We start from the raw sequence: 66,507 nt of genomic DNA, 5'->3' as shown, positions 1-66,507 counted from the left end.
TAGGTCTTCTGGCAGGCGGATTTTTAACCGCTGCGCCACCAGGGAAGTCCCAGAAAAAAAGGTTTATAAAATCATACCTTTGTTTTAAAAAGGAAATTGCAAGAATAGAAAAAGACTGGAATAGACAAAATGTTAATATATAGTGGTGTTCTCTGGCTAGTAGAAGTAAGACTGATTTTTATCTTCAAGAAAAAAGACTTTTAAGCCAGAGCATAAGGTGGTCTCAGATATGTTTTTGAAGAGTACCATGGTTGCTACAAAGAGTGTGTTATAGAGGGGCAGGAGAAGCAGAGAGGGAGAGGCTATTTCAGTAATCAGATAAGAAATGATGGTGCTTGCACTCTTAGGTCTAATTAGGAAGTAGGAACAATAGGATTCAATATTTATTAAACACATACAGTGTTTCAGGCCCTGCTCTAGGCACTGAAGATATAGCATTGAATAAAGCAGATAAAATCCTGGTCCTGTTCATTAAGGCAGGATGGTGAACAGTGCAGTGCTGGAGCTGGTTCATGTTGGCCCACGAGGGCTCATTGTCAAATTTTCAGGAATTTTTAATTTTTTTTTGGCCGTGCCACACAGCTTGTGGGATTTTAGTTCCCCGTCCAGGGATTGAACCCAGGCCCTCTGCAGTGAGAGCTCGGAGTTCTAATCACTGGACCACCAGGGAATTCCCAAAATTTGCAGGAATTTTGACAACTGATTGTTGAAAACTCAGCCATTATTTAAAAATTAAATTATGTAAATTTAAAATTAAATTCATTTTATTAAAATCAAATATAATAAATACTCAAAACTCATCCCTTCCTGATTATTTTACTGCATTTTACTATTACCTGTGCTCTTGGGCTTATTTATATGTGTCCTATCTGCAAGGTGGAAATACCATATAGTAAGTAGTATGTTACTGTGCATTTCTTCTCAACTCCATGAGAAGATGCAGCTTGAAGATGCTTGTTGGTAGCTTTTTGGTCTCGTTGGTAGCTTGAAGATGGCCGTGATAGGAGTATTTACACCACAGAAACTAATGAATGCTACAAATCAGGGCTTTTTCCCTTCTGGAAAGCTGGCTGTTAAATATGCACCAGCACACCCCTTGATAGGGTAAAGAGCACACCCCAGGGAGTCAGGCAGCCAGAACTTAATCATGGCTCTACCACTTGCTAATAATGGGCTTTGGCTGAGACACCAAACGTCGGTTTCCCCATTTGTAACATGGGACTAATAATACAGTATATATTTTATTAAATCATACCAATAATATGATTTAATAAAATAATCCATGTTAAGTGTTTAGCACAATGCCAGGCACGTACATGTGCCCAATAGATATGAGCAAATTATTATTATAATTATTTATTCATAGGGAAGCAAGAATAGACTATGCAGGAAGGCCCATTAGAAACAGAGCAAGAGAAAATCCTGGAGGAGTTGGCTGGGAGCAGCAAGCACTTTTTGGTACCTGGAGCTGCACCCCAATTCTTCTAAGCCCAGGGCAAGGGAGAATCCAGTCTCTGCTCCCTGGAGTACACAGCCACAGGCAGCAGGCCCAGCACAGGCAGCACTCAGTGGGCCCAGGACAAGTAACTGAGGTCAGAGAACTCAGATGACAGCAGGGCAGGCTGTACACAGCCATTCCAAGGGACAGTGGGTCAGTGTCCAGCTTAAATGTGGTCCCTGGCAATGCAGGGGAAAGCTCTGTCCATGAAGATGTTTGCAGGCCCATATTCAGACTGCCTCAGGGGGAAGCCAGAAAGCTGCCTGTTATGAGGATTGGGAAGACCACATGGAAAACGGGACGGTTGTATATTTCTGGGCTTGAATTCCCCAAGAAATCAAGCAAGAGACTGAGATCCCCGCACCCGCTCTGGGCAGCAGAGGTTTGCAGAGGGAGAGGATGTGGCACTAAGGCCCCACAGCCAGGCTGAGAAGAGCGAAGGAGGAAGGCTGTAGGGAGCCAGTTTCTGGGAGGAAAAGCTCCGGGGCTGTAGCCTCTGGTCGAAGGGTGGAAACGCACTGATCCCTTCGGCCTCCAGGGGGCGCTCAGGCCCAAGTATGGGCAAGCGCTTTGTCCTGAGCCGAAGCCAGAGCGCTGGGAAGGACTCAGGACAAGCAGAAACAGCCCTCTCAAGTGAGGAGAAGAGAAGCAAGGCCAGCCCTATCTTGGACCCCCTGAGAACAGTTGCCTTGTGCCCTGTTACCAGCACCAGAATGGCCAACATATCCACAGCCTGGGTTCTCAAATGGCCTCTCAGCCCCTGCTCAGAATATGAGCTCCAACCTGAGCTGCCTGCCATGTAGAAGACTCTGCTAGTCTAGTCCCTGAGAGGCTGGGGGGATGGGAGTGGGCGGAAGGAAGGAGGAAGGCTTCCAGTTATGGCATCTAAGCCACCTTAGGGTAGGCAAGCAAATTAGGAAACAACAGTGGAAGAGTGCCACAAATCACTCTTCTGCGATAGGTAGATAGGGGTGCTATGAAGGGGACCAGAGCTGTGTGGGAAAGAAGAGGCTGAGCTGAAAAACCGCCATTCAGTATATGTGCTGTCTCCCCTCAAAGAGCCCTGCTAGGGCACAGGGAGGCTGCTTCCCGGACCAGCAGGCCTGTGCGGGGCCCTGCCAGTACAACTATTGAAGACCCTCACTGTGGGTTTTCTGAGGGGTGTTCGTGACTCGGTGTGAACGCTTCCATCTCCCCAGGCAGGCTCAGTGAAATCTGCAGGACACGCAGACGCAGTTCTGGAGCTACAGACAGCTGTTGAGGGGTTTGCTGATGAAAGGTTCACTGGGTGCTCAAGGAGGGAGAATCCCAGGAAGGTTATATTAAGGTTTTAGAGGCTGAAGAACAGGAGAGGGGGAGTCTGGGAGTAGCGGCCCCCAGTGCCCAGTGCCCAGCAGCTGGGGGGAAGCAGGTGCAGTCAGAGATGCCCTGAAGTGGGAGAAGGTGGGTGTCAGGTATCTGTTGAGGGAGCCGAGGCACTGTCCATGCTGCCAAGGGCCTGGGGAGTCCAGCTTTGTTCACTAACCCAAGGGGAGCAATGCTGTTAACGTGGCTGTCTTCACTGTAAGTCAGGAGAGGATGTTGATCCTTTTGGCAGAGGCATGATGACACGCTGTTCCAGAGGTCCCAGAAATCTCTGTCTTCCTGTTAGGAGGAATCTTCGCAGAGTAGATAAGGGAAGTGAGACCTTTGCTAAGGTTATATATGTCAAGGGCATCTGAGAGGGATCAGGGCTCCTTCAGGCTGGACTGGGCAACAGGGATCCTGGAACTTCAGCCTGGCCCAGAGCTGACTCTGCCCATATTTGTCTCCTGCAACTACATCTCAGATAGAAATGGGGCAGACTTTGGGAGTAGCCCCGGTGAGTGCCGAAGATAGCAGGTACCAGAGATAGGAGGGCTAAGAGGAGGAGAGGGATGTAGGGCAGGGACACTGGAGAGAGAAACAAAACCATAAGATGAAGGTCAGTGCCAAGGAGACCTGTGACCCTTAGATGGCAACATGCCTCCAAAATAACACACCCCCAATCCTGATATTCTCCTTACCCCAGAAGGAGGAAAATTGTTAGCAATTTGGCTGCAACGTTAGTAACACTATTCAGTACTTGAAATTAATTTTTTTCATTCAACAAATATTTATTGAGCATCTATTACGGGCATACTTGTTTATTGCACTTTATTGCACTTCACAGATGTGGCATTGTTTTTACAAATTGAATGTTTGTGGCAACCCTGTGTTGAGCAAGTCTGTTGGCACATTTTTTCCAACAGCATTTGCTCAGTTCATGTCACTGTGTCGCGTTCTGGTAATTCTTGAAATATTTCAAACTTTTTCATTATTATTATTATTATTTTTTTTAAGTGAATTGCATTTATTTATTTATTTATTTATTTATTTTTTGGGGCTGTGTTGGGTCTTCGTTGCTGTGCGAGGGCTTTCTCTAGTTGCGGCGAGCGGGGGCCACTCTTCATCGCGGTGTGCAGGCCTCTCACTCTCGCGGCCTCTCTTGTTGCGGAGCACAAGCTCCAGACACGCAGGCTCAGTAGTTGTGGCTCACGGGCTTAGTTGCTCCGTGGCATGTGGGATCTTCCCGGACCAGGGCTCGAACCCGTGTCCCTTGCATTGGCAGGCAGATTCTCAACTACTGCACCACCAGGGAAGCCCTATTATTATATTTGTTATGGTGATCTGTGATGTTACTGTTGTAAAAAGTTTACAACTCCCTGAAGGCTCGGACGATGGTTAGGATTTTTAGCAATAAAGTATTTTTAAGTTAAGCTATGTACATTTTTTTTAGACCTAATGCTATTACATACTTAATAAATTACAGTATAGTGTAAACATAACTTTTTAAATTTATTTATTTATTTATTTATTTATTTTACTTTTGGCTGAGTTGGGTCTTTTTTGCTGCATGTGGGCTTTCTCTAGTTGCGGTGAGCTGGGGCTACTCTTCGTTGCGGTGGGCGTGCTTCTCATTGTGGTGGCTTCTCTTGTTGCGGAGCACGGGCTCTAGGCATGTGGGCTTCAGTAGTTGTGGCACGAGGGCTCAGTAGTTGTGGCTCGCAGGCTCTGGAGCGCAGGCTCAGTAGTTGTGGCGCATGGGCTTAGTTGCTCCACGGCATGTGGGATCTTCCCAGAGCAGAGATTGAACCCGTGTCTCCTGCATTGGCAGGCAGATTCTTAACCACTGCGCCACCAGGGAAGTCCCATATAAACAAAACTTTTATATGCACTGGGAAACCAAAAAATTTGTGTGACTCACTTTATTGCAATATTCACTTTATTGCAAGGGTCTGGAACAAACTTGTGATATCTCTGAGGTATGCCTGTACATGCCAGGTACTAGGTGGAGAAAATGTAATGGTACAGGGACTGCCCTGGTGGTCCAGTGGTTAAGACTCTGCCCTTCTGATGCAAGTGGCAGAGGTTCGATCCCTGGTTGGGGAACTAAGATCCCACATGCTGCGTGGTGTGGCAAAAAACCAAAAACATTTAAAAAAAATGTAATGGTACATAAAACAGGCAAATCAAAACAAGCAAAGAAACAAAGCACAAGCATGCAGAAGCAGAAGCAAAAGCGTAAGCAGACAGACAAAATAATTTCAAGTTTTATTAAGTAACAAAGGAAACAAGTGAGAGTCTGAAATAGCTAGATGGGGTGGTCAAGAAAGGCTTCATTGAGAGGATAACATTTAAGCAAGAATCAGCTGTAAATATTGTGAAACCCCAGTACAGTTCTATTTATTCTGTGATAGGTAAACAAAACACTTTCCCCTTAAGGTGGAAACTATGGAGAAAGTCTAATTACTAGTAGGTCTCTCTGGAAGAGAGACACCTCTTCCTGCACCATTACTGTCAGCCCTTCTCTCCCAGGTGATTTTTGCAAAGCTCTTTGTCAATGGGGGTGGGGGCTAGGGTGGAACTTGGACTTTTGGCAACAGTGAAATATTATTGACCCATCAAGGGCAAAGCTAAAGAGGCTTGGGAATGCCCCCAAAAGGCCCCTGATGGAGCTTGGAAGAAGCTGTTCTCTGAGTAGTTCTAAGTGTGTTTGCATATGTGTGTGGTTACTAAGTATATGTAAGTGTCAGTGTCGTTAGGGGTCTCAGAGATGGGCATGGCACAGTACACAAAAATGTTACTTTCCTCTTCTCACCTCCTGCATTGTTGAGGTAAATCCAACCACAGAAAGGTGGTCCTCAATCAATCTGCCCCCTTCCCCGACCTTACGGGCACTCAGACCCATCACCAAGGTGAAGAGAGTCACAGTTGAACATCAGTGGGCTGGGCTAGTCACTGCTCAAAAGTCACTGAAGGGGGATGGGCCCTCCTGCTGGGAAGAGTTAGTCTTGGACTCAGATTTCTGTCCAGACCCTGACCTTATTTGCACTGATGTAATCACCCAATATTGGCATAGCCCTGAGAGATCTCATTCCCAGCAGGCTTGGAGGTGGGGTCGTGCTGCTGCCATGCCTATATAGGGGTTCAGCCAGGTGCCCAGAGCTGTCCTGTGGCCTCTCCAGCTCATCATGGCTCGGGCACTGGGAACGCCAGTTGTACTGTGGTTGTTGGGCTTGTGCTGGTCTCTGGCTAACGCCCATCCTCTTTCTCTGTGAGTGAAGCCGGGGCTGGAGGAGGGCCGGGCTCCAGATTAGAGTGGGCTAGGGCCAGTTTTTAGGTCTGGGGCAAGTCTGGGGTCAGCAGCTAAAGGAGAGGGATTGGACCCTGTGGAGCCAGATGTCTCCGTGTCTTCTCTCTAGGGCTAATGCCCCTAGGCATGAAGCTGAAGGTGGGAATGCAACCAAGTTGGACCCAGATGTGATGGGTGAGACCCTGACTTCCTGAGTCTATCTGTCTAGCTGTGTCTCTGCACTGTATCATCTGACTGGTCTTTTATTTGCTATCTCCCCACCTCCTTCCCAGAACGCTGCTCGGATGGCTGGGGCTTTGATGCTACCACCCTGGATGAGCATGGGACTATGCTGTTTTTTAAAGGTATGAGGGGCTGGGATTGGGGCATTTGGGACCTCAGACTTGGTCCCCTTCACCGAGGGTGTATCCATCTGCGGGAGATCGTAGGAATTATCTGAGAGTATCACCCATAGCTTCTTTGTAACTAGCTCGGTAGGCCAAAAGTTTGTTCCGGGTCCCTCAGTGAGTGTGCGTTTTGCAGGGGAGTTCGTGTGGAAGGGTCACAATTGGACTCAAGAGTTAATCTCCGAGAGGTGGAAGGATGTCCCCGGCCCTGTGGATGCTGCATTCCGCCATGGTCATGACAGAGTCTTTCTGATCAAGGTACGGCTGGACCAAGGTCAGGGCCAGGCCAGGAAGTGCTGGAATCAACACTAGAGACCCTTCCCCAAGTGGCCCTGGCATGGAGCCCTTACCAACACGCTCCAGGTTTCCTCCCCCTGTGCCTTCCTTTTCTGAGAAAGCTCAGGCTAGGGGAGTTTGTGTGCATGCGGGCCTGGGAGGCACAACATCCAGTGGCTCTTCTTCAGTCCTAATCTGCGTCCACACCTCTCTGCTACTCCTCAATCTGTCGACCATCCTTTCCTTCCGGGAAATTTCTTCCCTTGCTTCCATGACCCTGCATCAAGTCTTCTTCCTATGGTTGCCAGGTTGTTCACGACACAATGGTACCTGGCCGAGGGGCAAGTGGAGGATGAAATCCAGCCTACTGTGCTTGTCAAGTCCCATGCCTTGGCCCAGCCTGTGTCTGCTCCTTCTGGCACCTTCTCTTGACTCGCACAAAGATGCTGTGTGGTCGGGGCGGCCCTCACTGCCGGCTTTGTTTTCCCTCCTGCCTCTTTTCCTGCTCTTCTCAGGCTTCTCATCCTGGGCCACTCCTTGAATGTTTCTTGGGGATCCTTCCCAGCCCTTCCATACACCCTGCCTGGGTGATCTCAACCACTGCCACGGCTCTGAGTTCTCTCCACGTTGTGGACCCCAGATCTGGATCTCTCCCCGGAGCTCCAGACATCTCTTTCCGATTTCCAGGCTGACATCTTCAACTTAGATGTTCCGTAGGCACCTCAGATTCAGCATCCTCCAAACGGAGCTCAATATCTTCTGTACAAATCCACCCCTCCTCCTGAGTTCCCTATTTCAGCAAATGGCACCACCACGTGCTGATTCCTGCAAGCCAGGTGCACATGGGTCTTGAGACCTGGACTTTGGTTATCTTTGCAGGTTTATCTCCTCCTCCACCACATTCACTGTGTGCCAGCCACATGAGCATGCTGTGTACACGCTACTCCCTCTGCTGATAACGCCCAGTCCACACTTGTCTACCTGGAATATTCCTGCTCAGTTTTTAACTCTTGGCCCAAATGCCTCCTCCTCTGTGCAGCCTTCCAGGAATTCTCTAGGTTGACTTAGGTATTCCCCCTGTATTCCCAGTGCACTTCACATGCCTCCACCTTGGGGCTCACATGGCTAGGACTGTAGGATCCTTTCTGCTTTTGTACAGTGAATTCCTTGAAGGCAGAGACAGAGTCTTGTCACCCCTTTATCCCCAGTGTCTCTCACAATACCTGGCATATGGTAAGTCATTCAGCAACTGTTTCTTGAGTGAATAAATGAACAAATGAATGTAGGAATGGATGGATGATTGCAGGATGACTATTTGTGGATGTGTTTGCCAAAACCAGTGGTATTGCAGATAATTGTGCCATGGGAGTATCTGGTTGTACATAGACAGTTGTGTGTGGTATAGTAACAGTGATGGGATTTGCACAAACTGAAGTTGTGCAAGGGGACAGCACATTGTTGTCCACAGATGGATTGAGAGTGTGTGGGACTGCAGAAGGATATTATGTAAGTGCAATAGATCAAAGATGTTGTGTGGGATGGCAGAGTGGCAGTAGTATCTGGCGTGCATGCTAAAAATAGCATGTTTTTGCATGCAGGGGGACAGAGTCTGGGAATACCCTCCTGAGAAGGAGAGCAAATATCCAAAGTTGCTCCAAGAGGAGTTTCCTGGAATCCCATCCCCAGTGGATGCAGCTGTGGAATGTCACCATGAAGAATGCCTACATGAGGGTGTCCTCTTCTTCCAAGGTCAGTCCAGGCTGGAATAAGGGAGCCTGGGGTAGTGGTAGGTTGGTGGTGATAGAGGTAGTGGTAGGGATGGTGGTGGTGGTGGAACCACTATATGGTTTCCTGAGGAAGGGAAGGAGTAGAGAAGCCAATTATGGTCTAGAGGTCGAGTAGGGGAAGGAGGGGAAGTCATCCTGGAGAAGGTAACTGGGTGTAATTCTGCTAAAAGTCCCTCATTGTCCCCCATGACCCTTAGGACAAATCTATGTTCCTTAGTTTTACATACAAGGTTCTCCATGACCAAGTCCCTATTGACCCTCCAGCCTTGAGTCTCATCAAACCCTTACCTTGAATATGAAGCCCCAGAAACTCTATGCTGTTCCCTATACACCCAAGTTGCTTCATGCTTTAGACTTTTGTTTCTGGAGTTACATCTCCCCCTCTTGTCTGCCTTGTAACTCCTCCTTCAGATTTTAGTTTAAGTATCACCTTCTCTGGGAAGTTTTCCCTGACTCGTCCCACCGCTCTTGCTGAGCTGATGATGTGTATTTGCTGCTCCATTTTATTGTATGATTACTTTCCTCAACTGTTTCCCTGCTGGGCTGTGAGCTCCACGTGATGGGGACCATATCTGGTCCATCCTGGGGCCAGTACAAGCACAAGGGAAGGCACAGCCTGGCCTCACTGAATGCTTGTTGGTTGATTGGACAAAGGCAACCACATGAGGTTCTGGGACTTCACTACAAAAACCGTAAAGAAACGTTCCTGGCAGGCTGTTGGCAACTGCTCTTCTGCCATGCGATGGCTCAGCCACTACTACTGCTTCTGGGGTAACCAATTCCTGCGCTTCAACCCTGTCACGGGAGATATGTATCCTAAATACCCTCTGGATGTCCGAGACTACTTTATGCCCTGCCCTGGCAGAGGTGAGAAAGCCCAAGCCCTGGGACCTCCTGGAATTTGTCCACCTTCCCTGGGTTCGTGGACCCCATATAACCCAGCTCCTACCTTCACCCTGTGGAATGACACCTTGGCCCTTGCCCTAGCTCCACTTCCATTCTGGCTCTTCCCAGCTGTCCTCATATGGGGAAAACCTGCACCCCCAATAACCCCAGCCACCTCTTCCACCTCGGAACTCATTCTGACCTCTTGCCTTCCTGTGTTCCCCCTCACCTATTTCTCCCCCAAGGCCATGCACACAGGAATGTGACCCACCATAGGGATAAACGCTGTAGCCCAGATCTAGTCTTGTCTGCACTGCTGTCTGACAAACATGGTGCCACCTATGCCTTCAGTGGTAAGAGATGCCCTCCAACTCCCCCATCTCTGCCCTCCATACCTCCCGTCTCTTTCATGTGTGTCTCTCATCTCTGGCACATTTCCTCCATTTTCATCACTGTGCCCCATATTTTGTCCCATCGGCCCCCATCCTTACACCCTATCATGCCCCTTTTCACACCTCATTTCATCCGATGCATACGGTTCAACCTGTCTCTCATTGCTGAGGCCTCTAAGTTCACCTGTCTGCCTCCCAGTACCATCCATTCCCAGATCTGTGCCTTCTCTGGACCTCTTGGCCCCTGTGACTCCTCATATTCTCTTTGCTTTTGCATGTCTTGCAGGGTCCTCTGGCCCTCCCCACCTTGAGCTTATCATCAGGAGCTCCATCTTGTTCCAGGTGCCTGGTTCCTATGTCCAGGCCTCTGGGCACAGCATTACCTGGGGATGAGACGCTCCCATTGTTGAGAACCAGCCAAGAGGTGTTCAGTCCCTTAGACCTTCAGGCAATAGTCTCACCAGCCTGAAGAGATTTCTCCTCTGAGTGACCAGGAGAAACCCCTCTCCCCAGATCTGTGCCATTAAAAAGCCATCTAATGATACCTAAGGATGTTCTAGGGCTAGTCAGACAGGTAGTGATAAGTCTTGATCTATACTTGAGGACAGCTCCAAGAGAAGGAGTGACCTACCACATTACACTCAGCCTAAGATATATGTATAATCAGACACAAATGTAAAATAGTGGTGAGAATACAGAAGAGTGAAAATCCTTTCTTGCTCCTAATCCCTGAATAAATCTGATCAGATATGACTACGAAGTTGTAATGAAAAATACACAGCCGCAAGGAGAGCATATCCCCACAGCAGGAATGCATGCTGTAATGAGAACATGCATCTGTGATGAAACACACACCTGTAGTGAAAAGGTAGACCTATGCTGAGAATATATGCCAGAGTAAGGACACATAAATATCAGGAGAACATGCAGCTATGGTGAGAGCAAGGCACCATGGGGAGGACACATACACAAAGTGAAATAGCAATGGTTATAGAGGTAGAGAGATAAATAGAGGTAGAGAGATATGGAGATAGAGACACTAAGAAAATAGGGCCACAGGGACCACACAGAGATGTAGAGAGAACACCCAGCCATGGAGAGATCATGGAACCTCAAGACCATGTGTCCATAAATAGAATGCAGCTGAATTCCTAAATCAAGAGTATTAGAGATGTTCTATAGCTGTTGAGAGAATATTGTTATGTTAAAAATACCCAGCTGAGGTGGGAACTCACTATCTTGGTGAAAACACCAGTGTGACCCAGCCACTCAGCACAGGGCTGGTCCTCTCCTCTCCCTTATTGATAAATCTCTTGTCTCTACCTCATAGCTGCTAATCCATTCTTTCTGTTTTGTCACTACTTCGGCTCGCACAGGGACCACCATGCCCTCTCTACTTTCTCTCTAGTCAGGATCTTTTAGCCTCAGATCCGACTGATAACTGCCTCGGCTCTCTTTTTCCTACTTGGATTTCCAGAGAGAGAATGGGACTGGCTCAGCCCATATTTTTATTCCAGACCACATTAAAGTGGCTGCTGGTCAGCCTCCGCATCGGCTTCTAATGGATTGGGGGCTCAGCACTTACTTCCTCTGCACAAAATGCAGCACAGCTCTGATTCTCAAAATAGGGGCCACGAGCAGGAGGGGAAGGTGGATATGTAGTTACTGTGACTTGCCCGGTTAACACCCATAAAGAGAACTTGTGGCTGCGTTGGGAATACCAGCTATTTTTCGAGCACCAAAAAATATCGAGCACCCGATAGGCACTGGGCATTTTTCTAGGCACTGAGATACAGTCGTGAACATGGCAGACGAGACACTTGCCCTCAGAGAGCCTGCTAGCGGGAGAGAGGACAGTAAAAAAGAGAAAATGAAAGAGAATACTTTCAGGCAGTGTTAACAGCTGTGATGTGTTCTGGGAACATCAGAATGCTTCTTATTCTCAAATACCATTTGAAGCTAGAATAAATGAATTTGTGAGTCGTTGATGTTTTAAAATATAAAATAAAAAATGTGAAGTGTCCCCAAAAAGCTGTGAAGAAAGTAAGACAGGATAATGGGATAGAGGTGAAGAGAATTAGGGGCCCCTTCTCTGAAGAGATGATTTTTGAGCTGAGATTTCAGTGATCAAAAGGAATTAGCCACATAAAGCCCTGGAGGAGAAGCATTTTAGGGAGGGTAGAGAGCAAATACTTTGAGGGGTCAAGAAAGGAGGCCAGTGTGGCTGATAGGTTGAGAAGGAGCAGGTAAGTGGCTTGAAAAGAGGGAGGCAGGGGCCAGATTACATGGGCCTGGTAAGGATTTTCAACTGTAAAAGGAAGCCAGGAAGGGTTCTTGATCAGGGCTGTGATATGTTCTGGCTTATTTTTTTAAGCATCTGTCTTTTTTTTTTTTTTTTTTTTTTAATAAATTCTTCTTCAAATTGAATTATCTATGCAAAGGATTCGTTTTTTTATAGCTGCTTTATTTATTTATTTTTGGCTGTGTTGGGTCCCCGGTTCGTGCGAGGGCTTTCTCCAGTTACGGCAAGTGGGGGCCACTCTTCATCGCGGTGCGCGGGCCTCTCACTATCGCGGCCTCTCTTGTTGCGGAGCACAGGCTCCAGACGCGCAGGCTCAGCAATTGTGGCTCACGGGCCCAGCCGCTCCGCGGCACGCGGGATCCTCCCAGACCAGGGCTCGAACCCGTGTCCCCTGCATTAGCAGGCAGACTCTCAACCACTGCGCCACCAGGGAAGCCCTTTTTTTTCTTTTTTAATTAATTATTTATTTAATTTATTTATGGCTGCGTTGGGTGTTCATTGCTGCGCGCTGGCTTTCTCTAGTTGCGGCGAGCGGGGGCTACTCTTCGTTGTGGTGTGCGGGCTTCTCATTGCAGTGGCTTCTCTGTTGCAGAGCACGGGCTCTAGGCATGTGGGCTTCAGTAGTTGCGGCACGCTGGCTTCAGTAGTTGTGGCTCGCGGGCTCTAGAGCGAAGGCTCAGTAGTTGTGGTGCACGGGCTTAGTTGCTCCGCGGCATGTGGGATCTTCCCGGACCAGGGCTCGAACCCATGTCCCCTGAATTGGCAGGCGGATTCTTAACCACTGTGCCACCAGGGGAGCCCACGGCTTATTTTTTTTAAAAGATCTTCCTGGCTTCTTGTGGAATATAAGTCACAGAGGTACAATTGTGTAAGCAGGGAATCCAGCGAGGAGTTCTTGCAGCTGTCTGGATTGGAGGTGATGACAGCTTGGACTGGGATAACAGCAGCAGAGGTGGTGAGGAGTCATCATGATGTATTCTGGAAGTCGGGCCCATGGCACTTAACCAATGCCTTGGATACTGATCGGAGTGGGGAAGGGAAAAGAGAGGTTTCAAGAATGACTTGGCTTTTGGGGACTGGGAAACTAGGTGACTGGTGGTTCCTTTTTCTAAAATTGGGAAAGACTAGGGAAGGAGGTGTGTGTGTGTGTGTGTGTGTGTGTGTGTGTGTGTGTGTTTGGTGGGGGCAGAAATAAGTTTGGACACATTAGGGTTTTGGTGTCTAATGGTCCCAAATGGACAGGTCAGTTAGGCAACTGAGTCTGAGCCTGACACTCGAAGAAGCAGTCCATCAGATCCAAAGAGAACAGATCAAAAGTCATCTGTATATAGATGGTGTTTAAAGCCCTGGACTAGGTGAAATCACCAAGAGAGTGAGTGTAGATAGAGCAGAGGTCCAAACTGGGGGATTCCAATAATAGATATCAGACTGAAGAGGAGTCAAAAAGATAAGAAGAACACTGGAAGAGTCTGGAATCACAGAGCCAAGATCCAAAAAAGATATTTAAAGAAGGGAGCTGTGAGCAGTCAAATGCCACTGAGAGGTAGAGTAAGATGAAGACATTAGATTTGGCAAGTTGGAGGATACTGGTGACCTTGAAAAGAGAAATCTCAATGGAAGAGGGAAACAGGAATGTAAGTGAAATGGGCTGAGGAAGAAAAGGTAAATGAGAGTTTAGACAATTCCTTTAATAAGTTGTTATGAAAAGGGGAGAGGAAAATTAGGGCGCTGGTCTGGGTACTCCCTCCGTCTCCTACCATCTCAAGGGATTAGAGAACACAGCCAGCGTGAGAACGCCCAGTGGAAGCTTGCTGCGGTGCTTCCCTTTTAACTTCTGGCCACTGTCTCATTGTAGCATCTCTGCACACAGACATCTGAGATGCATAAGGAGACCCCACTGAACCCCATGACGCTGGCCTTGCCTAGCAACTTGGCCACTGTTCTCCAAACTCGCCCTTCCGTCAGGCCCCTACTGACTCCAATTCCAATTAGGTCATAATGCCCAACTTTGCCAACCAAGTCTTGCTCAACTCCTCACATGGCCTCTTCCCTCTTGGCCTCTGGATGCATTCTTTCCTCCCTCTCGAGACTCACCCCTGCCTCTGTCACTTGCCTCTTCACTGCCTGGCCTTTTACCACCAGTACTAGAGGTACCTCTGCTACCCCACAGGATCCCACTACTGGCGTCTGGACACCAGCCGGGACGGGTGGCATAGCTGGCCCATCGAGCATCTGTGGCCCCATGGTCCTTCAACAGTGGATACTGCCTTTTCCTGGGATGATAAGCTCTATCTGATCCAGGTGTGTGTTGGGAGAGACGCTTGGGGTGGAGACAGGGAAAATACCCAGCTCTGTGCTGATTAATGTCCTTTGTCCTCCAGGGCACCGAGGTATATATCTTCCTGACAAAGGGAGGCTATACCCTAGTAGATGGTTATCCAAAGGGGCTGGAGAAGGAATTCGGGAGCCCTCATGGGATCAACCTTGATACTGTGGATGCAGCCTTTACCTGTCCTGGGTCTTCTCTGCTCCACGTCATGGCAGGTGAGGGGCGTCGGGTGCTGAGGGGTGGCTTGTTCTGCTACTTCTCCCTGGCACAGAGCCCCGTCAGGGCGTGAGAAGAGCCAGGTCAGGATCCCCATGACGTGGAAGCCATGTTATGTCCGGTGTTTCTTCCCAGGACGGCAGCTGTGGTGGCTGGACCTGAAGTTAGGAGCTCAAGCCACGTGGACAGAGCTTCCTTGGCCCCATGAAAAGGTTGACGCGGCCCTGTGTACGGAAAAGTCTCTGGGCCCCAACTCGTGTTCTGCCAATGGTCTCGGCTTGTACCTCGTCCAAGGCCCCAATTTGTACTGCTACAGAGACGTGGAGGAATTGAATGTGACCGAGGCCCTTCCCCAGCCCCAGAAAGTAAACAGCCTCCTGGGCTGCCCTCACTGACAGCACTGCTGATGTGAGTCTGGCCCAGCTCCTTCTCCTGGTTTTCCTTACAATAAAGCCAGAGTGCTTCCTCGCTTGAATCAAAGGGCCCTGGTTGTGGAACAATCTCACTTCTTTCTTTGAGTTGAGAAGCTCGTAACCTCTCTTTTGAGGCTCTTAAAGAGGCTGCGGGAGACAAGGGAGGGGAGGGCTCAGGGACAGACCTCATTTCTGCACAGGTGATTCCTGAACCCCGGTCATAAACTGACTTCTTCCAGACTACTGACACAGAGAGGGAAACAGAGGAACAAAAGTAGAGAAAGGAACCCCTGTGTCTACCCAGCACGTAAGAGGCAGAGCAGGGACTCTGCCCCCGCCTGCTAATAACTGACCACAGCTTGGCCCCAGGACTTTGGGAAAATAGGGCTGGAGGCAGCTATGTTTGTGCAAAGTGGATTGGCTCGGTGCTGCCACGGAGGGCCGCGGGGGCCCTCAAATTGTAGGTCCAGGGGGTTCAGGGAGCATCACTCCAGAAGACAAGTCTTTGGTTGCTATGAGTTAGGCATAACAAGTGGGATGAAAACAGTGTTTTCACTCACCTGAGGCAAGCTGGGGAAAGGGGGAAAGGCCTGATTCGGGGAGTGGGCACCATGAAACACATTTGCAGAACGTCACACAGCCCTTGGGGGGTCCTGCTGGCTAAGTCCCCTGGGTATCTGCACCATCTAGGCCAGCGAATGTCATCTGGGTGGAGGTTGCAGTGGTTTATTCTTTTCAGGTCATAAGCTGACCAAGGCTTTAGGCTCCAAACTTACAACCATTTGACTGGGGATTGGCCTGGACTATAGGCAACTGGGTCTCAGGTGAGACCTTTTTCCTCCTCTACGTTTCCAACCCACCTGAGCTTGAAAGTTTGTTTGTTTTAGGCTCAAAAAAATAGCCTCAGACTCTAGCAGGGGGCCCTCATTCTGAGCTTCCATATCTTAGCCTCAGTGACTTCTTCCATAAAATGGGTATAATACTAGACACTTCCCAGTGACAATGAGTATGGACTCAACCCATCTCTTGGATTCACTCTGGAAGGGGCCTGAAAGGATACCCACACTCTGGCCCATGGCCTCTCCTGGTTTAGGGTCAGCCCCTCCTGACCTGGTGGCCCCTTGCTCTGTGGGGCTTTCATGGGTAGAAGAGTAGATGGACAAGCTTTGCACTGTGAGGCCAGGCCATAGAGTGGCTCCCAATAGGCACCAGGCCCCTGCGGTTCAGTTGAACTGTCTCAGGCTCCTCCCCCAGCCTCAACGGCTAGGAAGGGAAGCAGGGGATGAACCTGGGACCCTTAGATCAGGGTCCACCCAGCACTTGAGGGTGGCTGGGGCTGGGAACTAAGGTAGGGGCCAGGCACCAGGGCTGTGGGGTCCACTTCCAAGGAGTGCCTTGAGCTTTCTCTTCCAACCCGGAAGATGTCTGGATGGTTCTCCTCATGGGATTGGCTGCTCCTCCTTCAGTCTGAGGGGTGAGGACAAGGCCAGAGTCTCAGTTCTGGGCCTTATTCAGTCCATGTGTCACCTATGGGGCCATCACTGCATCATGTCAGGGAGGCTAGAGGTGTCTAAACAGTTATCCAGCAACTCTGCTGGATACTCAAGGTTAACTTCCTCCTCTCTATTGAGAAAGGAGAATTTAAGTCTCCTCTTTCTTCTCTTCTCCCATCTGCTCTGTTGCAGGGAAGCCTCTAGCTTGTGTCCAAGGACTCCCAGAAAAGGTCCAACTCATGCTTCTTCCATCCATGCGTTTAGTACCTCCTATGTTCTGGGCAGTGTGTCAGGCAATGGATCAAAAGATGAATCGGACAGTCCCTGCCCCCAAGGCCTGCTACTTTACACAGTCAGGAGGGGGATGCAGACAAGGCATCAGATAAATGCAGTAGAGTGAGACAGACATTAAGATGGAAGACTATATATGCAAATGAAAGTGGAGCCAGCAATACCTCGATGGAGAGGGGTTTAGGAAAGGCTTCATCTATGACATTACACTTGAGCTGAATTTTAAAAGATGAATAGAAGGTACGTGATCCTTTAGTAAATATATATTCCCTGCTACGCACTACCATGCGCAGTGCATTACAGACAGAGGAGGCAACACAAGCAAAGAGCCAGGAGTGGAGACCGCAACTACTCAGCAGGGCTGAATACAGGGGATGAGTGACAGGCTGGTGGGAGATGAGGCTGGAGAAGGAGCCAGGGGCTTCTCATCTCATGTGGACTTGCGTGTCAGGCTCGGAAGCTTGGATTTTGTCTATCTTTGGGGCAATGGAGACCTACCGAGGGATTTTAGACAAAGGAGTGAGGTGATGAGATTTACATTTTAGAAAGATTACTCTGACTGTTGCAGAGTGGGTACTGGGTGAGACAAGACCGCTGTGGATTTGAGAAGGCCACTGAGGAGGTTGGTGCTGTGGTCCAGGTGGTAAATCATGGAGGCTTGGACACTGGTGCCAAGGAGATGAAGAGAAGTAGGCAGATTAAAAATCATTTAGCACACAGTCTATACGACTTGCTGATAGATTGGATGGGAGGGTGAGGGAGAGTGAAGAATCTCACCTCCAAGCTGCTCCATGGCCCCTTTTCCCTGTTCATCATTGTGCCTCTTCTTCCCGTACTTTCCATGGTGCCCTCTCTAATGCACTCTTCATGGTCAATAAGCTTCTCTATATTCTTTATACACTCCACAGTTAATATGCTTCTCTATCTCTTTACCTGCAGCTTTAATTGAGACCAGGCTCTGCCCCAGGGCCCTCTTCCTTTCCCTATAGCTGTCCCAGTGGATGGGAAGCATCTCAGCATTGGCATGACTCCCACACACGTCTACGCCATTTCTCTTCTTTCTATGCAGATTAAATTCCTCTTCCTTTGGCGTCAAGAAAGCGAGCTGTAGTATTCTTTTTTTTTTTTTTTTTAATTAATTAATTAATTAATTAATTAATTTATTTTTGGCTGGGTTGGATCTTTGTTGCTGCCCGAGGGCTTTCTCTAGTTGTGGAGAGCGGGGGCTACTCTTCGTTGCGGTGCGCGGGCTTCTCACTGCAGTGGCTTCTCGTTGCAGAGCACGGGCCCTAGGCATGCGGGCTTCAGTAGTTGTGGCTCGTGGGCTCAGTAGTTGTGGCTCGCAGGCTCTAGAGTGCAGGCTCAGTAGTTGTGGCGCACGGGCTTAGTTGCTCCGCGGCATGTGGGATCTTCCCGGACCAGGGCTTGAACCCGTGTCCCCTGCATTGGCAGGCGGATTCTTAACCACTGCGCCACCAGGGAAGCCCCAGCGAGCTGTAGTATTCTTATGGTCTTCATCTACCAACCTCCTGACTATGTCCTTACTTGCTGAAGTCCCCACTTCAATCACCCAAACTCAGACCCTAGTCCTCATTCACAATTGCTCCACCTGTGAAGAAATCCTTACATTCCAACATCAGCCTTGTGACCGCAGCCTCTTACCCTCATCCTTCTGCCTCCCTCACAACTTCATTCTCACTCTCCTGCTCTTTGACTTTATAGAGATTTTGATCCCTTTATTATCTCCCCGTCCTCCATGCCCTGAAGGCTATTCTTTTTCCTACCCAAATTGAACATCAAGGTTGATCATCTGAACAACTTTCTTAACAATGCCTTTATTTCTCTGTCCCCTTTAACTTCTATTTAATCTAACTATGAAAAAGAAAAGAACAACAAAAGCGAACTTTAGGTCAGAGAAAGAGTTGAGAACTTTAGAGTCAGACATGTCTGAACTGCAGTCCCAGCTAGGCCACTTACTAACTGTAGATTTGAGAAACTCAGCCTCTCTGAGCCTTGTGTGTGGTGTATGCGTGTGTACACGCACATGTGTATGCAAAGTAGGAAAATGTGTATTGTATCACTGTTCCGTAAGGGTACAGAGGCACTCTAGATATTCCAAGTAGAGAAGGACTTAATGCAAATAATTTGTTACAAAGTTGTGGGGGAGATATGTAGAAGCATAAGAGGGAAAGAAGCGTTACCCAGAGACCAGGAAACCACCACTAATCTTGGCTTAGAGGAGCAAAAGGGAGAAAAGGCATTGCCCAAAGATCAAGGAGGTAGAACCCACACATCTGCACTGGCTGCTGATGCAGCTGGAGTTTGTATTGTTGATGCTGCTGGAACAGCCTCCACGTTTGCTAGGTTGGGACCACTGCTGCTGCGGTCGCCAGAGACACTGCCAAAAGCAGAGCGACTTTTACCTTCCTCCCACCTTCCTCAAGCGAGGGTTCCCATTGGCAGAACCTAACCGGAACGAAGCGACAAAGGAATCTGAGAAATGTGGTTTTCAGATTTCCAGCTTTGTTGGTACAGGGGAGATTACAGACGACTGGATGTGGGGCTGAGTACCAACAGGCAATATTGGCCTCATGCATTTGTCATAACTCTTGGTTGCAAGTGATAAAACCCAACTCAAACTGGTGTAAGCAAAAAAAAAAAAAAAAAACCAACCACAAAAAAACCAACTTACCTGGCTTCAGGAGAGGGTAAATATAGGCATTAAATTGATGTTATCAGGCATCTGTCTCTCTCCAGCCCTTAGCTCTGCTTTCTTTGAGTTGGCTTCATTCTCAAGCAGGCTCACCCCTCCTGGTGGCAAGATAGGCCCAGCTCCTCTTGCCTAAAAGTTGCAGGAAAATTCCCGGAACTGAGTTTCACTGGCTCAGATTTAGTCATGTGCCTATATCTGAATTGATCACTTTGACTTGATCCTGGGTTAGGAGCCCAACACTGAAGTGGGTTGTGGAGTGGAAGGAGTCCCATCTAAACTACATAGACTAAGAGTGGGGAGGAGATGGGTCTTCAAAGAAAATTGATGTGTTGCTACCAATTAGAGGGGGAAAAGATGCTGCATTGATAAAAACAAAGGCAACAACAACATGTTCGTGACAGGATAATACTTTATCTTGTAAGGTTTTCCTTGTTCTCCATCCAACCCTTCTTCCCTTCCTCAGCTAAAGACTTTGAAAATATTGATATCACTAGGCATGAAATACCTTAACTTCTTGCCTGTTCCCACCTTATTAATTACCTTACCTACCCCCTACCCTCACCCCTATCCCTTCAGCCTCTAAAGTGCGGGTGTCCAATTCTACATGAGCCCTTGATCCCACCTCCTCTCATCACCTCCAGGATCTCAATCCATCTTTCATCTTTTTTCTTTACTTTCAAATTTATCTTCTCTCTTGGTATCTTTTTGTAGTTTATACCCATGGCCAAGTCTCCATCATCTTAAAAAAAAGACAGGGCTTCCCTGGTGGCGCAGTGGTTGAGAGCCTGCCTGCCAATGCAGGGGACACGGGTTCGAGCCCTGGTCTGGGAAGATCCCACATGCCGCGGAGCGACTGGGCCCGTGAGCCACAACTACTGAGCCTGCGCGTCTGGAGCCTGTGCTCCGCAACAAGAGAGGCCGCGATAATGAGAGGCCCACGCACTGCGATGAAGAGTGGCCCCCGCTCGCCACAACTGGAGAAAGCCCTCGCACAGAAACGAAGACCCAACACAGCCATAAATAAATAAATAAATAAATAAGTTTATTAAAAAAAGAATTTAAAAAAAAAAAAAAAAAAAAAAAAGACAAAACCACAGTCTTTAACTTTATATCACTTTTCAGCTACTGTCTATCCTTTCTCCCAACTTTCTCAAAAGGGGGATCTGCACTTACTTATCTTACTTCCTCATTTTCATTTGCTCAATTCATTGCATTGTGGCTTCTGCCTCCATTTTCTGCTGATTTAGATCATATCATGGGGATACATGACCTCCATGTTGCCAAACTCAAAGGATACATTTTTGCCTTGACCTTGTTGGAAATCTTTGTTGCATTTGATGCTGTGGACCATGTCTTCCTCCTTGAGTCTTTCCTCCCTTGGATTTTCTCTATGACATTACTCTCTCCTGATCGTCTCTTACTCTCTGTTTCTTCTCATCTTTCCTCTTCGCCTTCTTTTCCTCTGCTGGCTTGCCAAATGCTGGCATTCCCAGAGTTCAATCCTCCCTCCTTTTCTTTTCTCACCCTATATGCTCTTCCTGGGAATGTATTAGAACAATCCTGTTGAAGAAGGGTGTTGAGGAAATCCTTGCCAGGACTAGCAACTGATTTATGAATTCCATTGCGATATAATATGTAGGAAGATTCTACTCCTTATGGACTTCCCAAATGATAACAACCACCCTGAAGAAAGAGGGTTTATTGGATCAACTACAATAAAAATTACAATATCAAAGCAATATTTACATGTAGTGGTAGAAAAGGCTGCATTTGCTCCAAAAGTGTCTTTGCTGCTAATTGAGTTGTAAGCTCTATTCTTCCCTACAGGTGATTTGGGTGCCAAGTGCCTGGTAAAGCAGCTGTCCACCAGGCTGATCTATCAAACCAAATAGCATAAAGCCAGTACTCTTGGTAAATGACTCTGGATGGATTTGCTTCTAATTCAAGTTTTTCCTGATAGGTCCAAGGTAATAATTTTAAAAGTTTGCTGCCTCAGAGGGACCCACATTGGTCAAAACCACACATAGCATCTGAGGTGGCTCATAGGCTATTGGTTGCTCTAGAAAGCATCAGAAGGGGGATGTGATACAATAGAGAAGGGATGGGTGAAGGGTACAGGTTGACTCCCCACTGATCAGGAGGCTTTGCAGACCTAGGAGATCAGGGATTCAGGAAGACGGTGTGTGGGTCAAACTGCACTGTGTGTGAACTGTACACTTTACTTTTTTCATCTTAGCTAATTAGACTCCTCTCCCCATCCTCACCATCCTATCTGTGAACCTCTGATTACCTGAAGAGACTTTCCTGGATATTGAAGCCATTCTGTTCAATGGGATTGCAAGACAAGTATTCTGGTGGGCTTTTTTTTTAAATGAGTGATATTTCTGGATTCTTTTCATTTGCTCAAGCAGAAATCTGGAAGTCATCCTTTCCTTTATACTACCATAGCCAGTCAATCAATTGATCACCAGTTTTTGTGAATTCTGCCTCCTGAACATTTATTAAACCTATGCAATTTTTTCCATCCCTACTCCCACCACTATAGTCATCTCCGACCTAGACTATATCAATTGCTTTCTAACTGGTCTCCACCTTGCCAGTTTTGCTCTCCTCCTATCTATCCTCCACTTAGCAGCCAGAAGTGATCTAAAATGCAAGGGTGAACATGCCCCTCCCCTGCCTCAAACTCTATGTTGATTTTCCATTGCCCTTAAAATGAAGTCCAAAACCCGAAGCCTAACATACAAGGCCCTCCTTGATTTGGCACCTGTCCACCTTTCCACCTCACCTTATGCCATTCTTCTCCACACCCATACTGGCCACCCATTATTGTACTTCCCCTTTGACTTGGAATCATTTTCTCTTCTTTTGGATAACCTCTATCTCCTTCACCCCTTCCCTTCACATAAGTGCCCTTCCATATGAAAGCCTTCCCAAACCTTCCCAGACCAAATTTAGTCCATTCACACAGCATCACGTACATCTTCAAAATACTCATCACATTTCTAATCATATGTTTAATATCTCTTTCCCCTGTTATTCAAGCTCCCTGAGGGCAAGGACTCAATCTTGTTTCTTTACAAGTTCCTAGCACCAAGGACAGTGCCTCCCACATGATAATGATTTGTTGAGAGAGAATGATCAAATGAATGAGGACACCTTTCTTCCTCTGGGTAACTCCTACTCATCTTTCAAGGACAAAGGTCATATGTTATACCCTCCAGGTTGGGTGACAGTCAAATCTGATTCATCTTTGGGTCCCTAGGACTTAGCTTGGGACTTGGTACATGGTTCATATATCATAGAAGTTTGTCAATTCATAATAAATTCTTGTCCAGGAGTTGATAATTTTTGAAGCTGAATGATGGGTATATGAGGGTTCATTATACTGTTCTGTCTCCTTCTGTTATATATATTTGAAATTTTCCATAACAAAAAGTTAAAACATTTATATTCACCTCAAATCAAGTGGAAGTGTAGTCAAAGATGATCTTGAGGCTTCTGGCTTAGGCAAGCAGTAGATGGTGGTGCCACTCACTGGGATGGCTAAAGTGGAGCTGCATCCAGTCGTGTGTGTGTGTGTGTGTGTGTGTGTGTGTGTGTGAGTGTGTGTGTGTGTGTTCGTGTTCGTGCACACATGCACTGGGGAGGGTTCTTTTTCACCCCAGTGAAACTTCTTAGAAGGCCAATAAAGGGGATGAAACAATGAATTTAGATTTGGACATTTTTAGTTTTAGGTACCTTGAGGGCATCTTGAGTCAGTTGCTCAGTACTTAGTAGTTACAATAAATTAAAACGTCTGCCTTAGAGGAATGAGCCAGGAGAGGGTTTCTAGATGGTAATATTCCCCCTCACTATCTTTGACGGCCTCTGTGCCGCTGACCTGACCACTGGGAACTATCTCACTATCCAGGGAGTCTGTGCAATACTGGGCCCCATCATTCCTTCCTTCACACTTTTCATCCACATTCCCCCTTCTTCCTTCCCTCCTGTGAATTTCCACCAGGGAGCGATTCATTCTTCACATGTGCAAGGCCTTGGTGTCACAGTTTCATGCTCAGCAGCAGTGGTAGGGTGTTAAGAAACATCTGGGTTCCAGTTTGTTTCCCTCACTTACCTGTGACTGCAGGCAAGTCGCTTTGCCTTTCTGAACCTCAGCATCTGCCTCTGAAAACTGAGGATGATCATAGTGGCGACTTCACAGGGCTGATGTGAGGACGAATGCATATAACGGGTTTAACACAGAGCCTGGCACCGTGTAAGCGGCCACTAAATAAGAGCTATTATTATCACCAACGCTGTGCCCTCATCGCTCCTCCACCAGGACGTCACGGAGTGTTGCCGCAAGAGCGGAGCAGGCTGCCTCCGCGGAGCCCCTCCCCGCGCGGCCGCGGCCCTGGCACTGCCACAGCCGCTCCCGCTGCAACCCCTCGGTGAGTCGCCCCGCCGGGGTGCGGGGCCAGGGCCCAGTGGGCCGCGCAGGGTGAGTCCAAGGCCTCGTGGTGGAGGGCGGTGCCGGGCTGGGCGGGGGTCGGCGGAGGTTGGGGCAGCGCTCTGGAACCCTGGGACCCGGGCGCAGGGATGGCGGCCGGCGAGGGGCTTTGGGCCTCTGGACTCATCGAGGCCCGAGGGTCCCGTAGGGAGGGGCTCTCCGCTCGGCTGCAACCAGTAACGCCCCCGAGGGGCTCCAGCTCCCCGACCCGCGCCCGGCCCAAGATGGCGCCCCTCCCCCACCCCCTGCCCCGCGCGCGCCTCCGCTGCTCCGGGCGCGGCCCCGCGGCCTGCGCGCTCCTGGGCGGGGGATGTTGTGATGGAGAAGCCGCCGCGGAGCCCGAGCCCTGCAGCCTGAGCCACCTCCGCCACCTGGGCCTGGGGCCTCCCCGCGCAGGTAGGAGCTGCCCCTGCCGGGACCCAGCCCGGGCGGTCGGATCCCGGCCCCCAGTGGCCGGCGGACCCCGCAGCCCGAACTCCGCGGCGGCCCGCGTCCTCCCGCCAGGCCCCATCCCCGCGCGCGGCCCTCCCACCGCGTATTCCGACTACCCTCCTGTTCTCCCCCTTACAAGGTCGGACTCTAGTTCGGTCCTCACACCGTCCCCTCCCCGACCTTTACGTCCTGCCCCTCTGGGATGAATAGGGAGCGAGAAGAGGGGAAGGGAAGCGAGGGGCGGTGGGGGGATGGGGGATGGGGACTAGGGGATGGGGGAGGGGAGGTCAAGGACTGGGAAGAGGACGTGTGGTGAGGTAAGCTCAGAGGCTGCACGGATTCCTGCAGGGTCCCAGGCCTGGAATCTGTCAAGCCGCATCCTGTTGCCCTCGGCGACCGAGGGGTGTGCCCTGGGGCCGGCTGTGTCCCCCCTCGGCCAGGAGGCCTAGCATTGGCAGGAACACCCATTAGGAGCAGTTTTCCCAGTGCCAATTCAGAGGATATTTCGAACCTATTGAATCTGCCTGTGCGTTTCTTGCTTTCCCAGTACCTCAGAGTCCCAGCTCTCTCCACTCCTTAAAGCCAGAACCTCGTCTACACTTGACGTCTTATTTCCTCACTTCCCATTCATTCACTTCACTCGGTCTTCTGTCTCTGGCACCCACGGAAACTGCTCAAGCCAAGGTCACTGGAGACGTCCATGTGGCCAACTCCAATGGACACTTTCCTATTATCCCCTTTCCATTTTCTAGTATTGGTGGTGTGTGTCAACTCTCCTTGAAACATTTTCCTGCAGCATTGTCTGCTCCCTCTCAATCTCATTTGCTACCTCCTTCCCCTCTCTTTAGATGCTGGTGAGGCTCTTGGTTCTTTCCTGGGCTATCTTCTCTCATTCTGCACTTTCTCCTTGGGTCCTTTATTCACTCTCAAGGCTTCAAATTTCATATATATATATATATGATTATATATATATATATATGATTCTAGGATTTATACATCTTGCCCAGATCTCTTTCCTGAACTCCAGACGCAATATCCAACTGGCCTCATGATATCCCCTTGGAAATCCAGCAGGAATTCCAGACTTACTGATCCCAAGCTGTATTATCTTTCCTATGTTCCCTCTCTATCCCTTCTTTCAAATCTGTTCCTCCTTCAACTCTCAGAAATGGATACTTTCCAATCAGCTACCCAAGCTGGAATCCTGGGCAACATTCTAGATTAATCTCTCTCTCTCTCTCTCACTCTGTACATCTTAAGTCACCAAGTTCTGTTACATCCACTACCTATTTTACAAATCCATTCATTTCACTCCATCTCACCCACTGCTGCCAAACTTAATCTAGGCCTCACACCCCCTTTTTTCCTTGATTGCTCTGATAACATACCCTCTTGTCTACCTCCTCTTAATACTCTAACGTAGTGTTTTCCTTAAAAAACAAAACAAAACTATCTGATCATTTATTCATTCAACAAGTATACTTTGAGCACCTAATATATACCAGGTACTGTCAGGCACTGAATATATAATTACGAGCAAAATAGACTGTGTCCTTGTCCCCATGGAGCTGACAGTCTAAGGGGAAAATCAGATAAGAATAAAATTACGAATGTAATAAATACCATGAAGGGAAAGGTGAATGGTGCCTTGAGAACACACAAGAGCACCAACTAAACTGGACTACGAGGTGGGGAGAGAGGGTCAAGGAAGGTGTCTCTGAGAACATGACATTTGACCTAAGAGGCAAAGGAATTAGACTGAGAGGGTAGGGGAAGGAGGGTCCAGGCAGAGGGGGAATCACGTGCAGACACCTTATGGAAAGAGAGAGCATGATGTCTTTGAGGAATCAAAAGAAGGCCAGTGATGCTGGACAGCAGAGCGCCAAAGCTGGAGAGGAAGGCTGAGCCGGACAATGTAGGGCATGTTAAGAATTTTGATCTTAAAGTCTTTGCCATTGGTGTGGACTGTTGACGGTAGTGGATGCAGAGAGTCGACAAGTCCAAAAGTCTTTCTTGGATAGAAAATCGTCAGTACTTGGGGATGGATTGAATGTGGGGAGTGAGGGAGAAGGTGGTGTCAAGAATGGTATTGCTACTTCTGGTTTACAGAAAAGAACTGCTGGTCATGTCATTCCATGAGCCAAGATCCTGAAAGGAGTGGATATGTTGGTTTGAGAGGCCTTTGAGACAGCCAAGTGGAGATGTTGAGCAGAAAGTTGAATGTGTGTGTCTGGAGCTCAGATGAGAGGTCTGAAATGAAGGTGTACTTTTGGAAAGCATCAATTTGTAGGGGGCAACTGAAGCTATGAGCATGAATGAATACCTGTGTCGAATATCGGGTGAGAAAGAGAAAAGGGCATAAGAACAAGCTGTGAGAAACTCCAGCGTGTAACGGCTGGCAGAGGATGAAGAGCCAGCAAAGGAGTGTAGGAAACCACCAGGCAGTAACTAGAGTGTAGGAAGAAAACCAGGAGATGTAGTGTGTGGAAGCCATGGATGAAAGCTGGATGAGAGGCCCATGGTGTCAGATGCTGCTGAGAGGACAACCAGGATGAGGACTCCAAGAGTCTGTTGGATTAAATGACACAGGGGTCATGTTGACCTTGGTAGGAGCTGTTACTGAGGCATGTTGAGAGTGAAAGCAGGACTGGGAAGAGTTGAAGAGTGAGACCCAGGTGCGGATACGGCAACCATGAGTAAAGACAGCTCTTTCAAGAAGTTTGCAGGTGTGGGGGAGAAAAGACAGTAGCAAGTGGTGCTGGAAGAATGTCAGGTCAAGAAAGATTCTGTGTTTAAGTTGGGAGACAGTGGATCCCACTGAGGAGCGGTTGATTAGGTAGAAGAAAAAAATGGATTAACAGTGGCATACAATTCCTGGAAAGGCACGAAAGGAAGGATTTAAATGACAGGTGAAGCAACTGGTTTTAGGAAAAAGGAGAGAAAAGGGTAGGTGCTGAGTCAGTAAGTTTGTAGGTTTGAGAATGTTCTCTGGCTGATGGCTGCCATTTCCTCCGTGAACTGGGAGGGCGTTGGGGGTTGGGGGTCATCCTCTGAGAGGGAGGGATGGTGAAGGGGGTGGTCCAAGGAGAATTGTGTTCTTGTCTCAGGCAGGTCTTCGCCAATGTCTCAGTCAAAGTAAGCCTAGGGCTCCTATAGTGCCCTGTTCTTTCCCCATCAAAATAGTCAATCACTTATTCAACAAATAGGGAGGGCTTAGAGTGCTAGATACTGCCATTACACTGCATTGTAACGAGTTGTTCAGTGACTGTTTCCCTGCTAGACTGTGAGCTCCTTCGGGGAAGAGTCATTTCTTTATTATTCATCACTCTCCCCCCATGCCCAGCACAGTGCCTGGCATATAGTAAGTGGTCAGGTTAGAAGACCATTGACCTTGAGCAGGTCTCACCTGTCTACCCGTGTGGTCTCCTATCAGCCCCTTCAGGCTTAGTGGCCACTCTTTTAGCTCCTCCCCTGAGGGCTCCGCCCAGCTCCCTGCCTTGAGCCAGAATCCATTTGGCTCTTTCCATCCTTTGAGAGGCTCCAGGTATGGGTAGCACCAGTGAGAGGGGAGAGGTTAGGTTGTGCCCCTTCTTGAAGGTATTGGGCAGCTGGTCATCCTTTGACCTTAGAAAGTGAGGTGAAGGAGACCGCACTGCTTTGGGCTAGGCGCTCAGGCTTTAGCACTCTTCACACAGCAGAACTTCCCCCTTCCCTCCCCCGGTGCTTTCTGCCCCCGTGACCAGATGGGCAGGCCTGCCCTGAAGTCACCCTGCTTCTTCACTGTCCCAGCCTCACGGGGCATGTGCCCTTCCCAGACCACACTTCCAAATGCGGAGGAGGTTGGTCCTGGCCTGAGCACTGAGAAACCTGGCGCCATACACTCCTGCTTCAGAGAAGGCACCCCTACGATGCTCTGAGCGTGACAGAGTCACGGGGTCTTCCATCTCCTGACACTCATGGAGAGGCCACTCAAAGGAACAGCCTTTGAGCTAGGATATCGGTTTAAGCTAGCTCCCTCCCTCCCTTTTTCCCTAGATCTCAGGCCTCACCTGTCCAGGACCCCATCCTACTTCCTTCTCAGGGACCCTGCATCATTCTCCAGCACCCTCCCTGACACTCCCATCCGCAGCCCATGAGGCCACACGAGCCTGTCTCAGTGTCTGTTCCCAATTAGTTCTGAGCTTGCTAGTTCCTGTTCCTCTCACCCCTCCATCCCGACCACAGGCCCACTCTGTGCAGCCGCACAGCACACTCTCTTTGGTAATGGGGTGCGAAGTTGAATGAGACAGGGTCTCAGATGTTCGGACAGAATGCAGTACTGGGTATGGTGAGCCAAGGAGGGAATGGGCACGTGAGGATGGGGATAGGGGACTGAACAGAAAAGACTTACTGCTTAGGAGCTTTGACCGCTGAGCCAAGTAGTGAAACATGAGCAGAGGTCCTCATAAGGGGAGACAGGATTCCAAGCCGAGAGATCAGTGTAAACAAAGAACCAGAGCCGTGTGAGTGTGACATGTTCTAGAATCCACCATACTTCCTGTGGCTGGAGTGTAAGGTGGGAAGGAGGCAGGATGGGGAGGGGGCCCGAGAGGTCATAGGGATTGGCTCAAGGAGGCTCTTGGTGATCTGCTAACGAGTACAGACATTATCCTAAAGGCAGTCTTGAGCCATCTAATGTTTTGAGCTGGAGAGTGACACAATCTGGTTTCCATTTCTGGAAGATTACTGTGGTTCTGGGTAGAAACAGAGCCGTCTGTCTTTCTCATTTATGCTGGTGGCCATGAGCTTTCTCATTGCCGAGGTGGAGCCATACCGAGCAGATCAGCAGGTAGTTACATGTGAGGCAGACACGTGGACGGGGACCATCTCACATTTATTTCACAGATGTGTGCATAGCATTGTGCTAGGGTCTGGGGGGCTAGGAGTGATGGAAAGGCGAGCTACGGCTCCTGCCCCAGGACCCGGCACTGCACCCGAGAGACGGCAGAGCCTTGCGGGACAGCCTAAACACGTCCGTGCAGTCTGTGCTCAGGGCTGAGAGCCGCGCTGTGGAGACAGAGAGCACTGGGGCCGTGGGTTCAAGGAGAGAAAGAACTCAGGGCACACAGGCAGGTGGAGAGCGCTCAGGTAAGAAACTGAGGAGAAAGGACTGTGCAGCGGGAGTCTGAGGGGAAGGTGTGCCTGGGGGGCCGTCCGTAGGGGAGAGTTGCATGTTGAGGGGAGGTCAAGTAGGAAGACAGAGCTCTGAGTGAGGGTATCAGGGAGGGGAGGATAGTGTCTAAGAGGGTCAGGCGGAGAGACAGTCGGATAATGGTTGGTCAGGGAAAATAAACTGTGAGGGGGTGGCCAGGGAGGGTCCAGGGAGTGAGCACATTATAGTGGGGGTCAGGGAAGGAGAGAAGCCTAGCAGCGGAAGGTCAGGGAGATGCGGAGGGTGGAATGGGGCTTTGAGGGTGAGATCAATCGTTAGGGTGATGGGCTTGGCTGATAGGAGGAGAAGGTGATGGGCGTCAGAAGCGCTTCTGAGGATGCAGGAGGGGGTCCGAGGGGATAGGACTGGTGGGCTTTCACTGTGGGACAGGAGAACCCCTTACCTGAAGGGCAGGTGGGGTTTGGTTGGGGCATCATGAGCAATGGTTGAGACACAGTAACATGACCAGAGTATGTTTTCTGAAACTGGCAGAGGAGATGCTAAATGGGGCCTGGGGCAGATGGGAGGGTAGATTCATACATTGATTCAACAAATATTTATTGAGTTCTTGCTCTGTGTCAGCGCTGTGCTAAGCCCTAGGCATACTACATTGAAAAAAAAAAAACAAGAAAGACAAAATCCTCACCACCATGGAACTGAAATTAGAGTCATGAGCAGACAATCATTAAACAAAGTAAATAATAAATTAGCTTGTCAGATGGTGTTGGGTGCTGGGGAGAGTTTGGGGATTGCTGGGAGGGGGCACGGTGGCCTACAGATTTACAAAGGGTATTCAGGGAAGGCCTCACTGAAAAGGTGACATTTGGGCAAAGACCTGAAGGGCTGGAGGGTCCAGATCAAAGGCTCCTGCAGTGACCCAGGCATGGGGCATTATAGGGGCTGGCAGAGGAATTGGTACCCAAGGTGAGATACTTTATAGAAACAGTCACCAAAATGTTGCTCCAACTGGTCAAAGGAACCACGAATTGGAGCTGAAGGCCCTTCCTTTATGACCTGCCTTCCCAGGACCTTGCCCTTGAGGGCTTGGTCTATGCTCATTCTCTCTTGTCCTCATGGTCCCTAGGATGGGGTGGGCTTGGGGGCTGATTGGACCCAGCGATTTATGATGATAGGAGCAGAGCGTGGGGAGCTCACAGTGGTGGGGCTGTGCATAGCGGTGTGGCAGGAGGAAGGGGGCAGGCAGTGTCCAGTGTCCAGAACACACGAGCCAGTCCCTCACCAGCTGTGCCCCTGGCACAGCAAGCCCCAGTTGGGTGAGCTGGGGGTGGAGATGCACAGAGAGCCATTGTGTGGCGTCTCTGCAGTTGGGAGTGAGGGCAAAGCAGGGGCTGGCTCTGCTATCCCAGCAAGCTCAGGGCTGGGGATTTGGGGATGGGGTGGACTGCGGGCCTGGGCCCAGTCAGTGGGGGTGGGGTTTGAGCCGGTGGTGGTGGTGATGGCGGACAGAAGTCGAGCCCAGTTATTTCTCTGGGAAAATAGCTCAGCGGACACAACGGTGTGTGCTGGCCTGCTGAGTGTAGGGAGGTGAGGAGGTGCAGGGCACAGGCCTGGGACAGAAGCAGGGGTGCTGCTATCCTGACCTGGAGGCTCAACGTGGTCTCCCCTCCCCGCCCGCAGGATCTGCCAAGGCCATGTCTGTTCCATCATCCCTGAGCCAGTCGGCCATTAATGCCAACAGCCACGGAGGCCCCGCGCTGAGCCTGCCCCTGCCCCTGCACGCTGCCCACAACCAGCTGCTCAACGCCAAGCTGCAGGCCACGGCCGTGGGACCCAAGGACCTGCGCAGCGCCATGGGGGAGGGGGGTGGGCCCGAGCCAGGCCCCGCCAATGCCAAGTGGCTAAAGGAGGGCCAGAACCAGCTCCGGCGGGCCGCCACAGCCCACCGTGACCAGAATCGCAACGTGACCTTGACCCTGGCCGAGGAAGCCAGCCAGGAGCCCGAGATGGCACCCTTGGGCCCCAAAGGCCTGATGCACCTGTACTCTGAGCTGGAGCTCTCCGCCCATAACGCGGCCAACAGACGGCTCCGAGGACCCGGCCTGATCATCAGCACCCGAGAGCAGGGCCCAGATGAGGGAGAGGAGAAGGCGGCAGGGGAGGCCGAGGAGGACGACGAGGAAGAGGAGGAAGAGGAGGAGGAGGACTTGTCTTCTCCCCCAGGGCTGCCGGAGCCCCTGGAGAGTGCGGAGATGCCCCCCGGGCCCCAGGCCCTTGCAGACGGCCCCCGAGAGCATAGCAAGAGTGCCAGCCTCCTGTTTGGCATGCGGAACAGCGCAGCCAGTGACGAGGACTCGAGCTGGGCCACCTTATCCCAGGGCAGCCCCTCCTATGGCTCCCCGGAGGACACAGGTACCTTGTGGAGCTTGATATGGGGAATGTGGGAGGGCAGGAGGGCAGAGGGTGGGTCCCTCCATTACAGAGGGTCAGCCTGGGCGTGAGTCCCAGAGCCTGTGTCCTCAGTCCTCAGCAGGCCATGCCCAGGTTTTCCTGAAGGAAATGGTCCCTGCATTCAGAGAGTGCTTGAACAAGTTGATAGACCCATCCATCCCACGCTCCCGATGGATGACAGACTAGGGGTCTGTTTATGAGGCACTTACCAGGTACTGGCTCTGTGCTCAGCATTATCGTATGGAATCCTCACTATAACGTGAGGTAGATACCATAATTATGCCCATACTACAGGTGACAAAAAAGAGGCCTGGAGAGGTTTAGTCCTTTCCCAGGGTCACAGACAGTCTGAGATCACAGGAGAACTGAGATCTAAACCAAGTGCAAGTGCAGACCCGAGCTCTTGGCCCTTATGCTGTCACCGATGCCTACAGCACGATAAGCCCAGGTGCACTCCGGGCTGTTTCTAAGAGGCAGCTCCTCCCCACAGAGGTCTATTTGGAAAGACTGGGGTATTGTGTGCAGAGCACCGCACTGGATGTTGCAAGAGTACTGTTTAGTCAGGAATAAGATATTGACTAAAAGTTAGGAAACAAAGGAAGAATAAACATATGCTCTGTTGGGGTGGGGAGGATAGATATTAGGACTCCAAGGATTGACCATTAAATGTGTCCCATTTAAATAAGTTGAGTCTCTGCATTTGCTAGTGTCACATAGAGATGCAGACAGAGCTGAGGAGCAAAGGGCAGAGATAATGGGCTGCGGCCACAAGCCTGGGCTGGATATTAGTGTAAGGAAAGACTCCTCCCACACCAGGCAGCAGGCACCTTACCCAGACCCTAAACTGGGGGACCTCTGCAGGGAGCATGCAGTTCAGATGAGCCCAGGGCAGCATGTCATCCCCTTTCAAAGAACTTACTATGGACATTTTCAGACATATACAAAAATAATAGAACAATGAGCCTGATTTACCCATGACCCAGTTTCAACAATTATCAACACGTGGCTGACCTTGCTGCATCTATACCCCCACCTACTCCTGGGCCCCAGCCTAGGTTATTTTGAAGCAAATATCCGTAAATGTTTACTCATGCCTTTTTTTTGGCTGCACCATGAGGCATGCGAGACCTTAGTTCCCCAACCAGGGATCGAACCCACGCCCCCTGCAGTGGAAGCTCGGAGTCTTAACCGCTGGACCACCAGGGAAGTCCTCACTCATTCATGCCTTTCTGAAAGATAAAACTCTTTTGAAAAAAAATCCACAATATCAATATCATGCCTACGGAAATTTAGCAATAATTCCTTAATATCATCGAATATCCAGTCAATGTTTACATTTCCCAGTTGTCTGATAAATGTCCTCCCCACTCTTTTTAAAAAGTTTTGATTCACTGCATCAATATCCAAATAGGAACAGACCTTTTGAGAGTCGATATGTCAAGGTTTCTTTTGATCTATGCATTATTCCTCCATCTCTCTATCTTTGCTCGCAGTTTTGTTGTTGTTTTAATTGAAGCCACTGTGTTGTTTGCCCTGGGCTTTCCGTGGTCTGGATTTGCAGACCCTCCCTGTGTGGTGTTGAACATGTTCCTCTTCCCCTGGATTTCCTGTAAATTGGCAGTGAATTCTAGAGCCTTGATCAGATTCAGATTCGAGGTTTTTTTGTGTTTTGTTTTTGTAAGAACACTTCACAGGTGGTATTGAGTAATTCTACCACAGACAAAGTCTGACTGCCTGTCTTTAGGGGGATGTTAGCGGCTGTCAGTGGTCATCGCCTGGATCCCTTTGGCAGGGAACAGCTACTACTCCACTCCAGCTGGTTATCTATAGGGTTAGGTGGGGGGAAACGTAGTCTCAGTGGAGCCACTTCGTGTAACTTTTCAAGGGAAACTGAAAACTAGATATCGATGTGAAACATCCCAATTTCTAAACGTTAGCGACCAAGTCTGTTTTTTAAAAAAGCACCATGCAGGCCAAACAAAATCTATCTGAGGTTTACATCAGACTGCAGGTTGCTTATTTGCAACCTCTGCCTTAGGGGGTGTGAATCTGGGGCCAAATAATGGAGAGCCTGGCTGCTCTGGGGCCCCTGAATGGTCACTGTAGTGGCCACTCCTATGAGCTTTCTGGGAGTGGGAGGGCAGAACTGCTGAAGAGCTGGGAAGGGTATGCTGGGTGCGGGCAGTGACCTCAGCAAGGGAGCTGGTGTGGCGAGAGGATGGGCAAGGATCAAGCTCTGCTGGAGGCTGTGTTAATTGAGGGTAGCAGAAGGGGCTGCGTCACTGCCTCTTTTGTAACTGTGTTGCTATGACCAGGAAGGCCACAGAGGAGGTCTGGGCTCCTGTAGGAATGTGGTAGAATTGAGCAAACATTATTTTCTCCTTCCCACCCTAGGATCTCCACAAAGTTGTTGATTGCATGCATAAGTATATGAATGAATGAATGACGACCAAATGATGAATGAATGAACTTTCCTACCTGTGTTGGGTTCATACTGGGAACCCACTGTGTTGGGTTCATACTCAGTGCCAGGCCTTGTCCTAAATGCTAAGAATACATACTGCGGGGGACAGATGTTCCTGCCCTCAGGGCGCTCACAGTCTAGGGTGGAGACAGAAGTAAACAGGTAGTTTGGGCCCTGGGGTGGGGGAGGTGCAGGAGGGATATCACACACCCTGCCTGTGTGCATGGTCGGGGAGAGGGGGTGGGTCAGTTTTGAGAAGCGACCTTTACACTGATGCTGGAAGGAGGAGTGGCTGGTGCCAGGTGAAGATTGAGGGGAGGGAGACTGGGCTCAGGGAGGATAAGGGGCGTGTCCCAGGCAGGGAGAGAGAGGCCAGAGGTATGGAGGGTGGTCAGAGGTAAGGCTGAGAGGCAGGCGATTAGGGGCTCATAACAGCAAACAAACCTTGTAGAGGAATTTGGGTTCTATCCTGAGGTCAAGGAGAAAACAATTAGAGTATTCAACTGGAGAGAAGGTTAGCATTTTGGAACAATCATTTGGGATGTAGCATGAAGCTCAGATTGGAGGAGACTAAACAGGAAGAGGGAGACCGTTCATGAGGCTGCTGCATTGACCCAGGTAGAAGATACTAGTAGTCTGGACCACGGGTGTGCGTGGGGGTGGGGAAAGGAGAGCATTCCTGACTCCTGAGCAAATGACTACGTCTGGCTTAGCCTGGGAGGCAGGCGTGGGTAAATGAATGATACATGAACCTCTGAGTGCGTGGAGGAGCGCCTGAATGAATTGGTGCAGGAGTGAAAGTGTACGTTCCTGAATAAATGCGTGCTTGTGGAAGCAAAGGCCGGGGTGGGGCTGTGCTTGGAGGGAGACGCGCCAAGCTCCAGAAGGGCCTCCCAGATGGTCAAGGGGGGAGAGCGGCCCCTCCAGGACAGATCGGAAGGATGAAGCTCTTTGAAGCAGGAAGGTGCAGGCTGACAGGGATGGCAGATGGATTGGTGTGTGTGACTCAGTCAGAAGATGGTGAGCTGGTCCGCAGATTCAAGGGGTCTGTGACCCTTCAGGAAGAAAGGTGTGGCCCTAGGGGGCACGACTGCCCTGGGTGTGGGGTTCCTGGAAGGTTTGGCGGGAGAGCCCTGAAGACGATGGAGGGTCTCTGGGGAAAAGCGGGCATTCTAATTCCCTAGGGCCTGAGGGGAGGGGAGGGTAAGGGGGAAAGAGGCAGTAATGGGTACCTAGAGGCTGGATGGGCAAGAAGAGCCCGTCCTCTGTGGGCCCACCTCATCTGGAAGCTGAGGGCAGCGAGGCACCTCGCCCCAATGACTCTCACGTCAGGTATGCAGCACCTTGGTGTAACCACGCCCACGCCCAGCCCTCCGTGCCTGTTTGCCCAGCAGCCTGGGTCTGGGGACTGCCTGTCCCTCAGTGCTGCCTCTTGGACCAGTCAGGATTTCTGGTTTCCCTGGTAACGGGAAGCACGTCAGCAGTCTGGGCGCTCCCAGCCGGTCCTGGTGCTGCGGTTGCCGAGGAGATGCTGCAGCCTAGCTGGGCCCTGGCAGGTGAGGGGGGTTGGTGCTGGGAAGCCCCAAGCCCGGCCTCAAGCTTGCTGGGGCCCAGCCCCTGAAGCCCACTCTCCGCTCGAACTGCTGGGCAGGTTCTGGGCAGGGGAGGGATCCCTGGGAACCTTGAAGCCACACCCTGTTTGTACTGAGAGCTCTAGGCTTTGCAGGGCCCCAGGTAGCTGGGGTATTCCCGAAGGGCTGAGCCTCCTGGTGTCCCTAAGACTGGGCTTGACTGTGGCACTGAGGTGACCGCTTTGGGGTGGGATGGAGGTTCAGGATTGGGGGAGGGGACGCAGGATTAGAAAGAAGAGATGTGAGCAGGGAAGGCTGGGGTCTCATGAGCCCTACCCCACATCCCCACCCCAATGGGGTCCCCTTCCCTGGTGGTCCTGGCCCCTCCCTAGTGAGCTCCAGGCGGGGGAGGATCTTGCCTGGCAGGCGCTCTGCCCTGGTGAGAAGGGGGCGGGATGAGCTTTTCTCTGCAGCCCAGCACCAGGCTGTGAGCCCAGCTGGCTGGGCTGGAGGGGCTGTGAGGAGGGAGGGTGGAGGCAGGAGGGGCTGGGAACAAGCGCCATGTTCTCCCAGGACTTCTTCCTGGCCATCGTCCTGCAGGACAGCAGCCCAGGTGAGGGGCAGCACGGGCCCGGGCATGATGTGGGGCGGGGCTGGCAGGGAGCACAGAAGTGGTGGAGGCCTCAGCTGGGCTGCAGGGCTGGAGTGGCGTGGCTCTGCCGGGGGAGGAGGGGCCATGTCACAGGTGCGTGGTGTGTGTGCATGTGCATGAAATGTTTGCCTGCATTCATGTGTGGCAAGGGTTAGGTTGTGGGTATCTGCGGTATCTGCACACATGTGGCAGAGGTTGACATATGTTGTGTGTCTGAATGTGCATTCACTGTCTGTGTGGTACCCACACATGTTTTGGGGGTCGTTGTGGGTGTGGTCTCTGCACACACGTGTAGCAGTGGCTGGACTCTATCGCTGTATGTGCGCACTCCTCCGTGTATGGTGGCCGCATTAGTGGATGGCTGGAGTTGGTGTGTGTGTGTCCGCCCCTGCACTTGCGCGTGCACCTGTATGCAGTACCTGCTGTCTGTGCAGGTGTCTCCTGTGTGTGCACACCCTTGGGGTTGTGGTGGTTGCACAGGTGTGTAGTAGGGCTTGTATATGTTTTATGTCTGTGCGCACCTGTGTGTGCAGGAGCTGCTAAGTGTGTGCACCTGGGATCCGGATATGTATGACAGGAGGTCATTTGGGGTCACTCAACCTCCCTCCCTTCTCTGCCTCCCTCCTTCCCTCTGTGTGGCCATATTAGCCAGGCGCAGAGCCCAGGAGGAGACCTGAGTCACGTCTCATGCTGGGGGCCCCCCATGCTGTGAGTCCAGACTTCAGGCTCTAGGAGGAAGCGGGAACCTTGTGCTGGAGCCCTTCCCCTGCCCTTCCTCCACCGTGGGGTCTTGGGAGGGGACTGGGCATAGCACCCACGATTTGTTTGTTGGGTGGGCAGACCCTCACCAAGACCCCCCACCTGGCAGATTCCTTTTGGAACCCGAACGCCTTCGAGACGGATTCCGACCTGCCAGCTGGATGGATGAGGGTCCAGGACACCTCAGGGACCTACTACTGGCACATCCCAACAGGGACCACTCAGTGGGAGCCCCCGGGCCAGGCCTCCCCGTCACAGGGGAGCAGCCCCCGAGAGGAGTCCCAGGTGAGGCTCGCGGGCCTGATGGTTTTGACCAGGGGGGAGGGCGGCGCTGCTGTTGCTAGATGAGCCACCCACCCCTGGCTCCCACCCCTCCTAGCTCACCTGGACCGGCTTCGCGCATGGAGAAGGCTTCGAGGATGGAGAATTTTGGAAGGTGAGTGAGGGGACCTCCTTCACAGTGGAGGAGCTGGAGAAGGGGCATCATTTCGGTCCTGATTCCTCTCTCCCCTTCCCAAGGATGAGCCCAGCGAGGAGGCCCCGATGGATTTGGGACTGAAGGACCCGGAGGAGGGGACGTTGCCTTTCCCAGCTCAGAGCCTCAGGTAAGTGGGAAGGCATGACACAGTGGGCTGACAGTGGGCTGGGTCTGTCTGGAAGGGACCTTGGGACAGCTCCCCGTTTGGGGGCCTGTACCAAGTGTTACCATCTGCCTCCAGCCCAGAGCCGTTGCCCCAAGAGGAGGAGAAGCTGCCCCCACGGAATGCCAACCCAGGGATCAAGGTTTGTTCAGGACCAATGCCCGTTCCCACGTTGGCCCCCCCCGTGTACAGGAATGCCCCTTGGGTCATGTTCTGCGGGCCTCTCTGGTCTCAGTACAGCTTCCCAGGTCCTGAGCTCTTGAAGTCTCAGCACAGACCCCTGTGTCTGAGCGGAAGGCACTTCAGTTTTTAACTCAACCAGTCCCGTGGCCTGGCAGGGGGCCGTTCCAGGCTTGGCTCAGATGCTTCCTTGACTGGCAGGGGTCTCCTCTGAGACCAGCACCCCTCCTGCAACTGTATCCTGTTTGTAGAACCTGTTAGTCTTATACCCTCCCACCCGCCGTGTTCTGAGTCAGGAACTCCTCTGGTCTCAGCAAACCTCCTTGCGTCCTGGGCTGGGGGCTCTTCCGATTTTAGCTCAGAGCCTCTATCTCCCACCCCCTGTTTTGTGTCTGGCAGTGTTTCGCCGTGCGCTCCCTTGGCTGGGTGGAGATGACGGAGGAGGAGCTGGCCCCTGGCCGCAGCAGCGTGGCAGTCAACAATTGCATCCGTCAGCTCTCCTACCACAAAAACAATCTGCACGACCCCATGTCTGGGGGCTGGGGGGAGGTGAGGGCCTGAGCTGGCAGGGTGGCCGGGTAACGGAGAAGTGAAGGGAACTGTGAGAGCTGGGAGAGCCCAGCTGCCGCCACAAGGGCTGGGGAGGGAGGTGAACACCCACCAGGTGACAGCCTGTGAGATGGACGTGTGACTCCACGTTGGGACCTTGGGAGATGGTTGTCCAACTGCGATGGGGATGATAAAAGGAGTCTCGTTAGAGATGACGGGTGTGACCTTTACTAGAGTGAGGCTGCAGGGTGGCTGGTCCGACACCAAAGCAAGGGCCCTTGGGCTGTGGCTCGCCCTCCCTCAAGCTGGAAGTGGCAAAGATCAGCCACCTTCCCAGCTGGGGCACCGCTGAGCGTCTGCTTCCTGGGCCTGCAGGGAAAGGATCTGCTGCTACAGCTGGAGGATGAGACGCTAAAGCTGGTGGAGCCGCACAGTCAGGCCCTGCTGCACGCCCAGCCCATCGTCAGCATTCGCGTGTGGGGCGTCGGGCGGGACAGCGGAAGGTGGGAGCAGGGCCAGGGATCCTGGGTGGGGGCAGTCAGAGTGGGGCCCTCCTCCCTAACTCTGCTCTTTGCCTCTCTTGTGCTGCCGGACCCAGAGAGAGGTACTATGCCTAATTTGCCTTGACCGTTCCTCTTCCCACACCTGGACCAGATGCCATGAAGCACCCAAGTTCCCCTATTCTGCCCTGCCCCTTCCTGCCCGCTGTGCTTGCCCATTCTCCTCGACCTCGGCATGCTTGCCTGTCTACCCTCCGGCCAGAAGGCAGCGCCCGCAGGACCCCATCCCGAGGGCAGAGGCCTGGAGGAGCTGCGATGGATGGGGAGGGCGTGGGTGGGGTGGGAACGAGGCTCAGCACTGGAAGGCACTGGGAGCCGCTGAGGTGCCCCTCCCCCCAACAGGGACTTTGCCTACGTGGCTCGCGATAAGCTGACCCAGATGCTCAAGTGCCACGTGTTTCGCTGTGAGGCACCTGCCAAGAACATCGCCACCAGCCTGCATGAGATCTGCTCTAAGGCACGGCCCCCTTCGCACCCTGGACTAGCTGCCACCTTTGCTCTACAAGGATGTGGGTGGGGTCACTGAGTCGGGGTGGGGGGCTCCAGGGCTGTGAAGCCTAACACACCCTCCCTCGCTCTTTGCCTTCCCCTTTCCCCTTCCGCAGATCATGGCCGAACGGCGCAATGCCCGCTGCTTGGTAAATGGACTCTCTCTGGACCACTCTAAACTTGTGGATGTCCCTTTCCAAGGTCAGCGTCACAACCCTGCCAGGTCCGTCTCAGCTTTGTTGGCAAAGGTGGGGTGACCCAAGAAGAGGCACGAGCTACTGGACAGAGTGATAGAAAAATGGAGACTCAATTCTTTGGGTCAAATAAGTGGAGGGACTTTGGTTAAAGGGAGGCAAGGGGAGGGGGTGGAGGTAGGGCCTTGGCTGGGTGAATGTTCAGCTTATACCCTGGTGGTGGGGACTGGGAGTGAGCAAGATCTGCCACTATGATTGATCCTCTTCTTTTTTCCCCCCGCAGTGGAATTCCCAGCGCCTAAGAATGAGTTGGTACAAAAGTTCCAAGTCTATTACCTGGGGAATGTGCCTGTTGCTAAACCTGTTGGTATGTGTGTCCTTTTTCACGCAGGGACCACCTCCTTGATCCCAAAACTCTGCTCCCACCCTCTGCCTCCCAGTGCCCCTTCTACCAGACCTTCCTCATGCTGATGTCTCCCTGCCCTTCAAAATGCATCCCACCTCCTGGACTTCTGTCCCAGCTGCACTCCGTACCCTGCCTTCACTCACTGTGAACCAGTGAACCAGGCATATAGGGAGGTCCACTCCTGAATCCCACAGAAAAGCTTTGGTTAGGTTGGGAGGCAGGTCTTCGATGACTGGAAATGCTGGAGCAGCCAGGAGCTGGGTTTGGTATGGGCTGTGAGCATCTAGAGAGGAAGCAGTGAGCATATTTGTCAATGTGCTTTATTGTTTGTAAAGTACTCCCTTATATGTCATTTAATTCTTGAGGATCCTGTGAGGTTGGGATTATGATGATACCCATTTTATAGATAAAGAAACCGAGGGTAGAGACTATTAGGTCCACTCTTATATTTCTGGTGCTTTTACAGTACCTGTTATTCACTTGTTCATTCACTTAGCAAATACCTATGAAGCCTACCATGTACCAGGTCCTGGGAGAACAATGGCCACAGCCCTGCTTTCATGGAGGTTACAGGAGATTACAGTAGAAAAAAAGAGGAATAAATCAAATAATCACACAGATAAATGTAAAATTACAAGTTGAGTCATTCGCTGAAAGAAAGTAGCAAGACGCTATGAAACTGTGTAACAGAGGAGCCTCATTTAGTGTAGGGAGTCCGAAAGGACTTGAGAAAGTGACATTTGAACTGAGGTTTAAAAAATGAGTAGGATCTAATGTGGCCAAGTGGAATGGAGACAGGAGTAAAGTGGGAAAGATCACTCCAGGCAGAGTGCACAGTGTGAGGACCCATCATGGGAGGCACCTTGGTACTTCAAAGGCATTGAGAGAAGGCCAGCGGTGCCAGATGAGGCTGGGAGCTCGGCGGCAGTCAGACCCTGCGGGACCTCATAGGCCATGTTAGTGATTTGTTCTTCAACCTAAGAGCGGCAGGGAGTTATAAGAGGATTTTTCTGGAGCGCAGTAGGCGTAATCATTTGAGTTTTGTAACGCTCACCTTGGCTATACCAGTGGAGAAGGCTGCTCAGCAGGTGGAGGGGGACGTGGGGAACCCAGGAGGATCTTGCCGTAGTTGTGGCCAGTAATGAGAACATCTTGGACTGTGCTGGGGCTGAAGAGGAGTGTGTGGATTCAAGAGATGATTAGACAAGTAAAGTCAGCAGGCCTTGGTGATTGGTTGGATGCGGGGTGAGGGACAGAGGCACTAACGCTGACCCCTGGCTTCCTGGCGTTTGGAGCTAACCGGATAGTGGTGCCATTCTCTAAAGGTAGTAAGCATTGGAAGAGGCCAATTTTGGTTTGGAGATTTGAGTTCGATTTTCAGGCATGCTGAGTTTGATATGCCTTCAGGAAGGTGAGCGGCAAACTCAAATTGGCATCTGGATTCACGGAGGAGGGGTCTGGGCTGGAGATACAAATGTGGGCATCACTGGTTAGAGAGGTACTGAAAGCCACGAGTGTGAAGAAGATCGAGCCCGGAAAGTGGGCGGCCACTGCGAGAAGGCAAACGAGCCTAGGCCTGGCGGTGAGCCCCTCCAACATTTAATGGACAGTGGAGGAGCGAGGTCAGAGGGAAAAAAAAGAGACGGCTTTAAGAAATGGTTGGGTGTCATGTCACCCAACCTAGGTGACAAGACGCCTAGGAAGAACTCGACAGTGTTGGGTAAATGGATAAACAAACACACAAATGAAAGAATGCCTCAAATGACATAGCCCAGGAGATGGCAGACCAAGGACATTACTAACCCTGGTCATCTTCAGTTCTCTGCTCTTCCCCTCAAACCGTGCTGACTAATGACCAGCACCTTACATTCAGTGAGGGAACCTTCTGAGAGAGGGTGGGGATTTAGCTGGGGTTTGAAGGAAGGCCTGGGTTTGCAGAGAGGAGTGGATTGGATTCCGTGGCACTGCCACAGATGTGAAGCTGCAGGCAAGAAAATCCTGCTGGGGGAGCAGGAAGGAGGCGTGGCTGAGCCCTTCCCCTTTGCGCTAGTTTCCTCCTCCCACTCACCCTCAACTTCACGCCTCTTCCAGTTACTACCCTACTCCCCTATCCACCTGCCACTCACATAAGTTCTCACCACATTAAAGCAACTGTCTGTAGCCCTTGACGGCCCCTCTGCTGTCCATCAGCTCAGTGGGTCTGCTCTGTTGAAGCCACGGCTTTCACACTGTAGTCCCTAAACTCACTTCATGCTTTATTTTTGTTTTTTTAGAAATTTATTTATTTTTTAAAATTTATTTTTGGCTGCATTGGGTCTTCGTTGCTGCGCGTGGGCTTTCTCTAGCTGCGGAGAGCGGGGTCTACTCTTCGTTGTGGAGCACGGGCTCTAGGCGCACGGGCTTCAGTAGTTGTGGTGCGTGGGCTCAGTAGTTGTGGCTCGCGGGCTCTAGAGTGCAGGCTCAGTAGTTGTGGTGCACGGGCTTAGTTGCTCCGCGGCATGTGGGATCTTCCCGGACCAGGGATCGAACTGTGTCCCCTGCATTGGCGGGCGGATTCTTAACCACTGTACCACCAGGGAAGTCCCACTTCATGCTTTATTTATGCTCCCTTTTTAACCTCCGTGAGTTTAACATTGGTCCCTCCTGAAGCTGCAATATTCACTCATTAATCACTCATTCATTAACAAATGACTATTGGTGCCTGATTTGTGCCAGGCACTACTCTAGGTTCTTGGTATATGTTAATGAGCAAAACTGACCAAGATTCCTGCCTTCAAGTAGCTGCCATTCTATTCAGGATAGATAAAATAAGTAAATTATATAGTATGTTAGAAGGCTACAACTGAGATGGAGAAAAAATAAGGATAAGGGGGATTGGGAGCTTGGGGCTGGGGTCAGGGTGTAGGTTTCAGTCCTGAGCTGTTACCAAATAGACTTTTTCCAGGCCACCTAGTTCCACTACTTTCCCCACCTGCATGCTGCTTCTCCCCATCCTGGGGCCAGGTGCCACCTCCACAGCTCCATCTGCTTATTAAGCAGTTTGACTTTGATGTCTGGTCTACACTCATGATCTCTGAGCTTTTCCATTGACTGGCGTCAGTGTCATTCACATCTGAGCCCTCTGCAGGCTGCCCTGGCCCACCCACTCCTGCCTGTGGTGTCACCCTTCTGTGGCTCCTGGGTTGCTTGGTTATACCAGTTTGGGTGCATTTGCCCACACTGCCTTGAGGGTGACTTGCTCAAGCATCTGGAATTCCTTCAGTAGATAAGCCCTGTGCTAGGACTGGGGACACAGACATGAATTAAACTTGGCTTCTGTCCTTGAGATGGCCACAGCCCAGTGTGGAGAAAGGTTTCCCAGCAGTTACAAGGTGTGCTGAAAGTTGTCCCAGCCACACCCTCTCTGCCCTGCAGCAGGGAAGGCCTCCCAGGTGGGCCCTGGGTGAACTCTGAAGCGTGAGAATTGGGAGTTTCACAGACAGTCAAGAGGGGAAGGGCCCTCTAGACAGAGGCTTTTCCCTCAGTTACAGTCTGTCTCTCAAGGGCATCCTCTTCTCTTACTTTGTATTCCCCATCTGCCTAGCTGGGCATTCGCCAAGATTAGATGTTAATAATGCTACATAAATCGTTTGAAGCTCAGGGAGCAGTAAAATATGAAGCTTGACAGATCGGATGAGGCCACTTTTTAGAGGACCTCATGCTTAGGAGAGGAGTTTGGCTTTGATCCAGCCAGAGGTAAGACGAGCAAGGCCAAGATGAGGGAGAATTTTCGAGGAAGATCTGTTTTCTGCCCTCAAAGGGTCCACGTGTTCTGCTCCTAGTGGGAGCCCAGAGGCACTGAAAGGGGCAAGAGGGCCCAAGAGCAGACCACAGAGGTGTGTGCTTTTGCATTGGCATCGGTCACTCTAACTTCTTCACTGTGATGGTACCCAGATGACACAGCCAGCTCACGAGCAGTGCAGGGAACAGAACCCGTGCCCCACCATGCCAGTGTGCTCCTGCCTTGGTTCTCTGCTGAGTACAAGCAAAAGTGGGATGCATGGGTGGAGATGTTTAACAGCAGTTTGAAGTAGAGGAGATATGGTTACAAGGGAAAGTTGATTGATCTAAAAGCCAGGAACCTTGGGTTCCTCGGCTTTTGAGCAAGTCACAGAAATTACTGAGTACAGCTAAGATTTTGACAGCACTCTGGTTCTGAAACTAGGACTATAGGCAAGGGGCAGGGGAAAGGCCTGGTTAAGAACCCAGGCTCTGGAATCAGACTGCTTGCCTTCAGATCCCCATTTCTTAGTGTGACCTAAGGTTTATTACCTGGTTTCTCTCAGCTTCAGTTTCCTTATCTATAAAATGGAGATAAAGGGATCTATTGTGAGATTGTAAATGACGTAGTACACTGTAATGACTTAGCATGGTATGACACAAGAGTAAACATTCCTCAAATGGAAATCTTTAAAACAAAAATGAAGGTTGGGTCTTGAGGATTGGATAGGGCTGGCCTACAGGGGCTGATTTGGAAGTGCTTGTGGTGTGAAGCCCTGGAATGTCTGAATGTGGAGAGCAAGATATGGAGAGGATAGAGATTTGGGGGGTCAGTCTGCTTAGGAGGCTGGAGAAAGAGAGTCAGTGAAGCAAACCAAGCTTAGGATTCAAGGTGGAAGAGGCGAGAAAAGTGCCAGTCACTGAAGCCAAGGAGGAGAGGACCAAGGAAGGGATACAGCATCACCCAGGGCTGTAGGCTAGTGAAGTGGGGATGGAGCAAAGGCCCTGGGCTTGACTGGGCAGAGCTGGAAAGTCTAGTGTAGAGCAGGGGTATCCTCTCTCCACCACCGGCAGTGCCATGTTCATGTCCTTATCTTTCAGGGGTAGATGTGATAAATGGGGCTCTGGAATCGGTCCTGTCCTCCAGTAGCCGTGAGCAGTGGACCCCAAGTCACGTCAGCGTGGCCCCTGCCACCCTCACCATCTTGCACCAGCAGGTAAAGACCTGGGTGGAGAAGGTTATGGAGGGGCCTTGCCACGGAGGGGAGACCGGGAATGAGGGGAAGGGCCGTCAGTAGGATGGACGCACCCAGTGTAAGAGGGGCGGGCTATTCCTTTCCAACTGGCTCCCCTCCCCGCAGACGGAGGCAGTGCTGGGGGAGTGCCGCGTGCGCTTCCTGTCTTTCCTGGCCGTGGGCAGAGATGTCCACACGTTTGCATTCATCATGGCTGCCGGCCCAGCCTCCTTCTGCTGCCACATGTTCTGGTGCGAGCCCAATGCTGCCAGCCTCTCAGAGGCCGTGCAGGCTGCATGCATGGTAAGTGGGTAGGGTGGTGGAGCGGTGGCACCCGGCCCACACGGGGCAGGCTGGAGCGTGACCGCCTCTCCCGCCTCTCTGCAGCTCCGCTACCAGAAGTGTCTGGATGCCCGCTCCCAGGCCTCCACCTCCTGCCTCCCGGCACCCCCAGCTGAGTCTGTCGCCCGGCGCGTAGGGTGGACCGTCCGCAGGGGCGTTCAGTCGCTGTGGGGCTCCCTTAAGCCCAAACGGCTGGGGGCCCACACCCCCTGAAGCCCTCAGTACTCCCTCCACCTGCTTGCGTTGGGCCCCAGGGAATTCAAGGGCATGGGGCAGGGAGGGGCCCTACAGGTTATTCTTAGACTTCAGGCCCCCCCCCAGAGCTGCCCCTCCCCAGTAGCTGGGGTTCCCTGCCTAGGGTCTGGGGAGGGAGATCTAATCCTGCAAGGAAGTGACAATACTGGGTTGATGAGAAGAGGAGCAGGAAGCAAGGCCAGCCCCGGGCTCTCCATCGCCACGTTTCAGGTGGAGCAGGAGGAACTGGTCTAGGCCAGGCCCCATCTTCGTAGGGTCCTGCCGGGGCAGAAGGAGGGGACTGGTCCTGGCATGGGTCCCCTTCCCTTTGCTCCATGGGCACCTCTGCTGTACTGATATCACTAATAAAGTCTGCCCTGCTGAGCTGTGTGCCTTCCTGTGCCTGTACCACACCATCACTCCTGGTACCTTGATCCCTCAGTTAGGCTCTTTTTTCCAGGGCCCCCTTGCCCTTCCTGCCTCAAAAGAAGAAACTGGGACAGTCACAGCAGGGTCTGGAGTCCAAGTCCCTTGTTTTTATTTTAACAGCCTGGCAACCAGGCAGCAGCAGCAGTACAGGGTTCCTGGCCGGCCAGCACAGGCCTGGGGTGACAGCTTCTGTCTGGTCTTCCTAGGGCAGTGCCAACTTAGACCTCTGCTCCACGGCCACGGAAGGGTAGCAGCCTCAGAGCAGCCAGCCCCGCTCCCATATTTTGCTAAACCAGATCCAGGAAAGGAGGTCTTGTTTCCGAGGTGTGCTTGGGCCCAGGGATAAGCTCTTCCACCAGACATTCTTCTCACCACAGTGGCCCTCTGGGGTTTTCGCTCCTTTCCTAAGAAGACAAGCACTTTCCCACCTCTGGGCCCTGTGGGTGTTAGCATAATGGTGGCCTTGGCCGCAGGCTCTGGACAGGAGGGAGGTTTGCGTCCGGCGCCAGGTGGCGACACAGAGCAGGGCTGTCTGACCTGGCGGAGAGCTGGGCGCACAGAGTAGCGAGGCGGCAGGGTGTGCCACAGGGCTCTGAGGGCGGGTGGCCCTTATGGTAGAGAAACCAGAAGGTCTGGAAAAGCTGCGTGTCGCTCCGCATGCGATACACCAGGTCGTGCCAGGCGGCGGGCAGCACGTTGGGCAGCCCATAGGTTTCCCGAGCCCTGTAGAGGAGCTTCCAGTGCGGTGTGGCTCCGGGCTGATTCGCCTGCGTCAGGTTCAGGATGTAGGTCTCGTGGTCCAGGACCAGGTGAGAGCTCCCGGAGTAGTTGCCATCTATTTGGTAGACACGGTACCCTGCAAGGAGGGAGGGCTGACTGGAGAGGGAAAGGGCAAAGGCAACTCCAGTGGGGAGGCAGAGCTCGCCCCTGGGCGGCCTTGGCTCCAACCCTCCTTCCTCTACCCCAACAACTTCCTCCCTCTCACCAGCTTCCTCTATCCCCAGACCTCCTTTATCCCAACAGTTTGCTTCCACCTCACTCACCAGGATTGAGGCTGATGTAAGTGGTGGCACTGGGCGCCAGGAAGGCTACAGATAGCGGCCGGCTTAGGGTCTCCTCGTCATAGAAGACCTCAAACTCATCCACGTGGGTGTGGCCAAAGAACTGACCAGCCAAGGTGTTCTCATACCTGGCCAGAAGACACTAATCATATTCAGAAGTTTCAAGCGAGGGGGAGGAGGAGATCTGGGGAGGACTGGATGCTTGCTTTCTCCATCCTGTTCAAGGAAGTGGCGTCCCCACCCCAGTGGGGCAGCAGGGATGGTGAGATGTTCCAGGGAATTTCTGACCTTTAGGCTCTTCACCCGCTCGCCCCCAACACACCTCCCTCCTACCTCTCCACGATTCGGTAATAATTCCAGCTCCAGCTCTTCAGGCAGTGCCCTGGGGGAATGTGGCCAATTATATGCACCTGTGGGGAGAGTTAAGGAAGGTTATCAGGGCAAGAGGGGTCCAGGAAGCCCTGGCCAGGCTAGTTGGTATTCATCTTTCCTACAATGGCTGGCATTCCTGGCCAGAGAGACGGGGAGGAAATGAAAGGACTTTCTAAGGGTGACCGTGAGCTGAAACCCCAAGGAACACTGTTGGGAGTGCCAGAAAATCAAGCGTCTCTGCTCACGGGTGCTCCAGCTCCAGAGAGAAGTCTGTTTGTGAAGGGCCTGCTTTTCCTCCCACCCTACCGGCACCTGCCCCACTGGGTTCCCACCACTCTCCCTCACTTTGTCTCCTCGGTCCTCAGAGGCCTGAAGCTCCCCCACCAGCCACTGGAGCTGTCCAGCAGGATCTGTGGAGTTGATCAAGAGCCAGAAGTTCTCACGGGAACAAAAATTCATATTGAGAGAGATGAGGCGGAGGCCGGGGCGTGGGGAAAGTGCATAGAACCCCCCAATTCTGAAACAAAGTGAACACGGGTCAGCACGCATTCATAATCCTAGCCCTGCGTGCCCAGTCCTGTGCAAGGAATCTGGGTGGAGGGCAGAGGCACCTAGGACATCACCCCTAGCCTCAAGCCCACGTTCTAGCTGAAGATCAGACAGCACTGATGATAGGGCCCGTGTGATTGAAGCGAGTGGCTCAGAGGACTAAAGGCTCTAGGAGTTCAGAGGAGACATAAAAGTGAGCTAGAAGAGGCAAAGGCCATCCAGAGGGAAGAGGACCTAGGCCTGGGAAAGATGGGAAAAGCTGGGATGTTAGAGAGGGGAAGGCATTTTAGAGAAGGCCAACATGAGCAAAGACACAGACTACCACGGAGAAGGTATGCTGCTAGCCCTTCATCCTGTGAAGGAGGGTGGCTGGAGATAAGGGTGGAAACGGAAAGTGGGGTCCGATTTGGAGGGCCAGTGGAGAGAGCTGAGGACTCAGCCTAGAGTAGCCACGCATAATGCTAGGTTCCCTGCTCCCTGCACTTTCATCCGTCTTTCTCCTCCCTTCCTGGGTTTCCGTGGGCCTCAAATACCTGAGGGTGTGAAGGGCTTCAGCAGGCAGCCAGGGCTCCCAGGCCTTGGCCATCGCCTCATAGAGCCAGTGCGAAGACTGGTTGCCCGCTATGAAGGGGGGAGGGAAGCCATTGACGGGCGTGCTCTCGTGGTTGCCCACAGCAGGGTACACAGGCACCGGCCCCAAGAACTTCCTCACAAGGTCTGTGACGGTGGTCAGGGCCCGCAGCTGGTCCTGACGAGACTGCTGCCAGATGTTGTGGGCAGGGATATCGCCCGTCCAGTACACCATATCAAAAGGGCCGGCGGGGCCCAGGCCACTCAACAGGCTCTCCAGGGTCCGCAGGGGCAGGTCGCACTTGCTGTACTCGCCCCAGTATCCAGCACCGGGCCGGGAGGCAGGCGGTGGGCCGGAATCCTGGCGGCAACACAGCGGGTTCTCACAGTCGGGGTCTGTGCCCTCCAGGTAGTCGTGGTCCCAGTGCAGGTCGGTGAGGAAGAGGACGCGGCTGACGGGGGAGCCCGGGGCCGGGGGCACGGGCGGCTGGGGGGATGGCTTTGGCACAGCCGGCAAAGAGATGTTCCAAGATGAGAAGATGTCCCAGTGTCCACAGGAGGAGCCCAGGAGCAGACCACAGGCCTCGGACGGGCTCAGCACCGAGCGCGTCCACACCTCCACCACGTCGTCCTGAAAGAGCTGGACAGCTGATTGGCACACAGCAGGCGGTGCGATTTTCAGCAGCGTGCACATCTTGATGGCCATGGAGCCCACCCGGGCCACGCTGTCCTCGTGCTGTGGTGGGAAGAAGCAGCGGTGAGAAGCCAGAAACAGAGCACAGGGACCAGGCCAACACCTGGATCCGACCCGTGGGCCTGCATGTCCACGCTGGGCCTGGCACGGACTCAGTACCACATGGTGAAGAGATGTCAGTTCGCCCTGCCTCCCACAGACGCTGCCCTGACTCAGGCGTCACCAGGCCGGTACTTCCTTTTTAGCTCAGCGGCGTTTCAAGCCTTTGCTCGCAAAGCTGGCTTTCTCTGGCAGCCTGCTGAGTGCTCTGAAATCTGGGCTGGGCGGAATGACAGACTGACCAGGGTTTGGGGACACACACGAGGAGAGGGCCCTGATTCCCCAAGGAGCCCCACAAAGCACACCTACCAACCAGCGCTCCTCATCACCCCATCAGGGTCGGTCAAGGCAGCCCAGCCCCAACTAGTCCCACACCTCTGGATATTCCTTAATTCAGGTCCCCTTTGAGTGAGTAGCTGGTCCCAGGCACGGTGCTCGGGGCTGGAGGTGCTAGGTGTAAGGCGGAGGGGATTCGGTCAGGCACGCCTGGGTGGGAGTCCAGCCCACCCCCCAGCAGCCGGCCCCTCCTACAAGTGACTTCAGCTCCGGGGCTGCTATTCATTTGTAAAACGGAGATAACCACAGTAATGAAACCACCCTGCAGGCTAGATTTAGCCTGTATAAAAGGGTTGGCACGGTGCCCAGCATGTAACTTGCGCTCTTTCCTTACTTCAATAGGTCACAGTGGAGGTAGTGCTGGTGGTGGTGTGCAGCCGCGGGGGGCCCCAAAGGGGGACAAATTCAGTAAAGGCTTGTGGATGACAGCCTCTCCATCAGGGATGCTCTTGGGGACCCCGGAGCGCCGGCCTTAGCCCCAGCCGCCACCGCCAGCCCTCCCTTCTGGCCTGCACCTCCCGCAGCCCCTTTAGCGCTCACCCGCAGCCTGATGTCGATGGCGGTGAACAGTCCTTTGCAGGCGGGGCAGGTAAGGTTCCACCAGCTAAAGGCTTCCCGGAGCTGGGGCGCTAGGCGAATGAACTTGGCGGGATGGCCTTGGGCGGGAAGAGGGTGGGCCCCGGCAGGGGCCCAGAGAACCTGGGAGTCGGGCAGGGCCAGCGCCAGCGCCAAGCCCATCCACAGGAGCCTCAGGCTGGGGGCCCCCAAGGACCTGTCCAGTGTCTGCTCCCGGCCCGACCTGGGGCGGCCCTGGCCGGAAGACACTCCGTGGCGGGGCATCGCCCGGCTTCCTAGACCAGGCAGGTTCGCCCGCCCGGCCCCGGATGGCGTAGGCCCTGGTTGGCTCTCAGGATCCCTGGCGGTGCCAGGGACACCGATTAGTCCCCCGCTGCAGTCGGCTGACTGCTCGGAGACAAGCCACAAAGCAGCTCCGCCCCTTCCTCTTCCTCGGTTCCGCCGCAGCTGATCGCGTTGGCTGGCAGCCCGGGCAAGGCTAGGGAGGCGGAGGTGCAGGAGGAGTGGGCCGGACGCGCCTGGGACCCGCCCAGGATCCCGCTTGCGATTCCGCCCAGGCTCTGACAGCTGTGCGAGGCCGCTGTAGCCGCCCAGCTCTTGCTGGAGCCGGTCATGTGTGGCTGGTGAGAGGCCCCTCCTCTCTCCAAACCTGCACTCAAATTCCTGGAATAGCTAACTGCCAGGCCCACCGGGCTTTAAACTGGGGAAGTGGAGAGGACATAGGGGGTGTTGGTGGCCAGGAGCACAGCGGGGAGGGGATTCTCACACTGTCACCTCTCCGGCCCAGAGGGCTCCGACCCTCAATTTCTTATGTTCTGCCACTGCTATCCACACCCTTGAGTCGCCCTGACTGATAATCTTTTTGACTCAGACCTCTCCAGTTGGAAGGGGCCCTGGGCTCATGCGGGGACACCCATACCTTCATTATATGGATGAGGAAACAGACTCAAAAATGCTGAAGTGGCCAAGAAAGGGTAAAGACCATACAGACAGGAACATGGATTAGAACTTGGGTCTCCCACCTTCCTGTAACCATGATGGTGAAAGCTATCATTTACTGAGCTCTATAGGATGCCCCAGGCACTGAAACAGGCACTTTATAATGACTAATCCTCAGTTCTAACAATAACCCTAAGAAGTAAGTATAATACTATTATTACCTCCATTTTACAGATGGGGAAACTGAAGCATAGGAAAGTTAAGTGGCAGAATAGCAATTAAAACCTAAACTGTGTAACTCAGTGCTTCTCCAGGATCCACAGATCTACCAAGTCCTGTCAGTTCTTGCCTTTGAGAACTTTTTTCAAGTGACTCCCCGCCCTTCCCGCCCCACATCATATCGGATAGAGTAATTATGGTATAATAGAAAATGTATTTGGTCTTATCTCCAGTTTCTGGCACTGAGCTCCTAAAACCTTTTGAATTCCCTGAGTGATAAGAGTGTCTTTTGTTACATATACAAGCCCCTTTCAATCACACCTGAATTTATGCTAATAAGGTGAGTTAAGGTGGGACCCCTAAATAGCCTCAGGATGGGGCTGGTCACCAGAAAGAACTGATCAGAGTGAGATGTTTCAGTCTCACCCCCAATCTTCTGGTTGGAGAAGGGGGTTGGAGACTGAGCTCTATAAAAACTCTCGCAGAGCTTCTGGGTTGGTGCACATATCAAGGTGTTGGGAGGGGGGTATACCTGCAGAGGGCGTGGAAGTTCTGTGATATTCTCCCACGCATGCCTTGCCCTATGCGTCTCTTTCATATGGCTATTCCTGAATTGTACCCTTTGTATTAATCAGGACATGTAAGTAAGGTTTTCCTGAGTTCTGTGAGCTGTTCTAAGCAAATTATCAAACCTGAGTAGAGGGTCATAGAACCCTAGAATTTACAGCTGGTTGGTCAGAAGTATAGGTGGCAACCTGGGACATTTTGTAAGCAGATAGGGTAGGGTGTCTCCAGAGGAAAAGAATCAGATATAGCTTTTTGACATAAGAGAAGCCATTTTAGGCCTAAGCCATTTTGTGATCTAAGCCTGGCAAAATGCCTGCCCTTCAAGAGGTCTCAGTAATAAAGATCTTAGGGGAAAAAAAGAACAAGACTGTTATCAGGCAAGAGAGGTAACCATAACAAAGAGACAATAAATCAGTTGTAAAGACTCCCAGTTCTGTTTCAATGGTAAAGATCAGCCTGAAGCACTTTCTTGAGCTGTTTTTCAGAATTTAAACCCCTCTTCTGAGTGAACACCCAAGAGCCACTGGAACCTAAGGGATGATAATGTTGACCTTTTCTGACTTCAGTCAACTAAAGCTGGGACTCTATCGACCTTTGCCTCAATTCTATGCAGAATTCCCCTGCTCAGGCCCCTTCTTGAATATGTATGAGTCCTTTGCTTAAAACTTCCCCAATCTTGCTGTTCAGGGAGATGCTGCTTTGGGAAAGATTCCTGGTGTCCACCTTACTTGCTACAAGTAATAAACCCTTCCTTCTCCTAATCTCTGGCTCATTTGTGTCTTTTGGCTTGACACCCACTGAGAGGTGAACCCAGTTTTCCGGTAACATTGTGACTGGCCTCTGGAGTGGGGACAATCTTGTGGGACTGAACCCTTTAATTTGTGGAATCTGATGCTAACTCCAGGTAGATAGTATCAGAATTTAATTGAATTGTTGTAAAATTTGTTGGTGTTGGAGAATTGGTTGGTGTCAAAGAAAGCACCCCCAGAACTGGTGTCAGAAGTAGGATTTGCTAGCTTGGCCCTAGCTCATGGAAACAAGTGGTTTGGGAAGAGATAGGATGAAAGGGCAGAGGACAAGGAACCTTTGATTCCTGGGTGACCTCATAGGCACCCATGGTATGAAGCAACAGATGTGCTGTAATCAATTACCAGAGGTAAATTTTACCAGTGGAATTTAGAGATAGATCCAATTCCTGGGGCATTGGTTCACTAGGTACTTGAGGAAATGGAAACTAATAAGAAAAAAGCAAACTGTATAATCTCTTGGTTATTGATATCTGTAGTAGCCAAAATGAAAGTAAGAGAGAGTGCTGGCTTGGACCTTGATTGGTCTGAGCTTCAGCTACTAGCCTCAGAGCCACCTGCACAGGGAAAAAATTATGTGGGGACGACAGCGGGTACCTCTAAGACTCTGGTCACCAAGAAGGTAGTACATGCTGGGAGAAGACAAAACCAAGAAAACTACTAAAACCAGGGGATATAATGTGAAAGAGTTGTTTTATTTTGTAGATTAGTATCATCAACTTCCTAAATAATCTTCACTGAAATGGATTGTGAGAATGATTAATTTGGGGGCAGTATCTTTGCTTTTAAATGCTACAGAATGGAAGAGCATGTTTGGGTTGATACAAGACCCATAGCTTACTATGGAACAATTACAGATGGTTATGTGATCCAGACACACAGCAGGTTGTTCCTGAGGAAATGGCCAGGCTGTTGGATTGGATAAAAGCCACTGTAAAGTCTGTTTACCCCGATAAGGGTAATTATTCAGCAACCCTCATAAATGTCAAGTGGAACACCTCAGATAAAGCAGCTGATCTGCTTCATATGCAGGCCATGTGGAACTGGCTTTATGATGACCTGGATATTCACCCACTGACTATACCCATTACCCAGGACATGGTAAATGCTATGGTTAATCAGGCTCCTTTTGCATGGGCCTCACTTTTGCATTGACACCTCATGTAACTTTACGGCTACATAATGGAGCACCAGTCCAAGAAGTCATATTGAATTTGTTATCTTCCCCTCATGGGTCTTACAGATGCTAATAAAAACATTATATTAATTAACAAGAGAATGGGGAGACATGGATGGGAGGATCAAGGGACTCATCCCAACAGGGTGGATATCTTTAGATGGTTATTAAGAAAGGGATTTAAAAAAAAAAAAAAAAAAAGAAAGGGATTTCAAGTAGCCCCATTTCTCCTCAACTGCTACTGCTCTGCGTCTCTGTCCTTCCTCATGTGGGACACTGATGACCCTCAGGGCCCACATTCTATCTGTTCTCCGAGACCTTATCTTCCAAAGTCTCATAAACAAAAAATGTTGCGTATCACTCCAGTTCTACAAGGCTCAAGCACTGCAGTTGCCTAGATAGTTAAGATGCATGTTTAAAGAATAACTTCAGGGACTTCCGTGGTGGTCCATTTTGTTGACTCTGCACTCCCAGTGCAGGGGGCACGGCCCTGATCCCTGGTCAGGGAACTAAGATCCCATGTGCCGCATGGCATGGCCAAAAAAAAAAAAAAAAGAATAACTTCAATGAACCAAGATTCTTGCATCTTCCCATACATGGAAAAGAACTAAAATAATTAACTTGAGATGCCTGTTCTTCGTGATTAGCAGCAATCTTTTGATGTTCAACTATATGTTTGTTTGTTTTCCCAGCAAAAACCTCATATATATCCTGGCTTCTCCCTTACTTCTTTGGAGCAATTGCTCAGAGCTATCCTAGAGGCTGTCTCCCGGGCTATAGCCCCGCAGTAAGGTCTTAACTCACAAATTTACATTGCGCGTTTTTCTTTCAGTCAACAGTCTTATCCTTCACTCATATCCCATCTCCTTAATAACACCATTATTTTTTAAAAAATTAATTAGTTAATTAATTTATTTTTTGTCTGCATTGGGTCTCTGTTGCTGTGCTCGGGCTTTCTCTAGTTGCAGCGAGCGGGGGCTACTCTTCGTTGCAGTGCGTGGGCCTCTCATTGCGGTGGCTTCTCTTGTTGCAGAGCACAGGCTCTAGGCACGTGGGCTTCAGTAATTGTGGTGCAGGGGCTTAGTTGCTCTGCGGCATGTGGGGTCTTCCCGGACCAGGGCTTGAACCTGTGTCCCCTGCATTGGCAGGCGGATTCTTAACCATTGCGCCGTCAGGGAAGCTCCAATAACACCATTCTTGATCACTCCCTCCTTTTTCATTTGCCTAGTCCTCTTTTTCACAGTGTTTTCACATATATTGTTGCTTTTGATGGAACCATCACTTGCTGCATATCAAGCATCCTTATTCTTATGGATAAGTGATCAAAGGCCCCTCTTCCTCTGACATGGATGACATTGTTCTCCAGAAATCAGATTCTGAGAAAGAGATTAACATTCAAGAGGTTTGGGAATTCCCTAGCGGTCCAGTGGTTAAGAGTCTGCGCTTTCACTGCTGTGGGCCCGGGTTTGATACCTGGTCGGGGAACTAAGAGGCACGGCCAAAAAAACAAAAAGAAAAAGCAAGAGATTTATTAGGAGGTACTCTTGGAATCTACAGCTGTGGGAGGAAAGGGAAGGCAGCAGGGTTGAGCAGAGGGACCAGTGGAGCTGCGATGCTGTCTCCGCAGAGGACCCAGTGGATTTTATGGGCGTGTTGAAGCTGAGATGACCCTTCAGAGTTGTCCTGAAATAGGGTGAGGGGCAGCTTCATTTGGGGAAGTCCCAGTAGCTGATCTCAGGACAGCAACTGATACCTATCATTTTCCTCTTCTAGACATTTTAGATTTCCTTCACTCTTAGCTAGCACTCCTGCTGATTTCAGTGGCTCACCTGATGATGCGACCCAGACTTTTCCCTTCAGGGGTCTGAGCCGTGGCATCCATGCTCTCCTCAAGTCATAGCAGCTGCACTTGTCATTACTGTCAAAAAGCAGAGCAGGGGAGTATCAAGAGGCTCCCAAGTGGACCAGCTGGTGCCAAACACATTCCCTTACGTCTCCTTTGTGTAACAGCCATCCTGCCTCCCCTTACTTATTTATTTATTTATTTATTGGGTTGGCAAAAAAGTTCGTTCCGGTTTTTTGTAACATGAAAAACCCAAATGAACTTTTTGGCTAACCTAATATTTTTTGATTTATGGCTGTGCTGCACGGCTTGCAGGATCTTAGCTTCCGGACCAGGGATTGAGCCCGCACCCTGGGCAGTGAAAGCGCGGAGTCCTAACCACTGGACCACCAGGGAATTCCTCCCATCCTGCCTCCCCTTGTTCTTGTGATCAGGATTTACTTTGTAGTCCACATGGCGATGCCTCTTCTTGCCTGCTGGTCCCTTCACACAAGGAGCCCAGAGTTCCTATACAGCAGCCATACTCTCTCTCCTGTTGGACACGTTTTCTGTTTGGGAGCCAGAAACTCTAAACATGAGATCCTAGAGTTGTAGGGGCAGGAAATACAAATTGCCCAAGTGGATCACAGGAGTGATGGTAAGCACGCCATTCCTGTTTCCCTCTCCCCTTGTTTCTAGACTCACATGTTCTATCTATTGGGCACACAGCTCCATATAAAGGTTGTTGTATTAAAGTAGACACTGCATGCTGGAAGATGGCACTTGTTTTTGCTGCTAGCAGCTTAGGCACTGTCAGTGGCAAAAGCTGCGTCAGCCTTGGTAAGTGGGAGCCCTTGCTATTAGGCCTATGCTAGCGGGGGCTTCTGTTGGTTATATGCTGCCACCTAGCCTCTTTTTTGGGGGGAAAGTACTATCATTTCCATCGCTATCAGTGCGCCCAGCTCAGTAGCGGCATTCCCTACCATTGGTCTTGGCCTGTACAGGAGAGCCATGACGGAGATTCTTAGTGATGCTGGTGCCCTTCGCATCACACATTCCTTATTGCTTTCGTAAATTGCGTATCCTCCAGGCTGCCCCAAGGAACATAATTATTTAGTGGGTTTTCCAGCCTGATATATCCATTCTCAATGCCCACTTTCTGAGCCTTTTATTTATTTTTATTTTTTGAAGACATTTATTTAATTTATTTATTTTTGGCTGCATTGGGTCTTTGTTGCTGCACGCGGGCTTTCTCTAGTTGTGGCGAGCGGGGCCTGCTCTTCGTTGTGGTGCGCGGGCTTCTCATTGCGGTGGCTTCTCTTGTTGCGGAGCATAGGCTCTAGGCGCACGGGCTTCAGTAGTTGCAGCACGTGGGCTCAGTAGTTGTGGCACATGGGCTTAGTTGCTCTGCGGCATGTGGGATCTTCCCGGACCAGGGATCGAAACTGTGTCCCCTGCATTGGCAGGTGGATTCTTAACCACTACGCCACCAGGGAAGTCTCTTTTCTGAGCCTTTTAAATCCTCCTTGTCAGTTATGGCATTTCTTCCTCACTTGGTATGGGCCATCACTTTTTTTGATGTGATTTATTTATTTATTTTTAATTTTTATTGAAGTATAGTTGATTTACAATGTTGTGTTAATTTCAGGTGTACAACAAAGTGAATCAGTTATACATATACATATATCCACTCTCTCTCTCTTTTTTTTTTTTGGATTCTTTTCCCAAATAGGCCATTACAGAGTATTAAGTAGAGTTAGTTCCCTGTGCTATACAGCAGGTTCTTATTAGTTATCTATTTTATATATAGTAGTGTGTATATGTCAATCTCAAACATTTTTGATGCTTTTAACTGCTGATTATTTTCAACTTTCCATTATCTTTTCCAGAGTATTGATCAAGCTTAGCTATAGTCACTCAGTTCTGTTATCCTTTTTAAACATTTTTATTTTTATTTAGTACAGTTGATTTACAATTTTGTGTTAGTTTCAGGTATACAAAAAAGTGATTCAGTTTTATATACATATATATAAAAGAATATATATAATATATATATAAAATAATCTTTTTCAGATTCTTTTCCCTTATAGGTTATTACAAAACATTGAAACATTGAGTATATTCCCTGTGCTATACAGTAAGACCTTGCTGTTTATCTATTTTATACATAGTAGTATGTATATGTTAATCCCAAACTCCTAATTTATCCCTCCCCCTCCTTCCCCTTTGGTAACCATAAGTTTGCTTTTTATGTCTGTGGGTCTATTTCTGTTTTGTAGATAAGTTTATTTGTACTTTTTTTTTTTTTTTTAGATTCTACATATAAGTGGTATCATATGATATTTGTCTTTGTCTGGTTTACTTCACTTAGTATGATAATCTCTAGGTCCATCCATGTTGCTGCAAATGGCATTATTTCATTCTTTTTTTTTTTTAATTTATTTATTTTTGGCTGTGTTGGGTCTTTGTTGCTGTGCGCGAGCTTCTCGTTGCAGTGGCTTCTCTTGCTTCGGAGCGCAGGCTCTAGGTTCACGGACTTCAGTAGTTGTGGCATGTGGCCTCAGTAGTTGTGGCACACGGACTTAGTTGCTCTGCAGCATGTGGGATCTTCCTGGACCAGGGATCGAACCCGTGTCCCCTGCATTGGCAGGCGGATTCTTAACCACTGTGGCACCAGGGAAGCCCTCATTCTTTGTTAAGACTGAGCAATTCCCTTATCCTTATAGTTACTATTTCCCTCATGTTTCTCAAAAGCCTGATGCATTTCTTGCCACCAGTAGGGTCTCTCCAAGCTCCACCTGACCAGTGACAGGGTCCTCACTGTCAGCTGGGTGGTGAGTGATCCAGCTCCCAAATCCCATCCCAGCATGTGCTTTTTCAGAGACCCCTGGTACCAACTGTTACGGGTTGAGTTACCCAAGAATCAGACCCTAGGATGGAGATGAACTTGCAGCAGGTGTATTAGGGAGTGGTCTCAGGATCACCACCTGTGGCAGAAAGGAAGAAAGTAGGACTGGGCAGAGAGAGAGGACTAGCTTTGATGCATTCCCTACAGAGGCCGCAGCTGACCCTACAGTGAACTCTGAAGCTGAGATGATCCTTCAGGATTGTTCCAAGCTGAGGCAAGGGGATTGGACCTTTTCTCTCCTCCAAAACAGATCAGTCATAGGATGAGGGCTGCCCCAGAAAGCGGGTATAGCCTCGGGCGAGGTGGTCGTCCTAGATGGAGGCTCCTATAGTGCCTCATCCTTGAGGGCCATGTTCCAGCAGCACCCCAGCAGCTGGAGGAGTGAGTCCTTCATACCTGAAGGGGAACCTGGGGGCATAACACCACGTCCACCACACTCTTATTCCCAATGTCTGTCTTAGGATAGGGCACAGATACAACTTGGATATCCTGTGGCCTAAGAGTCATTATGAGTGGGGCGCTGCAGGGCTGGTAGTGAGAGTGGTCAAGGACAACTTTATTCTTGATTTTCTCCAGCCTTTAGAACCACTGAAACCTATTTTTGAGGCTCCCAGCCTCCTGGACAATGGGGAGAACTTGGGGAAGGGAAGGGGAGCCCAGTGTTTAAAGATCTAAGGCTCACACAGCCCCTGCTGCCATCGCAAATTGGGTTCCAGTCTAGGAGAGTGATTGGCAGAGGGATAATATGGGCTGCCTGGTTGGGACCGTGAACTTCCTAGTTAATTTGGGCTAATTTGATCCCATTTAGGGTACCTAATGTTCCATTTTGTCAGGAAACCTGTTCAAATTCTACACAGGTAACCAGTCAATTCTTGGGCTGCTTGCGAAACTACAAATTAAATCTGTAATTCATCAGCAGCCAAGAACTGATGGGGAAAGGTCTCCCTCTTGTGGAATTTTTAGGGAGTACCAGAGACCCTGAAGAATTGGTTTCTTCTGACAGGCAGTTCCAGCGCAGTGCTTACAGAGCCCGCTGTGGCAGGGCAGTGACTAAGGGTGTGGGCTTTAGAATCAGGCTCCTAGGTTGGAATCCTGGCTCTGCCACTCGCTGGTTGTGTGACCCTGCAAAGCATGTCACTTTCTGAACTTCAGTTTCTTCCTGTGTGACGTGGAGATAATAATACAGGGTTGTGGTGAAGATTCAGTGAGCTAAAGAGTTCTTAGAGCAATACAGCGTCTGCATCTGCCATCTGTATTGACGATCATTGATTTAATTTAATGAGGTCCAACTCCCAGCCCTCCCCGGCTTCCCACCCCCCATTCACGGGGTCCACTGTCAGGGGAGAGGAACTCTGGCTGCAGTGAGGTGAAGGCCAAAGGAAAGAATGTGGGAAACTTTGAAACCCACCCCTCCCCCACCCCACGCCCCGCTCCACCTAAGATGTAGGGAACATTTATTTAACAGACAGTAACCGCTCCTTTTATAGCCAGGAAGTCATGCATTCATTCACTCAAAACACATACACACACAGACACACACACATACACACATACACACTGATTTGTCAAAACAAAACCCTCATTGAATTCAGTCTCCCTAAAAAAGCCCTACTGTATAGTCACCTATTGTTATTCATGCAGCCTTCCGGGGCCTCAATCTCCCCACCCCTAAACTTCTCATCAAAGGATTCACTCAATACAAACAATTCTCCTCTGAAAGGAGAGGGAAGAATTCTGCATCTAAGAAAAATATAATTAGAAATTTCTCTATATTGTTATACAGTTGACCGTTGGTATCCGTGGGGGATTGGTTCCAGGAGCTCGGGAGATACCAAAATCCACTGGATGCTCAAATCCCTTGTATAAAATGGCATCGTACAATGAGTACAGTCGGCCCTCCATATCCGCGTGTTTGGCACCCGTGGAGTTAAGCAACCACTCAGATGGTTGAATCCGTGAATGCCAAACTCGTGGATACCGAGGACCAATCGTGCTAGTAACTGAGCAATTCTAATCAGTCGGATGAGTGCTTCACCGGTTTAAGTGAGAGGAGTCCTGGGAGCAGAGAGGAGGAGCGTCCCCTGCAACTGAGGGCCCTCGCGGAGGTTTCCAGAGGAAGAGATTTGTGTGCATAGATGTGGGAGGATTGATGCTCCGGCACAGGGAACCTCTCGCACCGTCCTCTGGCGGGGGAGGGCTGGGCAGGTTCGGGAACTGGGAGAGAAGACGGGAGCCCTGAGAGGGAGTCGGACTGGGAAAGGGCCAAGAGCTGAGGCTGGAGAGGCTGGCACGGGCTGAACTAGGAGGATCGCGTTAAAGAGTTTAGTCTTAATCCTCAAAGGAATGGGTGTATTTATTATTAATTTTCTTCCTTCCTTCATCTGGCCAGCTGGCCATTCAGGTGACAAACACTTTGGGGAGTCTACTCTGTGCCCCATGTTGTGCCAGGGAGCACGAGACACAGAGATGACTAAGACGAATGGATAAAGAAGATGGGGCACATATGTACAATGGAGTATCACTCAGCCATAAAAAGAAATGAAATTGAGTTCTTTGTAGCGAGGTGGATGGACCTAGAGTCTGTCATACAGAGTGAAGTCAGTCAGAAAGAGAAAAACAAATACGGTATGCTAACACATATATATGGAATCTAAAAAACAAACAAAAAATGGTCATGAAGAACCTAGGGGCAGGACAGGAATAAAGACGCAGACCTACTAGAGAATGGACTTGAGGATATGGGGATGGGGAGGGGTAAGCTGGGACGAAGTGAGAGAGTGGCATGGACATATATGCACTACCAAATGTAAAATAGATAGCTAGTGGGAAGCAGCCGCATGGCACAGGGAGATCAGCTCAGTGCTTTGTGACCACCTAGAGGGGTGGAATAGGGAGGGAGGGAGGGAGACGCAAGAGGGAGGAGATATGGGGATATGTATATGTATAGCTGATTCACTTTGTTATACAGCAGAAACTAACACACCATTGTAAAGCAGTTATACTCCAATAAAGATGTTAAAAAAAAAAAAAAAAAGACAGCAGCAGCTCCCTCAGACAGCTCTGTGGACCCATGGGAAGATACAGATAAGAAAGCACAGACCTACAATAAAAGTCTCTCAGTGGGAACTTCCCTGGTGGCGCAGTGGTTAAGAATCCGCCTGCCAATGTAGAGGACAGGGGATTGAGCCCTGGGCCGGGAAGATCCCACATGCCGATCAACTAAGCCCGTGAGCCACAACTACTGAGCCCGTGCTCCGCAGCAAGAGAAGCCACCGCAATGAGAAGCTCGCACAACAAAGAGTAGTCCCCGCTTGCCGCAACTAGAGAAAGCCCGCGTGCAGCAACGAAGACCCAATGCAGCCAAAAATAAATAAATAAATAAATTTATTAGAAAAAAAGAATGGTTGCTTAAATAAATTAGATGTGAGAGTATAAGTAAAGGACCAAAGGCATGAAATATTATGCAACAAGGGGAAATTTTTGAAAGTTTAGATGAAGGGTACTTTTGAGAGGAGATGCAAGAGAGGTGGGTGGCCAGGGACCAGATCTTGAAGAGTTTAGCTACAATCTGGACAAGTGAGTCACTAAAGGATCCTTTAATCAGGGGTCTGTCCCCATAAGCTATGGAGTTGCAATGAGGAAGGGCCACAAGATCAGCTGGTAAAGAATGGTGATAGGTCAAGTTAGAGATGATGAATTTTGAAAAGTGGCATTGAAGAGGGGCTTTCTGCAGGGCGTACAGATAGAAGAGATATTTGAAAGCGGCCTCAAAAGAACCAACTGGACACTGTGGGGAGGGAACTCTTGATACCTTCCAAGCAGCCACATCAGATCCATAGGTAAATAAGTGAAAAAAGTGAATACTCGAGTTAAAGACGTCAGGGTTTCTGGCTTGGGAGATAGGCAGATGGAGCACACGTGTAAGTGTTGGACCGGGACAAGAAAAGAGATACAACTTCCCCGAGGCTGAAGGTGCTGTACTTCAGCCTTGTGTAGGGGGAGGAAGAAGACAGAAAGTGAAGGGATTTCAAAGTCCCTGTGGCCTCCAGCGGGTAGGAGTTTGAGGCCGCACGGGCCCTGGTCTGTACTGCCTTCTCCCTCATCTAACATCTTATCCTTCAGGTCTCAGCTCAGCCACTCGGACACGCACAGGGTGCGTCTACACACAGCACGCACGTCAGGCGCCCAGCCTGAGACACTTACCCAGTTACCGGATGTCTGCGAGGGCACAGCTTCAGTGTCACTGCTCTGTCCCCACTTCCTGGAATGGGTGCTCACTGTTTATTTGTTTCTGAGAAAGGAGTGAGGCTGAGGTGGGGGTCTGGAGGAGAATGTTGACAGTACAGAGATAGCAGAAGGACAAAGAATTTAAGGAGAAACAACCAACCTTATTGACAAGTGTGCCTGGAAATCCAGGTCAAAAGGTACAAACTTCCAATCATAAGATAAACAAGTACTGGGGATGTCATGTACAACATGATGACTGTAGTTAACCCTGCTACATGGTATATTTGGAAGTAGTTAAGAGAGTAGATGCTGAGAGTTCTCATTGCAAGGGGGAAAAATGCATTTTTTTCTTTTTCTTTTTTGGTATCTACATGAGATGGTGGATGTTAACTAAACTTATTGTGGTCATCATTTCACAATATATGTAAGTCAAGTCATTATGCTGTACACCTTAAACTTACACAGAGATATATGTCAAATATATCTCAATAAAACTGAAAAAAAAAAAAAGACTGGGAATCCAGATATTAGAAACAGGAAAAAAAAATGATCCAAAACCTGAGAAAAGATGAACTCTTATGCTATTGCCCAGATGGTCAAGTTGAACCACTTGGATAGACTAAATGGAAAAGAACCTTGTTGTTTGATCTGATTGATCTGATTAACAGTCCCTTTTAGAAAGTTAGAATTTAACCCTCTCAGTTACGCATTAGTCTTGTGATGAGCCTAATGATCTTTAACCAAACATATTTTTCTTGCATCTTAGCTAATAATTTTATCTACATACTCCTTTTTCCTCCAAAGAAAAAATTGTTTTCAACTGGGTTTCTTGGAAGCCTAGATCCCTTGAGGGATAGCTTAAAATAAAACTTTAACCCTTGATTAAATCAACTTGTTTGAGAAGTTGCTTTAACAAGGCCATTGCTTGGCTTTGTGTAATACCACCCACACTTTTCTGTTACACCAGTGTAGGCACCATACCCCAGTAAGGTGTTTCAGAGACCATCTTGGAGATGGGAGAATGAACAGGGAGGATTTCAATGTTTTTAACAGCCAGTTTTCTTAAAATTGAAAAAGTAATATATACACATGTTAAAAATTGTTTTTAAGTACTTTAATGGGTATACTTTAAATAGAGGATGCCTTCTTCCTACCCCAAACTCCTGAGCCTTTCTCTGGAAAGAACCATGACTACTTCTCTGTGTGTTTGTAGAATGTTCCTGCCATAATGTGTGTGTGTGTGTGTGTGTGTGTGTGTGTACGTGTGTGTAACAGAATGTTGAATGGGACTCTTTTTTTTAATAAATTAATTTTATTATTTACTTTAATTTATTTATTTATATTATTTATTTGGCTGCGTTGGGTCTTAGTTGCTGCCCCCGGGCTTTTCTCTGGTTGTGGCGAGTGGGGGCTACTCTTCGTTGCGGTGCGCGGGTTTCTCATTGTGGTGGCTTCTCTTATTGCGGAGCATGGGCTCTAGGCAGGCGGGCTCAGTAGTTGTGGCGCACAGGCTTAGTTGCTCTGCGGCATGTGGGGTCTTCCCGGACCAGGGCTTGAACCTGTGTCCCCTGCATTGGCAGGCGGATTCTTAACCACTGCGCCCCCAGGGAAGCCCGAATGAGACTTCTGATATCTAAATATTTTGACAAACGCTCTAGCCTTAGGCAATACACATACCTAAAGGATTACTTAAAAGTTGGCTGAATAGATCCTTTGACCTTCACCCTAGCATCCACCTTCAGTCTATATAAGTCTGAAATTCTATGAAAGTTAAAGCATAAGGGGCAAGTGCTATGGTTTTCTAAGTATGTTTGTGTATGTGTGTGTGTCAGATGGGGAGAGGGGCGCGGTGTTCCAAGGAAACCACTCAGAGTGATTGGGAACCTGGTAACTTTCTTGGGGAGAAAGTCTTGGGAGAGTTGCAGAAACATATACCCAGTGCAATCTCAATGACGCTACCAGGGCAAAGTGTGGTGAGAGAGTTCTTGGAAGAGCTGAAATGTGACACAGAGTTTGCTGCCTTCTTTCCAGCTATGTCTTTCAAGTAAACTCTTGTGCAAATATGCTCTGGGGACTCTGGAGGAGCCAACTGTGGGAGGTGAAGGAGGTGGATGGAGAATGAAAGAGCTATTCACATCTTCTTTCATCACTACAAGTCCCCAGGCCACAGAACTGGCCTGAGCTGGAAGTGCAAGGTTAATGGGGGAAATTCTGAATTGGAAATGTCTTGAATTTTGATTTAGGCAGAACAGAATCATTTCAATACCTCGAAGTGAGTTTAGTTTTATTTTATTTATTTTATTTTATTTATTATTTTGGCCGCACTGCGCGACCTGTGGGATCTTAGTTCCCTGACCAGGGATGGAACCTGTGTCCCCTGCAGAGGAAGCATGGAGTCTTAACCACTGGACCACCAGGGAAATCCTGAGTTTAGTTTTAATTACGAATGTGAGACTCTTTCCATCTGAAAGTGACCAGAAATCTATGAGATCTACTTGAGACATCATGGGAAGGGTGGTGTGAAAGGGCATTCAGTGCAGCCTGGGTGAAGGCTGTGGTAGGAAAGAAAGCTGAGACATGATTGTACTTCACTGAGTTCAGTTCATTCAATATTCCATTGCATGTGTATTTATAGGCAACAATACAAAATACACAAAGGAAAAAAGGTACATTGTTTCTTTCACTTAGCAAAGTATCTTTTCATGTCAACATACAGAGAGCTAACTTTGGGGTGGTTCCAGCGAGCCAGTTAATCACACTGGGTCCTCACTGGATTCTGAATGGAGGGTAAATGCCCAGAGGCAGATGGGGATGGAGGGGCACCATCTGCTTTAACCTGGTACTGTGCTGGAGGAGGATGCTGAGGCCGGAGGCCAGTGTGAGACTTCCTATGAATCTTCTCCTGAAGCCACCCTTCAGCAAGATTCAGACTTTGGGACAATCTGTGGGGAAAATTCAGGCT

At 50.3% G+C, this 66,507-nt stretch overlaps 3 protein-coding genes and 1 long non-coding RNA gene across 14 annotated transcripts; 2 read left to right on the top strand and 2 right to left on the bottom strand.

Annotated features, from left to right (window-relative positions):
- Positions 1 to 5,997: 5,997 nt before the first annotated feature.
- Positions 5,998 to 15,210, top strand: HPX (hemopexin). Its single transcript, XM_036862385.1, has 10 exons — positions 5,998 to 6,113; positions 6,262 to 6,326; positions 6,425 to 6,496; positions 6,675 to 6,796; positions 8,413 to 8,563; positions 9,256 to 9,468; positions 9,732 to 9,839; positions 14,351 to 14,481; positions 14,562 to 14,724; positions 14,861 to 15,210. Exons 1-10 carry the CDS (start codon positions 6,031 to 6,033, stop codon positions 15,118 to 15,120), a joined length of 1,368 nt encoding a protein of 455 aa, XP_036718280.1. The 5' UTR covers positions 5,998 to 6,030; the 3' UTR covers positions 15,121 to 15,210.
- A 3,880-nt stretch (positions 15,211 to 19,090) lies between these two features.
- Positions 19,091 to 23,871, bottom strand: LOC118899695. The gene is made up of 3 exons (XR_005020978.1): positions 23,753 to 23,871; positions 19,615 to 19,764; positions 19,091 to 19,388 (listed from the first exon to the last, which is right to left on the bottom strand). It is a non-coding gene; the product is annotated as an uncharacterized LOC118899695 (long non-coding RNA).
- Positions 23,872 to 23,988: 117 nt separating this feature from the next.
- Positions 23,989 to 46,578, top strand: APBB1 (amyloid beta precursor protein binding family B member 1). 10 transcript variants are annotated; one of them, XM_036861559.1, is made up of 15 exons: positions 23,989 to 24,068; positions 31,389 to 32,120; positions 37,715 to 37,890; positions 37,985 to 38,041; positions 38,125 to 38,210; positions 38,325 to 38,388; positions 38,826 to 38,975; positions 39,351 to 39,478; positions 39,574 to 39,579; positions 39,878 to 39,992; positions 40,141 to 40,225; positions 40,502 to 40,585; positions 45,485 to 45,600; positions 45,745 to 45,921; positions 46,006 to 46,578. In XM_036861559.1, exons 2-15 carry the CDS (start codon positions 31,403 to 31,405, stop codon positions 46,171 to 46,173), a joined length of 2,130 nt encoding a protein of 709 aa, XP_036717454.1. In that variant the 5' UTR covers positions 23,989 to 24,068; positions 31,389 to 31,402; the 3' UTR covers positions 46,174 to 46,578. The 10 variants fall into 10 exon arrangements, with proteins under 10 accessions (XP_036717454.1, XP_036717456.1, XP_036717453.1 ...); XM_036861558.1 differs by having other exon boundaries at positions 24,019 to 24,118; XM_036861556.1 differs by lacking the exon at positions 23,989 to 24,068 and adding an exon at positions 24,390 to 24,523.
- Positions 46,579 to 46,710: 132 nt separating this feature from the next.
- Positions 46,711 to 51,346, bottom strand: SMPD1 (sphingomyelin phosphodiesterase 1). Of its 2 annotated transcripts, none has more exons than XM_036861869.1 (6): positions 50,845 to 51,341; positions 49,139 to 49,911; positions 48,402 to 48,573; positions 48,018 to 48,094; positions 47,667 to 47,812; positions 46,711 to 47,479 (listed from the first exon to the last, which is right to left on the bottom strand). In XM_036861869.1, the coding sequence occupies exons 1-6, from the start codon at positions 51,142 to 51,144 to the stop codon at positions 47,070 to 47,072; spliced, it is 1,878 nt and encodes a 625-aa protein (XP_036717764.1). In that variant the 5' UTR covers positions 51,145 to 51,341; the 3' UTR covers positions 46,711 to 47,069. The 2 variants fall into 2 exon arrangements, with proteins under 2 accessions (XP_036717764.1, XP_036717765.1); XM_036861870.1 differs by having other exon boundaries at positions 47,323 to 47,499; positions 50,845 to 51,346.
- Positions 51,347 to 66,507: the final 15,161 nt, after the last annotated feature.

The sequence above is a fragment of the Balaenoptera musculus genome, chromosome 8, assembly GCF_009873245.2.
Source record: "Balaenoptera musculus isolate JJ_BM4_2016_0621 chromosome 8, mBalMus1.pri.v3, whole genome shotgun sequence".
NCBI lineage: Eukaryota > Metazoa > Chordata > Mammalia > Artiodactyla > Balaenopteridae > Balaenoptera > Balaenoptera musculus.
This window is presented reverse-complemented; position numbering and strand designations above follow the sequence as displayed.

Excerpts from the sequence above, each read along its gene's own strand:
- HPX (XM_036862385.1), top strand. The coding sequence starts at position 6,031 with ATGGCTCGGGCACTGGGAACGCCAGTTGTACTGTGGTTGTTGGGCTTG. Across the intron at positions 6,327-6,424 it reads GTTGGACCCAGATGTGATGG|AACGCTGCTCGGATGGCTGG; the intron begins GTGAGACCCTGA and ends CCTCCTTCCCAG. Across the intron at positions 6,797-8,412 it reads ACAGAGTCTTTCTGATCAAG|GGGGACAGAGTCTGGGAATA; the intron begins GTACGGCTGGAC and ends TTTTGCATGCAG.
- SMPD1 (XM_036861869.1), bottom strand. The coding sequence starts at position 51,144 with ATGCCCCGCCACGGAGTGTCTTCCGGCCAGGGCCGCCCCAGGTCGGGC. Across the intron at positions 48,574-49,138 it reads GAAGCCCTTCACACCCTCAG|AATTGGGGGGTTCTATGCAC; the intron begins GTATTTGAGGCC and ends ACTTTGTTTCAG. Across the intron at positions 48,095-48,401 it reads CTGAGGACCGAGGAGACAAA|GTGCATATAATTGGCCACAT; the intron begins GTGAGGGAGAGT and ends CTCTCCCCACAG.
- APBB1 (XM_036861559.1), top strand. The coding sequence starts at position 31,403 with ATGTCTGTTCCATCATCCCTGAGCCAGTCGGCCATTAATGCCAACAGC. Across the intron at positions 37,891-37,984 it reads GCCCCCGAGAGGAGTCCCAG|CTCACCTGGACCGGCTTCGC; the intron begins GTGAGGCTCGCG and ends CACCCCTCCTAG. Across the intron at positions 38,211-38,324 it reads TTCCCAGCTCAGAGCCTCAG|CCCAGAGCCGTTGCCCCAAG; the intron begins GTAAGTGGGAAG and ends ATCTGCCTCCAG.